The following is a 71,846-nucleotide window of genomic DNA, read 5'->3' as shown; positions in this document are numbered from 1 at the left end:
GTCTCTGGTCTCTCCCCTTTGGTGTTTCAGGGTTGCCCCCTGTCCCAGCTGGTGTGGGTCACACTTGGATTGGAGGTCCCCTGTCTACTTGGTCCCCGCCCTCCGCTGCTGGAAGTCCCAAGAAGCAAAACGTTTCCCCTTTTTCCATCTCCTCATTTAGGGATGCTGGGGGGTTTTGGGATCCTAGGGTCCCTACTTTCCTAATTCTCTGCTTTGGAGCGCAGGGGATCCCAGGAGTCCCTCCTTCCCCTCTCCAGGGTCTTGAGGCTCCTGCCAATGGCAGTACTCCCCCCTCTCTGGATTCCCCATTTTGGGCTCCTGGGGGACACAGGGCTCTGCTACTCTAGGCTGCCTCTGCCGGCAGTTGCCACTGGGACCCTCCAATGTCCCTCCATGGGGCCTTTTCCGCACAGCCTTGGAGTTCTACATTTTCCAAACATCCCCTCAAAAAAAACCCGCCCAGGGAACCCCCCAGGATATCTGGGCCAAGCTTCCCCCCTCACCGGTCACCTGCGTGATGGCGGGGGTGAAGATCCCATGGGTGGGGATGTGAATTCACGGAGTGCAAGACCTTGTGGTTCCTTCTGCTTTCTCTGATCCTCCTTTGTCCCTCATCTTCCTCTTCCTCCCATTCCCTCCCTCCTCCTCCCCCAGCAGCAGCCACACCCTCGGTGTATCGCAGACATCTCTTCACAGAAATACTTTCTTTCAGATTTCTGTGTCTTCTGGAAGGCAGAGGCCTCAGAAGAGAACATAAACAATTATTATCAGCTGCTGTGAAATGCAACAGGGGCACCTTGATTGGCTCATGTTCCTATGTTTATAATTAGGGGCCAAATCACAAAGTGCAAGCTTGGGACAGAGTCCTTGGACAAAACTTTGTTAGAGATTCTTTCTTTCTATTCTTAGCTAGCTAGCAGCAGCTCTGCAACGTTCTCTTTTATTTCTTTTTAGTATAGCTATAATGTATTAGATATCATATATCAATAAATTCAGCCTTCTGATCAAGAAACAAGATTCTCGTCTCTCTCTCACCAGCAGCAACCCACTCACGTCGCTGTATTATCGGTGCCCCGTTCCCACAGCCCTCGCAGCCTGCGGCAGGAGCGGGGATAGAGCCAGGACAGGTCGGGATGGGCAGTGCGGGGCTCTCGGCTGCTCCCAGCCACTGCGGGTGGGGGGAACCCAGCCTGGGCCAAAGGAGGGGCAAACTGGGAAAACTGGGGGCTGAACATCCATACTGGGTCTTGCTGGGGACCCTGCCTGGGCGCTGCCAGCCCTTGTGGCTCCACTCAGGAGATCTGGGAGGGGCAAATGCAGAGAGGGCTGGGGGATCCCAGGAGTTTCATCACTGGGAGGGAGTGAGCTGTACTGGGATCATACTGTGATCATACGGGCAGTGACTGGATTTATCCTGGGTTTGTACTGACATCATACTGGGATCATACTGGGAGCAGCTGGACCCCTGCTGGTGGAGACTGTGATCACAATGAGGTGAATGGGATCATAGTGGGATCATACTGGGACTGAGTAGGGGCCTGCTGGGTGCAATTGTGGCCCTGTTGAGGCAAATGGGATATACTGGGAGCAAGTGGGATCATGCCAGGGGCGAGTGGGAGGAACTGGGATCATGCTGGGTGCACACTGGGGGTAATTAGAAGCAACTGGCCTTCCACTGGGATGAACTCAGATTATGCCAGGAGTGACTGGGAATATGCTGGAAGGAACTGGGATATATTGGGAGAGACTGGAACAAAAGTCAGGCTGAAAGGGAGAAACTGGAACCATGTGGGGCACAAGTGGTTCATACTGGCAGCAACTGGGACCACAGTGGGCTCATCTCTGCATTGTACTGGGACTGACTGGATTAACACTGGGAGTTTCTGAGAGTGACTAGGAACACACCATGCACATCATCCCTGGACTGGGGGTGACTGGGAGCAACTGGGAGCACACTGGGAGCAACTGACATAATCCTGGGACTGACTGGGTTGATCTAGCTGCAGGTAACTGGGACCATCCTGGGAGTGCTTGAAAGTAACTGGGATTATTCTGGGACCATACTGGGAATGCTGGCATGTCACAAAGATCATACTAATACATAAAATTTCAATAGTCAATGCGAATTTTATTTCTATATCTTTGATTTGAAAGAAGGTGAGCAAGCAGCGCAGGGTGGCCGAGGAGTCACTGCTCCACTCATGGCACACACTACTTACAAATTCAGTAAAGTATATATACTGTTTTTAAGCTTATAAAGCATTTTCCAATGTGCTTGGTTAGTACAAATGAGTAAATATCAGTAAGCTGGAATCAGCAATTTCATCATCTTTCCAGGTGGTTGTTGGCTTCCTGTCCTTCTTGTGCTCGTCTGGAGGGAGGCCCCTTCACCGCTGTCTGCTACAATATTTTGTTAAGCTTTTTATTATATATAAGCATTTAGTCACATTGCAGTCCCTTTAGCTTTACAGGTTCCTCTATTTTATTCTAAGCATCAGCCATCTTTCTACCTCATCTCTTTACTTTGCCATAATTCCCCTATTTCAAAGCTTTATTTGGCTATAGAAAGTTTCAAAACCCTTCCTTGTATCTATCCCAAGGAATGCATCCATTTTCCACACAGCAGATACAAGCATTTGCTGATTCCATTGCAGATTGACACAAATCACAAAAACATTTTTCACAATATTGCTCAACAAATTGACGATGTGGCAATCTGCTTCCCTTTGCACTAGGGCATGTAGAATGTGCTGCTGGCTTATGGTGTCAAAAGCCTTGGTGATGTCCACAAATACAACACCCAGGGGGTTTCTGTTCTCCTTTTGTGACCAAATAATGATTGCAGGAGTTTCAGGTTTTCAGAGCATCCCACTGCTCTTATGAAGCCTGTTTGCCTTGGATTGAGGGTCAAGCCTTGGTCAGTTTGGCTGTTAAAATCCTGGAGAACAGTCTTAGCAAGATGGAAATGATTGGGATAGGTCTCCAGTTGTTACTTTCCTTGAGGCGATCTGGTTTGGTTGACTTAGGAATCAAAACAGTCCTGCAATCCCTCACTGTTGTGTTGGGTCTGTATAAGTTGGACTGTTCTGTTCCCCCCTATCTTGTAATGGTTCTGCCCTGGTTCTCCCTTCCCTCCCTTGTGCTGCCAGTTATCCCAGCTCCTCCCCTGTCGCCTTGGAGATAAATGTACCCTGTCTCAAATCCCTCCCCGGTGCCCTGTCCGTCACTTGGCGTTGCCACCCTTCTCTCTGGAACTCTCTAGAAACATCTAACTAGAGGGTCGAGTGATTGGCTCAGGGGCCGAAGCTCCACCCTCAAGTTATTCCCATTGGTGTTCTCCCTAAGTCAATCTTTGGTATCCCACTCCCCTCTGCAATCCTATTCATCCAAGGACTGACTCCTCCCCTGTGTCCTTACCTCCTTATAAGCTGTTGCAACTTCCCCCTCTTCCTCTTTGGTTGTCGGTTTTCCCTGGGACTCAATAAACCTGGATTCACCACAGCTGGAGAGCGCTCTCTTCTTATTTCTGCTGACTGTAGCCATAAGCCATGCCACGTCCTACCACAAGGTACTGCTACTGTCATAGCACAGTGCGTTTGACTTAGGTGCTGTCCCGAACCACAGAGATTGGGATAGTGCCCACCTACTGCTAGCAGTGCTGAAAAGCTGACCGGGACGTCCGAGAAGGACCATTTTTCTCCAGCTGGACTGCTTCAGTTTTGGCGCCCAACGTTCCCCACTGCCTCTGTGCTGGGGCAGAGATCGATTGGGTTACATTACACAGGGTATCCAGCAGGTCCATGAGGAAGTGCAATCTCTGCAGCAATGCCCGGTTTTTAACTATACTCTCAAAAACTGCATTAGGAGAGTCATAGTCGCTCCTGCCACTTGCCTACATTTCATTGAATTTCTTCACTTTGACATTCAGAGCACTGGGCAGAAATCACATTGCATCAACACCCACCTCAGGCCTTTGTGATGCTTTGTTTTAATTAAACAGTCGGATTCCCCTGGTTTGCACCAGTTCTAAGCTGGCTGCTGGGTGATGGCCAAGGCGGGGCACCTGCCTGAGGACCCCCCTGGTGACCTCCCCCGCGTGAACTGCTCAGCAGACGCCTTTTCACAGCAGTTGACAGCAGGACATGGAGCGACAGATACGGCTTGATGGTAGCCAGGTGTTCCACAGCAGCTGGGAGTCTTACAGCAGCCAGGTACAGCTTGGCAACAGGCATGGGCAGCTCCATAGCAGCCAGGAATGGCTCCTCAGCCAGGTACCCCCTTACAGTGCCAGGGTGCTCTCCCACCGGGCCCCGGCACTGTCTCGCCATGGCTGGGCACAGCTGTAGGGGCGCTTCCAGTCACAGCAAAGCACAGAGAGGTGGTTCCACTGCAGGCAGAGATGGCTACAGGGGCAGCCGCATGGCACAGAGGAGCTGGAATCTCACAGGGGCCGGGCACTGCTTCTGAGATCTCAGCTGGTATGGCAGGCCTGGTGGAGGGGCAGCAAACCCTGCTCCATGGCCAGGCACTGTCCTGCAGGAGCAAGGCATCTCACAGTGGTGGCAGCTGGGTGCCTTGCAGCGGCTGCAGGGGCAAAGCGCCTCCCTGCTGCTACCAAGTGCTGCTTCTGGGGTTCCAGCTGTGGCAGCAGGGCACAGCAGAGTTGCAGAGTGCCTGTTCAATGTGACTCTGCAGCATGACACCTCTCCACCCTCTGGATCAGCAGCAGCGCACTCCATTGACCACCCGCGCTGCTCTTGGGCGGTTGCGGCAGTTTCTGCCAGCAGGGCAGAACAAGGGGCAGCAGAGGGCACAGCTGCACAGCAGCCAGTGCTTTCAGGAGTCTTGGCAGCCACGGCAGGGCACAGAGGGGCTGCAGGGTGCTCATTTAACACAGCCAGGCTGCTCGGGGCGCCTCCAGCACTGAGTCCAGGGACGGCACAATCAGCTGACAGTGCCCTCCTGCCTGGGGCAGTGGCACGGCCCCGGGTGACCAGGGGACATCCTGCTGGGCAATAACCTCTGCCAAGGGTGGCAGCACAGTCCTGGGTGGCAGCAGGGCACTCCCTGGGCAGGTCACCCTCACCTGGGGAGGCTCCACGGCTCTGCCTGTTGGCCTCCTGGTGGGCTGTGCCTTCTGCACTCATCCTCTTCCCTCGCTCACCCAGCACAGCACCTGCTCTCCCTGCTGCCTGCCCCAGTGCCTTGCTTTCACCATTAGCCTTGGTGGAGAGCCAGTGAATGCCCCATCCTTGGAAACATTCCAGCTTGGATGGGCTCTGAGCAACATAATGGAGTGAAAGATGCCTCTGCCCGCACCCCACAGGAGGCTCTGTGGTGTCAGCTACTGGAGTTGTTGGGGTCTCCTGTAGGATGCAGTTCCCCCAGAGAGCACAGAGAGAACACAAAGCACCACAGCTGGCAAGAACACCCTCCATGGAGATGGGAATATTCTGGATCAACAGGATCAAGCTGCTGAGTTTTGCCCTCTTGTAGATGGACACAAGTTTCAGAAGTGACTGAGAGCCAGGAGGCCCCACAGTGTCTCTGAGTCCCCTTGGTTCCCTGAGATCACACAGTGTCCCAGTGTCCCTTTGGTTCCATGAGGCCTTACAATGTCACAAGGATCTCTGGACACCACAAGATTCTGGGAGATCCCAATGGATTGTTGGTTCCAACTGGCCTCACTGAGTCACAAGGGCCTCTGGATTCCATGAGACCCCACAGTGTCACAGTGTGCCTTTGGTTCCACAAGCCTCAGTGTCACAATGGTTCCTGAGCATCTTTAGGCACCAGAGTCTCAGAGCATCCCCTCAGTTTCATGAACTCCACAGTGTCACAATGTCCCCTTGGTTCCATTTATTTCTGCAGTGTGACAAGGATTCCTGGAAAGAATGAGGCCCTGAGGTATCGCAATGTATGGTTCCATGAAGTCCCAGAGTTTCAGTCTCCTCTTGGTTCCATGGATTCTACAAGATTCTGGAGTGTCACAGGGCCCCTATAGTCCCATTGTCACAATGTGACAATGTCCCCAGGAGGCACTGCAGTGTGACAATGTCCCCAGGAGTACCTGCAGTGTCACAGAGGAGCAGCACTGGAGTGGGCACAGCACCAGGGGAGGTTTGGCAGTGTTCCCATATCTGTGACACAACAGTGGTGGCAACACCAACGTTCCCCTCTCTATGATACCACAGATGTTCAAGATCGAGCATTGCCCTGTCAGTGACATCCCAGTGGTGGCAACCTCAAAGTTCCCCTGTCTGTGACATGACAGCAGTGGCAATACCAATGTCCCCCTGTCTATGACACCAAAGCAATTGCAACCCCAGCGTTCCCCTCTCTGTGACACCACAGAGGTGGCACCCGCAGCGTTCTCCTCTCTATGACAGCACCACAGCGGCAACCCCAACATTGCCCTCTCAGTGACACCACAGGGGTGGCAGCCCCAAATGCTCCCCTGTGACACCACAGCAGTGGCTCCCTCACATTCCCCTCTCTGTGATACCACTGAGTTCCAACATTGACTTCTGTAGGACACCACAGGGGTAGCAGCCCCAAGATTACCCTGTCTTTGAGCCCACAAGGATGGCAGCCCAAACATTCCCCTTTCTATGATACCACAGCGGTGGGAGCTCCAGAAATCCTGTCTGTGGAACCCTAGCAGTGTCAGCCCCAACATTTCCCTCTCTGTGACACCATAGTTGTGGCAGTCCCAAGTCCCCCTCTCTGTGACACCACAGCAGTGGAAGGCCCAGAGTCCCCTGTCTGTGACACCGCAGCTTTGGCAGCCCCAACATTCTCCTCTCTATGACTCCACAGCAGAGGCAGCCCCAGCATTCTCATGTGTATGATACCACCGTGGTGGCAGCCACAACGTTCCCCTCACTGTGACACCTCAGTGGTGGCAGCCCCAGTTGTACCTTCTATGACACTACAGCAGCAGCCACCCCAACATTCCCCTCTCCACGACACCAGAGCTGTGGCAGTCCTGTTGTCCCAGTCTCTGTAACACCACAGTGGTTGCTGCCCGAAGTTCCTGTCTCTGTGACACCACAGCTGTGGCAGCAGCGCTAGAACAGAAGCAGCAGCTGAGGAACAACAGGGGAGCAGGGGAGGAGCAGAGAAGGAGCAGTGGAACAGTGGTAGATGAGCAGTGTTGGAGCAGCAGTGGAGCAGTGGTGCAGGAGCTGAGGAACCGTGCTGAAACAGCACAGCACAGCTTTTGAGCAGCAGTGGAGTGAGCATGGAAAAAGCAGAACAGTGGTGGCACAGGAACTCCAGCCGTGGAACAGTGGTGGCACAGGAACTACAGTCATGGAACCGTGGTGGCACAGGAACTACAGCCGTGGAACCGTGGTGGCACAGGAACTACAGTCATGGAACCGTGGTGGCACAGGAACTACAGCCATGGAGCAGTGGTGGCACAGGAACTACAGCCATGGAGAAGTGGTGGCACAGGAACTGCAGCCATGCAACAGTGGTGGCACAGCCCCGCAGCTGTGGAGCGACGCCTGAGATGCCGAAGCTGTGGGACACAGAGTGGCTCCCAGCGCTGTGTCCTGCAGGAGCCGCCCCACACACACCAGAACGATGCCCCTCAGGCTGAGCCAGAGCTTGGGGGCAGAGGCAGGAATTGCTGCTGGGCTGTGGAAGGCGTGGATCGAGTGCATTTAATGGTGACCTGGGGTTAGGATCTGCTAATTGTGGCTTTTTTTGTGCTTTTGGGACATTCCAGTTCATGTGAAGTCAGGAACTCAGGAGAAACTTGGGACAAAAGGAATCAAAGTGCCTTCTGTCCTGCTGTCTTGGTTTGGAAAGACAGGAGTCTACTAAGGAAGGCAGAAGCCTCCCATGAAATGGAGAATGCAAACCTCCCTGCCTCCAAATTGCTACAAATTTTAAATTAAGGGGCTCTCAGGCAAAAAATATGGGAGCAGGAAATAACAGTTATTTCATAGGGAAGAAAATAAAAGGATAAAATAAACAATGCAGTAAACTAAAACAACTATGGCAGAGTCAGAACACAACCTGACACCCTGTTGGTAGCAATCCAACTGGAAATGTGGCTGCAGTCCTCCTGGAGTGTCAGGTGTGGTTCTGTTAGATCAGGGGGTCCTGTAGAAAAGGGTGTAGTCTTTCTCTGAGGATCCAGTGGAAGAAGAGGCAGCTGCTGTTCCTCTGGGAAATCCAGGGGAGAAACTGTGCTGCTATTCCAGAATCTCCAGATTCTATCTGGCTAGAATGCTTAGCTGTTCCCTCTGGGCGGAGCATCTCCCAATGGGATGCTGTAGTTCTTACCAGCCATGCAGTGACTTTCAATAGCCTGTTATCAGCAGATGTCTCCCCAGGAGGGAGGAGTGGTTGTGGAAGAGATAAGGAAAACTGCCATACAGATGGCAAATGGAATCCATCTTGCCTTGCAATCTGGGACATCTGCAGATAAAGACATCTTGGTAGAAGTTGAATGATTTCTGATTTGGGAACTGAAGTGGGTCAATTATTGGCCTGTGGTTTGTTCTCATCCAGAAAGAATTGCCAAAGTACTGCAATTTGGCATTAAAAACCAGGAATGTGCCTCTTCATCTGGATATTGCATATGGACTGCAGAGCTATTTGTGGTCAATATGGTAAGAAACCAACTGGAAATCTTTTCCTGATTTCACTCTTTCTTCCAGTCTCTGGGATTAGGCCTCCAACACTCCCTGCAGGTCTTCTTTCCATAATCTGCTCCTCTGGAGTTGGGATGTGAGAAATCAGCAGTGGGAAGAGGGAGGACAACGGACCATTACAACTGCAAACTCTGGTTTTTATAGTTTCTGGATTTCCAGTGCTTAGAAACTGTCATGTTTTCAACTGTCTGAACAAATCCCACATTTGTCACTTTTTCCCTGGCAGAAAACCTTCCTTTGGCCCTATTTAGGAACTGACCCTGGGAAACACCTCATTTCAGATGCTTTTTTGTTGGTTTTGCTAAAAGATGACAAGAAAATCAGCACACGGGGCAGGGATGAGAGAAAGGGAAGAAAAAATTCCTTTCTTTTCTCATCCTTGCGGAAACTCTCCTCTAGAGGTTGTGCTCCAGTCAGAGACTTCCCGGGCCAAGGGCTGAGGGAAGCATTTCAGCTGAGGCAATTGACGCATCTCCTCCCTGGTCTGTTACCCTGGGGCTGGGAAGGGACACGGGTGCCCCCCTTGCACCGCCTGGAATGGGGGATTCCTCCTGCCTCTGCCAGGTGCTCCTGATCCTGGCATTAGTCCTGGCCTGGCTGCTCCTGCTCTGAGCTCCCTGCCGCGGTCATTGCTGGTGCTGGAGGGCAGGAGGGAGGGATTCAGTGCAAACCTGGGAGGTGCCAATGGGCTCAGAGATGTGTGGAGGTGACAGTGACAGAGTGACACAGGGAGGAGCCGAGGGACACAGGGACAAGACAAAACCCCAGGGAAAACCTATTGGAAATTTGGGGGACTTTGAGTGTAAAATACACATGAACACAGACACACAGACACAGAATGCTGCAAAGCATTTCCCAGCTGTCTTAGGTTGGATATGGGGCGTGTATTCTATTCCTATCTGATGGGGCAGTTACCTTCTGTTAATTGGGCAGTTTTCTTTATCTCTTCCACAACCCATCCTCCCTCTCAGGAGATATCTTCTGTTAAGGGGCCATTGAGTGCCACTGCAGCACTGATAAAATTCCATCATCCCATTGTGAGAAGCTCCGCCCAGAGGGAGGAGCCAAGCATTCCTACCTGGATATAATCAGACAGCGGGAAGAGCAGAGTCAGCCTTTTCCACTGGATTCCCAGAGGAAGACCATGCCCAACACCACCACCACTGGATCTTCAGAGGAAAACCCCCCTGTTCTACAGGATCCCTGCTTCTACAAAACCACACCTGTCACTGCAGGAGGACTGCAGCCACCGTTTATTGGGACTGCCACCACCACCGTAACCCATACGGTGTCAGGTCATATTCTGAATCTGTCAGTGTTTTTTCTTCGTACTATTGCATTTATATTTTAATTTTCCTGCTATAGAACTGTTATTCCCATTCCCATATCTGTTGCCTTAGAGCCCCATAATTTCAAAATTATAACTGTTCAGAAGGAGGTTGTTTACATTTTCCATTTCAAGGGAGGCTCCTGCCTTCCTTAGCAGATACCTGTCTATTCAAACTGAGACAATTCCGCAGGATACCCAGGCGGGTGAGGAGGAAGTCAGTGCCCTGTTCCCCCTCTCTCCCGCTCCATCACCCAGCCCATCATGGCCCCTGGCTGCAGGACGACCCCACTGCCAATGCCGTCCTGCCGGGGAAGCACTAGGGAGATCTCCTTCCCCTTCCCTCTGGCACAGAGGCAAATCTCATCCTCTCTTTGTCCTTCCTCCCCCAGAGCAGGAGGTGTGGATGGAGACCAGGGCGGACAAATCCCCACAGCAGAACCTCACGGAAGAGGCTTTTTTGAGCAGCTCCATGGCACAAGAATCCAATGGGGAGGAAAAGTCCCAGAGGTCCCTCAGAAGGAGGGGCTCCAAACCCAGCCCAGGGTGCTCTGAGGAGGGAGGCCCACCCTGGGCCAGGAAGGTGGACAGAGCTTCAGCCAGGGCCCGGAGCTGGTGGTGCATGAGCAGCTTCACGATGGGGAGAAGCCCTACAAGTGCTTGGAGTGTGGGAAGAGCTTCAGCCAGAGCAGCACCCTGATCCGCCACCAGATGATCCACACCGGCAATGGCCCTACGAGTGTGAGGAATGTGAGAAGGGCTTCAGCTGCAGCTCAGAACTCATCAGGCACCAACGCATCCACACTGGGGAGACGCCCTACAATTGTCCCCAGTGTGGGAAGAGATTTTGGATCAGCTCCCATCTCATCCTGCATGAGCAGATTCACACTGAGGAGAGGCCCTTCCGCTGCCCTGACTGTGGGAAGGGATTCCAATGCAACTCCCACCTCATCATCCACCAGCGCATCCACACTGGGGAGAGGCCCTACGAGTGTCCCCAGTGTGGGAAGAGCTCACACAGCTCTACCTTGACCCGACACCAACGCAGGAACTGGTAAGGGAAGCCCTGCGTGTGTGTCCTCCCCTGCAGGAGGAGCTTTGTGCACTGGTGCAGCTTCATCCCCATGGGAGGACCCACATTGGTCAGAACACTGGTGACCCACATTCCCAGTGATCCATGTTGGGAGGACACCTGGCTGGTTATCCTTTTGGCCCTAATTTTCTTCTGATTTGTCTTTATCATTTAAAAACACCTGAAATAGGACTAAAATGAAAGTAATTGATCAAGGATGTCTAAAGTCCCACCATTTAACAGGTGTTTAAGGTGGAATTTATGGTTTGTGAACATTTGTTGTGTAGGATTTGTGGGTTCTTGGGGGATTTCAGCAAGTGTTCTCCATATCTTTGCACTCCAGAATTCCAGATAGATTGGTCTGTCACCTCAAAATGATTCAATTCCATTGAAAACACCTCCATTTTACCCCAAAATTGACCAATCCATGTCAAAATGCCTTATTCCCACCTAAGAAAAACTCAGTCCCATGACAAATCTACTTGATTCCACAATGTCCAGAGTGAGATGGGGTTGGAAGGAGATTGGGAGAAGTGGCATCCAAATTTGAGGGTGTGGGATTGAGATTGTGTGGGGCTGGATGTGTGGCCTGTATTTTGATAGTAAATAAAACTTTCAGAATTGCTGACTTCTGTCCCATGCATTTTTTGTCAGTTCCAGTTTGTTTTTCAGAGTGCCACCTTCGCAGCTGATTGCGTTTGTGCCCTTCTTTCTCTCCTGCCTTTCTTTGCCTGCTCTGTTTCTCTCTCAGTGTCTCTCTTGACCATGGGCAGCTCCCACCAAAGACCCTGCCTGATTTATTTCCCAATCCAGGAGCTACAACAACCACGGGTGAAGCTATGAAGGCTGGCAGTGAAATGTCACTCTAAGATCTTGCTCCACTTGGCCTTTTTCTCCTTCTTAAGAGCTTTGCCTTCCAGGGCAGGAACACCTTTTGCTGTCTTTGGGAACTGGAATTCCCGCCCCTGGGAGTGTGTGCCATGGATCCCAGAGAGGCTCCCAGGGTGCCGCTCCTGCCGTGCCTCCCAAGGATCTGTGCAGGGCCAGGGGACAAGGTCTGGCAGCTCTTCCAGTTGGTTCTGCAGTGCCACAACGGCTCCTGGTTCCATGAGTTTCCATACTGCCAACAGCCGTTCCTTGGTTCCCATGATGCCCTGCTGTGTCACCATGGACATTTGGTGTCATGAAGTTCTTCAGTGCCACAATGGCCTTCTTGGATGGGCAGTGCCACCATGGACCATTGGCTCCATGCAGCCCTGCAGGGTCACCATGGACTCTGTGGTTCCATGAGGTTCTGGGGGTGTCTCCATTGTCTCCTTGGATCCACAGTGTCACAATGGACCACTGGATCCATGTGGCCCAGCTGTGTCACCATGGCCCCTTAGTTCCATGGGTCACAACTGACTCCTTGCTTCCACGTCACCTCCTCAGTGCCAAAATGGCCCCTTCGTTCCATGAGGAACACAAAAGTTTTGTAGCAACTTTGAAAAATCGTGCTTAATACACCTGGGAACATCTGTTTGCATTCAAGAGAGAGGTAAAAGGTGAGGATGGCACCAGTAGCTTCATCTGCAACACAGATCCAGGGAAAGGACAGGGACAGAGAATTCAGCTGCAAGACTCAGAAAATTCTGCTCCCAGAGATCATTCATGCTCACACTGTCCCTTGTAGAAGGGTGACATCATTCCAGGCAGCCTGGACTGAGCAGGTGGTTTCTGAGGTGGGTTTGTTTATCAGGAAACCCACTCAGGCTTTTCCATTTGCTCTAGTTTGAAAGCAAAACCAGAGAGAGACTCAAAGTCAGAAATTCAATTTATTAGGAAAAAAAATCATGCAATAATACAAAATAAAAAACACTGATAAAGTCAGAACATAACCTGTCACTCTGCTGGTCAGGGTGTTGGTAGCAGTCCAGTTGGAATGGTGGCTGCAGTCCTCCTGGAGTGGCAGATGTGGTTATGTTGGAGCAGCGATCCTGTAGTAGGGTGTCATGGTTTGGGCCTGGCCCAGAGCCAGTGCCCCCATGAGTATACCCTCTCCCTAGTGTCTGCTGTGAGATGTGACCAGGAATAAGCAAAGCAGGCTCCAGCTTAGAAATAAATAAAACTTTATTACCTAAACTACAAGAAAAGAAGGAAAAAAACTATAAGGGAAAAAATTGAAAACCTTACAAAAAACACTTTCCTCCTCCCCACCACCAAAATTTCCCAATCCGATACATTCCCCCAAATCACCAATTGCCCAGTCTGGCACCACCCTTTAGAATACTCAAACTTCAGTCCATGAAGAGGAGAGGAGTCCTTCTTGCACCATAGGCTTCCCCTGGAAACACGCTGAAACCTCGTGTGCTTCCATGTCACTCGGCACCACCCGGAAAGTCCTTTTGCCATTTGTGACATCTTCCTTCCATGCCCAGTGCTCTCACGACTGTGCATGGACCAGAGCTGCTTTTAGGGTTGTCTTTTAAGGATGCCTTGTCTCACTCCAAAAAGGCACAGTCTCTGCTTTGGGACATCTGTCCCCCCCATTTTTTTCCAACCCCCTGGGGCCAAGGGGTCCCCACAATGGACCCTCCTGGTTCTGAGGCACTGCCTCCCCCTAAGTGCAGTCTCTGTGTCACAGGAATAAAACTATGGCTACACAAGAAAAGTCCAGCCAAAAGGCCACTCCAATCATCTTTCTCTCCACTCAGCCAGTCTTCTCCACTTCCCCCAGGCCAAATCCTTGTTATCTCATCTCTTATCTCTCTTCTTATTATGCTCTGAGGAGGATCAGCATTTTTGCAAGGTCCCAATCATGAAAGAAAGGGGTTAAAAATTTCAGTCTCTGCCTGTCCCAGATCTCCGGCACTCCCACACACGCTGCTGCTCTGGCCGGGCACCTCCTCGCTGCACTTCCTCCCCTTCCTTCTCCTCCTGGGCCAGCTGCTATCACATTCGTCGTCGCCGGCTCTCCCTCTCTCTCTCCTGGGGGGGGGATGGCTGCCCGATGTCTCTTGGGGCTCCTCCACCCTTCCATCCTCAAGGGCCTCCTCACCCCCATCTCTGTCCAGGCCCAGGCCTACCACATGGCTGCCACTCCCCCGCCCAGCAGCCACAGCTGGACGAGGTAGGGCGATCCAACCTCTTTCCCTCGAAGTCCCAAGAGAGCCTCCCAGGGCCGAAGCTCTGCTTTTAACCCCTGTGTGTTCTCAGAGGTGTGTCCAAACCCCACTGGATACACCAGGTGCCAATATCAAAATCCAAGCACCCATTGGTTTGACCACAGCATTTCAGAATTCCCACTTCTTTCTCGTCAAACCACCACATAGGGTGTAGCCTACCTCCGAAAATCCAGGGCAGCTGTTGCTCTGGGGAATCCAGTGGAAAGGCAGCTTGTTTTGTCCCAAACCGCAGATAATATCCAGGGGGGCATGCTTAGCTCTTCCCCCCTGGGTGAAGCATCTCACAATGGGCTGATATCATTCTATGAGTCATGAGGTGGGTCCATTAAACAGAAATGGCTCCTGGAGGGCATTATCTCTGAGTCATGCAGAAAGGTATTGATGGGTTTATTAAGAGGAGATAAGGAATAAAACAATGCCCCTCCTGTTTCAACAGCTCTTGAGGATGGGAATAGAATACATCTTTATATTGTAACCTAGGACATCTCTCACCAATGGAAGGGTGAGACAGAATAACTTCATATTTGGCGTCATTTCATGCTCTGCTGGGAGTTTCCTGAGGGCTGGTAGTGCTGTTGGCTTCAAGAACAGTTTGGGTAATGGCTGTGGGACTGAGGGCTGGGTAAAAAACCAGAACAGTATTCTTCTATTTACAGTCTTTTGCTACATGTCCAGTTTTCCTGCAGTTATAACAGTTTCCACTGCCTTTATTACATTCTGTATTGTGGGGAAGCACATTTGCTGCAACTGGCATTTAAACTGCACCCTGGCTGGTGGCCTTGGCTAGGCTGGAGTCACACTCTAAGATCGCCTGGCAAATGCAAGCATCAACCATCTGAGCAATGGTTGGCTCAGGGTCAAGGGGGAGGCTGTGAAGAACCTTTCTGCAGTCAATACTGGCATTACAGAAAGCTAATTTGCTAATAAGATAATCCTGGACCTTTTGATCAACTACCTGTTTTTCCAGGGCTTTCATAAGGTGCTTTATGAACTTGATATAGCTCTCATCTGAGCCCTGGTGAATGTAAGTGAAGTCAGTGTGGGGTGTAGAAGCATCAGGTGTTTGGAGGAGGGTAGACCATGCAGCACCTTTGAGATCTTCCAGTATTGACTGGGGGATGACTTCAGCCTGATACTGCAGTCTAGTATAGTCTCCTTCCCTGGTAATGTGGTCCATTGTGAGGTGTTGTCGCCCTTCTTCCTCAACATAACCTTTTGGTAACTCATGAACTTTATTTATCCAAACTCCTTTCCAGAAAATAAATTCATCAGATGACAATACAATTTTAATACACCATTTTACATTTTGTGGTACCATTGTGTGGGCAGTAAATGGCATGTCCAGCAAATTGTTAAAATAGGGAGAACCCCTCCCATAATCCTTGGCAGCTTTACTAAGTCCTTCATTTCCCTATGGAGGTAGGGAATCCAAGATTCAGGTCGCACCTGTGCAGTATAAGCAGGGGCCAAAACCTAAATGGGAATCTATTCCCTATGGATTCCCAGGAGCCAAAACCTAAATGGGAATCTATTCCCTATGGATTCCCAGGAGCCAAAACCTAAATGGGAATCTATTCCCTATGGATTCCCATTTAGGTTTTGGCCCCAGCTTATACTGCACAGGTGCCACCTGAATCTTGGATACCACCTCCAAGTCCCCCTCCTTTGCAGCTTTTCTCCGCATCCTCTGCCAAGAATCCTTGGGCTCATCCTCACTCTCAGATAAGCTATCACTCTTTTCCTCTGTAGAGGAGGCAGGTCTGCTGGCAGAGGCGCAGGCCTTTGTGCCGACCGGCAATGCCTGGCGTTGAAGGCCTTTGGTAGCCAAAATGGCTTCCTTCTAGTTGGCCCCATGTCCGGTTCCAGTGATGTGGGAACTGGAAGAGGCTGGACTGGAGAAGGGGCCTGGAAGTGGAGAGGTGCAGCCCGCATTGGGGAGAACCTTTCTGATGATAGGGGAGGGACTAATGCGGCAGTGGAATTCAACATTAAGGTGAGACCCGACACAGAGGAGGCACCTGGAGCAAAGGCGGGAAATGGTGATGAAGGTGGGAGGGAATCAAAAATGGCGGTCTCTCTAACAGGAGTATTGCCATCTTGTGATTTATAGGAAGGAGGATTAGAAGTAGGGAATGCAGGAATGTGGGTGAGGGAGTATCTCAAGGCAGCATGGCCACTGCCACCCTGAGGAGAGGACAGAAAAGGAGGGGAGATGGCAGACAGCAGATGGCTTGTCTGTGCCGAAGGGCAGGCTCCATCTCCCATCCTGTTCTCAGGGAACCTGGGTTCGGGAACGTGAAGGGTGGGTTGAATAAACCAGGGCAAAGGGTTGGAACCATGCACTCATAAAATGATCCTATAAATTGAATGAAACAACAGATAAAATTTCTCAACTTTTAAAACCCCTTGTTTTTGTAAAAGATAAAGCTTATCCCCAACAGCATCCCAAAACGATAACTGATAGAGCGAATCAACAGAGATATCAGGAAGCTCCTCAAATAACCATGAACAATACCTTTTAAACTCCCTTCAGAAAATTAACTCCCCTCTAAATTTAAAACTCTCCAAAACTTAACAAAAACATCCTTTTCAGCTTGGGAATGAGTATTTCCCATAGCTGCCCCCAGTGGAAGAGGGAATGCCTACCCACAGGAACAGAAAATCAGAAGCCCAAACCACTGGGAGCTCTTTGCCACTCAGTCTCTCACTCTCAGTCTCACAGGCACAATCTCCAGCCAAAGTTGGGCTTATGGGGTTGTCAGAGAAGCAGGTCCCATAGATGTTGAGGGGATTATCAACTTCTTCTTTAGCGAGATTAGATAAAACTGGAGTCTCACTTCAGTGTTGTGGCTGACCCGAAGGGGTACAGCTTCCAGTGACGTCTGGCTGGCAGGATCACTGCTGGAGACGCTCACAGGGACCTTAAGGAATCTGGTTCCTCTTTGGGCGCCATGTGTAGCATCATGGCCCTACTGAGGCCCTTGGAACGTCCAGCACTCATAAGCCCAAACCTCACTGCTACCTTAGAAAGCTGACAGAATGAGCAGGATGGGTTTTCATATGATCTCCAGCAAACTGGGTTTATTGGTACAGGAACAGGCTACACAGCTGAACAGGGTCCAGGGACGAAGACAGGGTGTAGGCTGAGGGATCAGGGTCTTATATGGGGTAGTGAGGGTGGAGCTGAGGGTCAGGGTCCAATGGATATGGGGGAAAATGGTGCAGAGGAGGGGGTCAGATCTCCGGTCAGCCAATAGGAAACAAGGGTGGAGGAATACAGCAAACTAGGGCAAATTGAGGGACAGAGAGAGAACATTCTAGGGCCAAAGAAACGTGGGCAATAGGAGTTGAACTAGGGTAATCAGGCCAATGGGCCAATGGGGTAACCTAACGTAACATAAATCAGCATGTGTCTGCAAAGGTCAATATGAGAAGAAAGCATCTCACCCTAACCTGAAAGCCTATTCCTCTTATCTAGAACCAGGCCTCCATGTCTGCCCAAGTGCAGCCACAGCAAATGTCCAACAGCAGCTCCATCAGCCACTTCCTCCTGCTGCCATTGGCAGACATGTGGCAGCTGCAGCTCCTGCACTTCTGCCTCTTGCTGGGCATCTCCCTGGCTGCCCTCCTGGGCAATGGCCTCATCATCAGCGCCGTAGCCTGCGGCCACCACCTGCACACGCCCATGTTCTTCTTCCTGCTCAACCTGGCCCTCACTGACCTGGGCTTCATCTGCACCACTGTCCCCAAAGCCATGCACAATTCCCTCTGGGACACCAGCACCATCTCCTACAAAGGGTGTGCAGTCCAACTCATTTGTTTTATCTTTTTCATTTCAGCAGAGTTTTCCCTCCTGACCATCATGTGCTGTGACCACTACGTGTCCATCTGCAAACCCCTGCACTACGGGACCCTCCTGGGCAGCAGAGCTTGTGCCCACATGGCAGCAGCTGCCTGGGCCAGTGCCTTTCTCCATGCTCTCATGCACACAGCCAATACATTTTCCCTGCCCCTGTGGCAGGCCAATGCCCTGGACCAGTTCTTCTGTGAAATCCCCCAAATCCTCAAGGTCTACTGCTCACACTAAAACCACAGGGAACTTGGGCTCTAAACAAGGCACAAACTTGAAGTTTGTGCCTGTTTAGGACTTGGCTGGTTTGTGTTCATTGTTTTCTCCTATGTGCAGATCTTTAGGGCCGTGCTGAGGATCCCCTCTGAGCAGGGATGGCACAAAGCCTTTTCCACCTGCCTTCCTCACCTGCCCGTGCTCTCCCTGTTCCTCAGCACTGTCATGATTGCTCACCTGAAGGCCCCCTTGATCTCCTCCCTATCCCTGGATCTGACCCTGTCAGTTTTGTACTCAGTGGGGCCTCCAGCCCTGAACCCCCTCATCTACAGCCTAAGAAACCAGGAGCTCAAGGCTGCAGTGTGGACACTGATGACTGGATGGTTTCTGGAACATTAAACTGCTGGCCAGTTTCTGCAAATCACTTGTAATAACCTTTGATACTTTTTGATAGTTTCATTTTGGAGGTTCTTTTTCTTTGTTTTAGTTTTTTCATATTGGCCACAAAGAAAAGCCACTCCTTGTGCCATTTCTCATTTTATTTCTCTCCACCTTCCCTGTGGCCACACACTGTGTCAATGAGGGGTTGCGTTGTCGGTGGCTTTAAGGGAAGTAAAGGATCTCCCAGCAAAGTTTTCACTGAAGCTCCCCCTTTTGTTGCCCTCTCTGGAGCTGCAGCGGCAATGTCTGTGTGCAGAGCTGGGGGCAGATCAGTGCTGGCCCAGCAGCTGTGCCCAGCAGCAGCAGCATCACTTGGTGTTGCCAGTGCTGCTGCCGTGGCCCTGCCCTGCTGCCCTGGTGGCCCTGGTGTTGCTGCAGGGCCTGAGTGCTCTCAGGGCCGGGCGCAGCCCTGGGGTGGCAGTGCCGGGGCTGCAGCAGGGACAGGCCATGGGCACTGCCGGGGCAGCGCTGACGCCTCTGGCCAGGCCCTGGGGGCTCCAGGCTCCTTGCCCAGGCTCTCTCAAGAACACGCCCAGGCCAATGCTCAGCACAGAAAAGCCCCGTGAGCAGCAGGGAAACCACTCAGCTTTGTCCTGGCCTCTGCAGTCAGCCAGAAAGTTTGTTCCCATCAGCTGGGACATTCCTGTCCCACTGCAGACGCTGTTGCTCAGAGCCAGGGCTGCCTGGCAGCCACCCCCAAACTGCCCTGAGCATTTCCTTTGGTTCACCTTTGCTTTCTTTACTCTTCCCTGGTACAAATTTCTTCCTATGGCCCACCCCTGTTCCCTCCCCTGCAAACAGCCCATCCCTGTTTGCCCTTTCCTCTCTGGCCCCACTCCCCATTGCAGTTCCTGACTTGGCACCATGGGAACGTCCCTTGGGCAGCAGGATCATCCTACAAGTGCTGCAGGAATTGTCTGCAGGCTCCTGCAGTGCCTGGTGCTGCTCCCTTGCCAGAGGCACCCCAGGCCAGGGGGGCACATCTGGGCTGCTGCGTCTGGCTCTGGGGCTCCCTGTGCTGGGCAGTGAGGAGGAGCTGCAGAGGCTCTGCAGGACTGACAGGATGGGCTCTGGGGCTGGCAGGAGAAGCTGAGGCACCTGGGCTGCTGGAGCTTCTGAAGAGGAGAACCAGGGATCATCCTTCAACTGCTCCAAGGGTGGCTTCAGAGAATCACAGAATCAGCAAGGTTGGAAAAGACCTTGGAGATCATCAAGTCCAACCTGTGCCCTGACACTGCCTTGTCTCCCCTGAGCCTCCTCATCTCCAGGATAAACAGCCCCAGCTCTCTCAGCCACTCTTCACAGGACTTGTGTTCCAGACCCCTCCCCAGCCTTGTTACCCTTCTCTGGACATGCTCCAGCCCTTCTATGTCCTTCCTGATTTGGAGGACCCAGAACTACAAACAGCACTCGAGGTGCTGCCCAAGCAGTGCCGAGCACAGGGGAAGAATCCCTGCCCTGCTCCTGCTGGCCACACCATTCCTGATCCATAGGGGTGCCAAGGGTTGGATGAGAGAAATGCTGGGGATGGGGACAAAGTGATATTGTTTGTCAGCCTTGATTTTCATATCTGTTCAGACTGAATTTGAAGGTGCTGGCAGTCAGTATCAATTAGACATTGCTGATATCAATCTATAAACAGGAAACGAAAGCAGGTAAAACAATTCTGTCTTTTTTGAGGGTTCCCAGGATGAGGTGAGAGATGAGAATCTGACTCCATGTTCTCAGAAGGCTGATACATTATATTATATTATATTATATTATATTATATTATATTATATTATATTATATTACATTACATTACATTACATTACATTACATTACATTACATTACATTACATTACATTACATTACATTATGCTGTACTAAAAGTATACTAAAGAATAAGAAAGGATACAGACAGAAGGCTTAACAAGAATGAAATGAAAATTCGTGACTGAATCCTCAGAGTCCGACAGAGCTGATGGTGATTGGTCATTAAGTAAAAACAATTCACAGGAAACGAATCAAATATGCACATGTTGTTAAACAATCTCCAGACCACATTCCAAAGCAGCAAACGCAGGAGAAGCAATCAGATAATTATGTCTTTTCATTCTTTTCTGATGCTTCTCAGCTTCCCAGGGGAAGAAATTCTAACAAAGGGATTTTTCAGAAAATATGATAGTGGAATGTCTTCATTGTTTTCAAAATAGTATATTCACTTTGAATACATTTCTGAAATATTCCTAATTAACCACAGAAGAATTGAAAATTTAAGATATTTCCAGGGCCTTTTGAACAAATGCTTATGAGCCTTTTTCAGTGAATTCCTGAACTGTAGAGCTCAAGAAAGAAGAGGCCTCTGGAGTAATAAAATTCGTCAGCAACATCCAAGAGGCTGACGATCCATCCCCATGACAGCAGCAATGAACAGAAATGGGCACAGCTTTGTGGCTGCCCCAGCTTTGTCATGGGCCCTGGGCCTGGAGCAGGAGCAGCTCTTGAGGGCCCCAAGGCCAGGGCTCTTGTGCTGCCCTGGGCAGATGGGATGGCAGCAGGGGCTGCAGAGCTCTCAGCACCTCAGCCCGAGGGGAGCAGGGCAGCCAGGGAGCTTCCTTTGGCCTTGGCCAAGCACCTTCCCCCATGGTGGGGCTGCGTCCTGTGGCAGCTGCAGCTGCTGCTGTGCCCTTGCCAGGGGCTGAGGCGGTGGGGCAGTGCCCAGAGCAGCCTGGCCTCAGCAGAGCTGTGGGGCCAGAGCCAGCCGCGCTGGGCTGGGGAGAGGCCCTTGGTGCTGCCCAGAGCTCAGGGCAGCTGGCAGAACTTGCAGGGAGCTGGGCTGGGCTCCGAGAGCCCGGCCCAGAAACCATCAGTGTCCATCTCAGCCTGGCTGAGCGTGCAGGGGCCAAGAAGAGCAGCCAGGGTCTGCACATTCTCTGTGTGGGAGCTGAGCTTGTGAGCCCTTGAGCCTTCCCAAGTGCTGGGGCTGCACCTCCAGCTTTAGAGGAGATGAGACAGATGGGAGCAGACACAAATAATTTCTGCTGGATTTTTTATTGTGTTTGCTTATACAGGTGACCTGGATCCATTAACAGAGGAGGAGTTTTGTGCCAGATAACATTGGTAGAGTGGTAAGAATAATATTTTTTTAGCTGAAAATAATATTTCATGTATAATACACAATGAGAAAAAAACCCCACATATGATTAGAAGAGCATCTGAGTTTTTCAGAGGAACAGAGACTCATTGATGTTCCAACAGTCAAACCTGTTCAAATACTTTCCTCAGGGCTTCCACGAGATGAGAGGTGACCACCAGAGGCCAAGGCCAGCCAGAGCTCTCTGTCCTGGCAGGTTTTGTCTGGGAGAACCCTTGCATATAGGGAATTTTTCAGAGGGAGTCTCAATTTTAGCCGTGGGCACCTGGAAAGACGGAGGATTCTTTTTCATAGGAAGGAAAGCATGGAGCCCCAGTTCTCCAGGGGCTGATAAGAGGCAGCCCTCAACATTCCAAGATCAGCTGGACCTGTCACCTGTCTGGCCAAGCCAGCAAGATCTGTTCCATGTTCTCTTGGTTTCACAGTGATCTGCAGTGTCCCAATGTTATCCTTGCTTCACAATGGCCCCGTGCTTCCATGGGGCCTTGCAATGGCACAATGACCTCCATGGATCCACAGTGCCTCTCAGGATCACAGTGGCCCTTTGATTCCATGAGGCCCTGAAATGCAGCAATTGCCTCTTGGTTCCACAAAGCCCTGCTGCTTCACACTGGCCCCGTGGGACCATGCAGTCCAACAGAGCCACAAAGATGTTGTTGGTTCCATGAGGCCCCACGGTGTCACCAATGTCTCCACAGAAAGGAAAGCACAGAGCCCCTGTGTTTGAGGGGCTGATGAACTGCAGTCACCAGAGGCCAAGGCCAGGCCTGTCTGTCTGTCCTGGCAAGTTTTTCCTGGAGCAATCCTTGGATATTTGAAGCTTTGAATGTTGAATCCCAATTTCAGCCCTTTTTGCCTGGAGGAGAAGGGCAGTTCTTTTTCGTAGGAAGGAAAGCATGGAGCCCCTGTGTTTGGAAGGCAGATGAGAGCTGGCCCTAAGGAGACCAAGGCCAGACAGACTGGTCTGTAATGGCAGCTTTTGTGTAGGAGCAATCTTTGGATATAGGACTTTTGGAGGTGGAATCCCAATTTTGGCCATGGGCACCTGGAGAAGAAGGATGGTTCTTTTCCATGGGAAGGAAAGGGCCAGTGTTTCAGGGCAGAACAGAGGTGACCACCAGAGGCCAAGGCCAGCTAGAGCAGTCTGTCCTGGCAGCTTTTGTCTGAGTGAAACCCTTGCATATAGGGAATTTTGGAGGAAAAGTACTCATTTTGGCCAGGGGTGCCTGTGCAGGAGGGAGGGCTCTTTTCCATATGAAGGAAAGCACTGAGCCTTACAGTGTTTGAAGGCAGGTGAGAGACAGCTCTCAGGAAGTAAAGGTCAGGCAGACTTTTTGGTAATGGCAGCTTTATCTGGGAGCAATCCCTGGATGTTGAGAATTTTGAAGGGGAAATCCCATTTTGGCCATGGATGTTTGAATGAGATGGATAGTTCTTTTCTATCTGAAGGGAAGTCCAGAGCCCCAGTGTCTCGGGGGTCCAGGAGAAGAGACCCTCAACATACCAAGGGCAGTTGGACCAGTCAGGCCAAGCCAACCAGAGCTGTTACCCGTTCCCTTGGATCCATGGGGCCCTGCAGTGTCACAATGGTCCCTTGCTTCCATGAGGCCTTGCAGTGTCACTGGGGTCTCCTTGGTTCCATGGTGTCACAATGGACCCTTGGTTCCATGCGGACTCACAGTGTCAGAAGGGTGTCCTTGGTTCCATGAGGCCCTGCAGAGCCCCTTGATTCAGCAAGGCCTCCAAGTGTCATCATAGCCTCCAGGATTCCATGAGGCCCCACAATGTCACAATGGACCTTTGGTCCCATGGGGTCCCACACTGTTCCATGAATCCTTAGTTCCATGGGCCCTGTAGTGTCACAATGGACTCCTTGGTTCCATGATGCCACACAGTGTGACAACTGCCCCTTGGCCTGCCAACACTCCATAGTATCACAATGGTTCCTTGCTTCCATGAGGTCTTGTAGTGTCACAATTGCCCCTTGGTTCAATGATGCCTTCAGTGTCACAATGTTGGAAAAGAAATGAAATTTAGCAAAATATTTAATTATAGTGAGTTGTGTGTGAACTGGTTTGTTAAAAAGCAGTTTTGTAGCCGTTGAAAAGTGTGTTGAGTTTTGTGTGTAACCTAGCAGGTAGTCTTAGGGATTTAATAAATAATTAAACTAGTGCAAGAAAGTAAGAATGCTAACCTGTCTAGAGGCAGCATACAATGCTCTTAGAATAAGATAAGCAGAGGATTAATGATCTTGTTTGTGAACCAAGGAATGTATCACAAGGGGTCTGTGACCAGGCAAGGGGAACGGGGAACTGTTCCTTGGAGGCTAGGCAAGGGGAACGGGGAAACTGTTCCTTGGAGACTTTGTTGTGAATCGCATGTATAAGAGGGAAGCACCCATACGTGAATTTGGGGGCTCGGACTTTAGGGACGTGAGTCCCCCAGTTCCCCGGGCCCTTAATAAAGCACCCACAAAACTTATCCGAGTTTTGTGTCATTTATCAATCGGGCAACAGTTTTCTGGCGACCGCGGCAGGACTCCGAGGGCTGCTGGGGCGGTTCGCGTCCCGATCCACTCCAAGCCGGCACCGAGCACTTCTCGGGGAGTCATCGGTCGTGCCCGACCCCCCGCGCCTGTCGGACAAACTGCATTAAGGTAAGCCCGAAGGTGCTTTATATTGGAAAAAAAAAGGTGATAATTGAATTTGGATTTGGTGGTTGGTAAAAAAAAAAAGCCTAGGCTCCGGCCATAAGACGTCTAAGGACGCAGGACCGGAACTCGCCTCCTGTTTGTTTTAGGGAAGGACGGCGAGAAGGTATATTGGTTTAAGGTATATTGGTTTATTGGGATTAATAGTGGAATTAAAGGTTGTAATATGATGTCTTTTAAAACTTTTAAAACCTTAGTGCAAGCCAATGGTAAAATACCTGGAAATACACCATTAGGTTGTATATTGAAACGGTGGAAAAGTGAAGGGTATTATCAGGAATTGGATAAAAGTAAAATGATAGATTATTGTAATCATTGGTGGCCTGAATATGAGATTGGGGAAGCGGGATGGCCGGTGAATGGTACACTGGAATTGGGGATAATGGAATCTTTGATGCAATTTTTAAGGAGGAATGAGAAATGGGATGAAATACCATATTTGGATTTGTTTTTCGTTTTATATCGGAAAGAGGAATGGCAAAAGGAATGTGGTATTTTGGTTTTAGAAGTGAATGATGAAAGGGAGTGTGTGGGATGTAAAGAAAGAAAGGAGCGTAATTTGTATCCTTCAATCGAGGAAGATTTGTCTTATTGTATAGCACCTCCAAGGGTTCCGGTTGCTCCTAATGTGCCCCCTGCTCCCCCTGCGGATATAACTATAAAAACGGGATCTAGTGAGAGTGATAGTGATGGTGGTGATGGTGAAAAGAATGAGAGTGTTAAAAGAACTCCGTTAGCAGGGCGGACTCGCAAGGGAAGGAGGGGGCAGAAGGGGCCACAGTTAATTGCGCCGTTAAGGGAAGCTCTGGGACCACAGGGAGAAAGGATTTTTATAAAGGTGCCTTTCTCCCCCGGGGATTTGGTAATATGGAAGAAATCAGCGGGGAGTTATCGGGAGGATCCTGAAAGGGTGGCAAGGGTGGTTAAAATGGTAATAAAGACTCAGGATCCGGACTGGAATGATTTACAGGTATTATTAGATACTATAACATGGGGAGGTTGGATCCAAACCAGTGTGCGTTTTGCCGACAATTGGGACACTGGAAAAATGAATGCCCGGTTAGAGGAGGTATGGGCATGGGAAACATGGGATTAAGGACAGCCCCAGTGGGAAATGCCCCTGTGGGAGGATTCATGGGAGGACCAGCAGAAGTCGCTCAAGCACTAGTTTTGGGAAACTATCAGAATCAAAGCTGACTAGAAAAGGATTTAAGGGTAGTTTTAGAAATAGATGGAAAGGATCAAGAATTTATGGTAGACACTGGAGCTACTTATTCTGTACTCAATAGACGATTGGGACCTTTGAGTGACACAACGGTACAGGTGGTGGGGGCAACAGGGAAACTAGAGTAACAACCATTTTTACAACCTTTAAATCTTAGGTTTGGGGGGAAGGAATTAGATCACCAATTTTTGTATATGCCAAACTGCCCCACACCCCTTCTTGGCAGAGATCTGTTGTCCCGACTTAATGTGAAAATAATATTTGAAGGGGGAAGGGTGAAATTGGAAATACCTGAGGAACAAATAGCAGGCATTTTTGTGATCAAGGAAGTGGATGCCTCTCCTATTCCAGAAGAAATTGAGCAGGCTGTAGTACCCTAGGAGTCAGGGGTCCCCGGAAAATCTAAAGCTGCGCAGCCAGTAAAAGTGGAACTAAAGGAAGGGGCCCGACCAGTGAGGATAAAGCAATACCCCTTGAAGCTTGAGGCAAGGAGGGAGTAGCCCCGTTAATTAAACAATTTTTGGCTCAAGGAATATTACAGGAATGTGAATCGGAGTATAATACTCCAATTTTTCCAGTAAAGAAACCTAATGGTAAGTACCGTTTGGTACAGGACTTAAGGGCTATTAATGAAAGAGTGAAAGACATACATCCAGTTGTTGCTAATCCTTATACTTTGTTAACATCTGTATCAGAGGAGTTTAAATGGTTCTCAGTGATTGACCTTAAAGATGCCTTCTTCTGCATCCCACTGGCAGTAGAGAGTAGGAAATATTTTGCCTTCGAGTGGGAGAGTCCTGATTTTGGGAAAAAGAAGCAGCTTATGTGGACGAGACTCCCACAGGGATTTAAATGCTCCCCTACTATTTTTGGAAACCAATTGGCCAAGGAGCTGGAAGAATGGAAGATAACCCAGGTAACAATATCCCCATCCTTGTATGTAGTCCTGCAGTACGTGGACGACATTTTTCTGGCTACTAAGGAAAGGGAAATGTGCGTGGAATTAACAATTAAATTACTCAACATGCTTGGCCAAGCAGGGTATCGGGTTTCTAAGGAAAAAGCTCAATTGGTCAAAAATAGCGTTATTTACCTCGGTTGTGAGATCACACAAGGGCAGAGACGTTTGGGAGTAAACCGAATAGAGGCAATATGTGCTATTCCTTTGCCTCGTAACCATCAGGAATTGAGATCTTTTCTAGGAATGGTGGGATGGTGTCGACTGTGGATCATGAATTTCGGTCTCCTAGCCAAGCCACTATATGAGGCCTTGAAGCAGCATCGGTTGGAGTGGACGACACAGCAAAAGAAGGCCTTCCAGGAATTGAAGCAGGCACTAAAAGAGGCCCCAGCCCTAGGACTCCCTGACGTGACCAAGGAATTCCAGTTGTACGTGAATGAGAGGCAAAAACTGGCATTGGGGGTCCTCACCCAGAAGGTGGGATCCTGGAAGAGGCCAGTGGGATACTTCTCTAAACAACTGGATTCGGTAAGTTCCGGGTGGCCCTTGTGTTTACGAGCCGTGGCGGCAACAATAATTCTTATTCAAGAGGCCCGGAAATTGACTTTGGGGGCAAAAATGAAAGTGTTTGTTCCCCATATGGTCATGGCCGTTCTGGAGCAAAAGGGGGGTCACTGGCTATCATCCAGTCGAATGTTGCAATACCAGGCCATCCTGAGAGACCAGGATGATATTGAAATAAGGACTACTAATCATGTTAATCCAGCAGAGTTTTTACGCAGTGACCAGGAAGCTGGGGGACTGGTGCATGATTGCGTAGAGGTAATTGAACAAGTATATGCCAGCAGACCCGACCTAAAGGATGAACCATTGGAAGAACCTGAATGGGAACTATACACTGATGGATCCAGTTTTGTCGAGAATGGGACTCGCTATGCCGGGTATGCAGTGGTAACATTGGATCGGGTAATAGAGGCAAAGGCTTTGTTACCTGGAACTTCGGCCCAGAAGGCAGAGGTGATTGGACTCACCAGAGCCCTGTATTTGAGCAAGGACAAAAGGGTTAATATCTGGACAGATTCTAAATATGCCTTTGGTGTGGTTCATGTACATGGGGCGTTATGGAAGGAAAGGGGGCTTTTGAATTCACAGGGAACCAACATCAAGCACCGGGAAGAAGTGCTACAGCTACTGGATGCGGTACACAGTCCCAAAGCAGTTGCTGTAATGCATGTTAGAGGACATCAGACTGCGGAAGGAGACGTTTACAGAGGAAATCGATTTGCTGATGTTACAGCTCGGCAAGTGGCACGGGAAGTATGGACTCAAATGGCATTGGTACCGGTAAGAACAAATCCGGCTACCCCATACCTGAATCAGGAGCCCAAATATTCAATAGAAGATGGAAAACTAATAAACTTGCTAGGGGCACAGAAGAATCAACTTGGGTGGTACGTTACACCAATGGGACAAATAGTGGTACCTACCCGCATAATGAAATTTATTTTGGAATCAGAACATAATAAATGTCATTGGGGGGCAGAAGTATTGGTAAAATTTTTGAAGAATGAGATAATCTCTAATCAGATGTTAACAATGGCAAAAAGAGTTAATGCAATGTGCCCAGTATGTTTGAAAAATAATCCAGTAGTTAGGAGACAAATACAAATGGGAAAGTTGCAAGTCGGGCCACAACCAGGAGATTACTGGCAAGTTGATTTTTCTGAATTGCCTAGGGCACAGGGATACAGATACTTGTTAGTGTACGTATGTACGTTCTCAGGGTGGCCGGAAGCTTTTCCATGTAGAACTAATCAGGCTAAGGAGGTGGTAAAAACCTTGTTAAAAGAAATAATACCTAGATTTGGAGTACCTTTAGGATTGTCATCAGATAGGGGTCCACATTTTATAGCCGGGGTAGTGCAGGAATTAGCACGAATGTTAGATATAACCTGGAATTTGCATACCCCCTGGAGACCTCAGTCTAGTGGGCAGGTGGAAAGGATGAATCAAACCCTGAAAGGACAAATCAAAAAGATTTGCCAGGAAGCTAAACTGCACTGGCCTCAAGCTTTGCCTTTGGCCCTACTCAGGATTCGAATTAAACCAAGGGAAAAGGTAGGCGTAAGTCCATATGAGATATTATATGGCAAACCATATCATGCAACTGTATTAAAAGGGGAGGTACATGTGAGTGGGGACCAGGCGATTGCAGAGTATGTTATGTCACTTAATAAGATCTTGAATTCTTTAAGAAATACGTTACAGTGGAATAGACCGCTCACGCTGGAGAATTCTGTCCACGACATCCAGCCTGGGGACCAGGTGTACGTCAAGAAGTGGATCACGGATCCGCTACGGGAATCATGGAGCGGACCCCACCAGGTGATGATGACGACCTACACGGCGGTGAAGGTCCAGGGGATGGATGCTTGGATCCATTACACCAGGGTAAAGAAGGCACCGTTCCAGTGAGAAACCCAGATAGTGTCTCCAACCCGGATGATCTTCCGCGCAAAGCCGCCTTCTTAATTATATTACTTCTAGTGATCATGAGACTATTACCCGTTCAAGGGTCTACTCTAGTACAGGTTGAAGAAACAAAGGTTACAGTCATGGAAGGGATGGATGTTCAATTAACTTGTGTTATCTTTGACAGCCAGAGAGTTGAGGCCGGTGAAGTTATTGCAATATGGCAACGGGGGGCTGAAAGAAGCCGAGGCAAGATAGGAGTCGGTTGGGATCAGGATAAACAACAAGGAAACACGGTACTGAATCTTACCAAGGTAACCACAAACGATACGGGAGAATATACATGTTTGGTCAAAATACGGGATAGTTTTGATTACAAAAGAGTGAGTATGAGGGTTTTGCCATGGACAGGGGATCGTGCTGAAAACATAAAGGTTAATCCAGTATCAATGGCAGTGGACATGTGGGATGGGCCACCTCTCAGAATAAATTGTTCCTTCCTAGTAAGATCAAGATATCAAAGGAACCTTTGGGTCAAATGGTGGAAGCAAAATAGGGAACTGACCTGGGACAGAATAGAGGACGGGACCAATTGGTGGGGAAAGGAAGGCAAAGGTTGTGGGTGGTTGAGTGTCACTAATCCTAGAATAGGAAATGCATGGTGGAGGCATGACAGAATGATGTTATCCTTACAGAGGCACGGTAGGAGTAGGCGGGAGGTTAATGATACAATAGAACGAAATACTGAGCAGGAAAATTTAGTGGTAGGATTAATCAGAGATTTTGGGATCATGCAGAATGTGACTAAAATAACAGCTTGCCTGCCATTGCCACAGGCTGCAGGTGAACCAATTCCCTGGGGAATAATACCAGTAACCAAAATGCCTGAAACATTCAAGAATGTTTCATGGTCCTGCCAGTCAGTTCCCAAACCAGTAGATGTATAGAGGGATTTGTGTATGACCATTCGGGCTATGACTAGAGAGGAATGTGAAAAGAAATCCAATCATTATGGTTGGATTCAAAATACCAGGAAGTGTTTAATTGCAACCCCAATAGATGAGCCATGCAATACAGTACGAATAAGAACGAAATCCCAACAAAATGAGATGAGTTGTCAGAATGTCACACAGAATTTTGACACCTGGAATAGTTGGAAGACATTATGGGGACCTAGTGTTTTGGAACACTATAATTACCTTGGGGAAGTACAATGGTGCATCCAATGGTCAGGAGTAAAGAATCAGTCACATTATAGGGCCCTTATCACGTCTACATCTTCCTGAGAGTTCAGACCGCAGAAAGAGGATTGGAATTGTACTGAGGTTTTTACATGTGATACACCAGAAGACCGAATCGGATTGGTACCGGTGAAAATGGCATTAAAGTGGGGATGCGAGTGTAGGGGGTATGATCACACGGTTAGCAGAGAGTCCATGGATGGACCTATAGATTGCAGATATACTACTGTGCATAGCCCTGGAAATCTAGTCTGGGTGTTGGGACACGGACAGTGGACCACACATTTACCTCTAGATGGATCAGTAACACAAATCACCCTAGGAGTTCCCACATTGTGTCCATACTGGAAACAGAACAGATTGATCCAAAGGAAAGGACTCAGAAAGAGGGAAGAATCCCTAGAGGAGCAGTGGCATGAACCTGGCTCAGGAGTGCAATTTGGATGGATATTGGAGTCATTATTCCCTCCGGTAGCGACATATCGAAACAGGGAAATGTTCAACAATTTGTTAGGACAGACAAAAAGGTTGGCAGCAGCTACTAAGAAGGGATTTAAGGATCTAAATTTGCAATTGCAAGCTACATCAAGAATGACCCTACAAAACAGAATGGCATTGGATTTGCTACTGTTAAAGGAACATGGAGTTTGTGGTTACCTGAGTAGGAGAATAGATCATTGCTGTGTACACATTCCAAATGTTACACTTGAAGTTGAGAAAGATATTTCTCAACTGGCAGAAGTGGAAACAAAAACCAAGGAAATTGAAAGGGAAGCACAGCATAATTGGATAGGAGCAGTATTTGATTCTTTGGGGCTTCACCTGTCTGGCTGGATTACGTCTGCTATACAGTATGTACTAATGTTTTTAGTATTTCTAGTGACTATATGGATTGTATATAGATGCCTCTTAGGTGTGATCGAAAAGGAAAAGAGGCGATATCTCCGGTTGCTGAAGGCGATGACCCGTGGGCGGCAGAATGAAGAACATTCCCCACCTCGTTATGAAGATGTTACTGTCAATACTGTTGATTGAGCATCCTTGCAGCAGGACTGAAGGATGCTCAAAAGGGGGGAAATGTTGGAAAAGAAATGAAATTTAGCAAAATATTTAATTATAGTGAGTTGTGTGTGAACTGGTTTGTTAAAAAGCAGTTTTGTAGCCGTTGAAAAGTGTGTTGAGTTTTGTGTGTAACCTAGCAGGTAGTCTTAGGGATTTAATAAATAATTAAACTAGTGCAAGAAAGTAAGAATGCTAACCTGTCTAGAGGCAGCATACAATGCTCTTAGAATAAGATAAGCAGAGGATTAATGATCTTGTTTGTGAACCAAGGAATGTATCACAAGGGGTCTGTGACCAGGCAAGGGGAACGGGGAACTGTTCCTTGGAGGCTAGGCAAGGGGAACGGGGAAACTGTTCCTTGGAGACTTTGTTGTGAATCGCATGTATAAGAGGGAAGCACCCATACGTGAATTTGGGGGCTCGGACTTTAGGGACGTGAGTCCCCCAGTTCCCCGGGCCCTTAATAAAGCACCCACAAAACTTATCCGAGTTTTGTGTCATTTATCAATCGGGCAACAACAATGGTCTCCATGATTCCCTAAGGCCTTGCAGTGTCACAACAGGCCATTGGTTTCACTGAGCCCCACAGTGTCACTGTGGTCCCCTTGGCTCCACAAGGCTCTGGAGTGTCACAATGGCCCTTTGGTTTCACAAGGCCTCAAAGTGTAAAAATGGCCTCCATGATTTCATGAGGCCTTGCTGTGTCACAATGGACCTTTGGTTCCATGATGCCCCAGTGTGTCACAACGGCCTCCTTGGTTCTGTTGGACCCTTCATCCCATGGAGACCCATGGTGTTCACTGGAGTCCCCTTGATTCCATGAGGCCCTGCCATGCTATAATGGCCCCTTGGTTCCAGTGGGTCCCAAAGTGTCAGCACAGTCTCCATTGTTCCATGAGGCCCCACAATGTCACTGTCATCCCCTTGATTCCACAGGGCCCCACAGTGGAACAATGGACTCTTGGTTCCATGAGGCTCCTGAGTCATAATGGTCTCCTTGGATCCACAGTGTCACAGTGGCCCCTTGGCTCTGTGTGGCCACGCTGTGTCACCATGGCTCATGGTTCCATGAGGCCACACTGTTTAACAACAGACCCTTAGTTCCACAAGGCCTTGCTGTGTCACAATGGACTTCTAGTTCCATGAGCTCTCACACTGCCAGCAGCATTCTCCTTGGTTCTGCAGTGTCAGCATGGCCCATTTGTTCCATGAGCTTCCATAGTAGAATACGGTCACCTTGGTTCCGTGAGGTTCTGAAATGTCACAATGGACGCACGGTTCCACCAGGCCTTGCTGTGTCAGAATGGACCCTTTTTTCCAAGAGGTTTCTCAGAGTCACAATGGTCTCCTTGGAGCTGCAGTATCACATTGGTTCAATGTGGCTCCAATGTGCCAGAATGGATTTTGGTTCCATGGAGTTCTGTTCTGCTGTGTCACCATGGACCCTTTGTTCCATGAGTTTGCACCGTGTCACAGCTGAGTCCTTGGTTCTGTGAGGCCTCGCCAACACCAAATCTCAAAAATATCAGAATAAGACTCATTAACACTAATTTGCATGTTGCCTCCGCTTGAGGTGTGATGACCTGATTCAGGAACAGCATGGCGACAATCCCCCTGCTGCTCGGGCCACACAGACACCAATGTGATAGATGGCAAATGGCGTTTATTAATGGGTACACAGGGTTATATAATGGCGGTTAACGGTCAACAAAACGGGGGGCTAAGGAACTTTAACAGTAAAGGGGAGGGGTTCTGTCTACCCATAACATCGCGAGATCTTCTGATCGGTCCCTAATCTCCCAGATTTGCCCCCCCCCCCCCTTTATGATTAATTAAAACCACAGAAAGTGTAAAGGTTATAAAAATACAAAGGCTATCAAACTGATACATGGCAAAACTGACAACTGGTAAAAAACAATACAAACTGGTAAAAAACAATGCAACATGTCTGCAGTTAACACGCTTCAAAGCAACTGCTGGTGATCAACAAATAAAATGTTAACTTTTTCTAACTGGTTTTTAACAAACAGTACTAACTTGTTTAAAATGCAAGGTCTAAAAATCAATGTGAGGAGTATCATAGCAACTGGGCCTAATAAGGAGGAAACAAGGGTGGTCAGCTTTGGGGACTAGTCAAACTATGACTCAAACTATCTTTGCTGGGCTTTTCTCTCAGTCTTTCTCTGTGCTAGCCTTTCTTTCAGTTTGCCTATGGAGTCTCTTACGACTTCGGCATGGTCTGTGTAAAAACAACATTGTTCTTTCAAGGCAGCACACAGGCTTCGCCGTTGCATGAAGAGGAGGTTCAGTTCGTGTCTGTTCTGCAGGATGGTCACAAGCTTTTTGCAGCTCTTGTTGTGTTGGTACTTTTGTAGAGGCTTTTCTTTGTTGATGTTTGGGATGTAGAATGCAACTGGAGGAGCATCATCTGGATGGAGGAGGAAGCTGAAGAAACAGTTTTTGAGATCAATGATCACAAGTGGCTAATTATTGAGAGTGAAGGAAGTCTTTGCTGAAGCAGTTCTATGTCCTCAATGACTTCATTGATCTTCTTGAGGTTGTGCAGCAGTCTCTATGAGCCTGAAGTTTTCTTCTGAATGACGAACACTGGAGAATTCTATGGACGTGGTCTCTAGAGGGAAAGTCTTGCTGATCAAACACTAGCATGACTTGTTCTGCTGCATGTGGTGGCAAAGCGGTAGCTTTGGCTACTGGGGTGTTCTCTGGAACAGTCAGTAGTGGTTGAAGAGCTTTGGCTAAGTCTGTCAGCTCTTCATTCTGATTTGCTGAAACAATCGAAGGATAAATGACAAGTCTAAGGATGCTGCTTCTGTCTTTACTAATTATTAAAAAGTCTTGTCTTTTGGGCAAAGTTCTGGTGACACTAGTAGGTATCACTGCATGGCTCTCATCTATGAAGCAACGTAAAGTCTACAATCTTCTGTGGGTGAAGCACAAGGGTTGGAATCTCTGTGCAGTCAACATCTGTGCTTCTTCTTTTTTTTTTTTTTTTTGCTTGTGGAATGGTCTGCATTTTCTTGCCCATGCTTCTTGTCAGCATTCTCATGCACTTGATCAAGTTTCACATTATTTACTGAGTTCTACCTGGACTTTTGCACCTGCTAAAACACAAACAAATCCATGTCCCCACAGGGACTGGAGGATTATCTCAAAATCTTGGAGGTGAAGAATGGGTCCTGATGTGAAAATAAAACATTGATCTGTTCTGTTTCAGTCTCTATGCAATATTGCATAGGGAAATGTAAGATAACAACAATTAGCAATCAATCAGATAATACACATAACCAATAACACATCTGAAATCATACAATTATCAGTCACTACAACACTGAACTGTCATCCCAGAGTCTGCGACAGCTGATGAACCTTGAAACAACAGAGAACTGGAGAACTCATGTCCAGATTCATGTTTCTCAAAACTCCCTTTGAAATCAGGCTCAGCTATCATATATGGTCAAATTGCCAAGCCAAAAGGACTTGAATACTTCTTGTTGCAGAAAACATCTGGGCTGATTCTCAATCATTCCATTCAAGTAGAGCTAGAACTTGGCAAGAGTTCAAACTCTAATTGATGGACATTACTTAATATATTTTAAAACAAGACTCTTAAAAACAGCAATTATGAATAGGAAACCTTACAATTAAAGATCAATCAAACCATTAAATAATTGAATCCCTCCAAAACTTCTGTCAGGACAGAAATTCTTCAAACACAGCAAACCTCTTGAATTCTCAGCTGAGGTACTGTATAATAACTGAAGAAATAATAAATGAAGAAAAACACGAAACTGGCAATCTGGATTTAAAAGAAACCTAAAAAACATGAGTAGTTAAGAAACAAAAAGACAAGATTCTGAAGAGACACATGTCTTGTAGATGATCACACAAATAGATAGGGAAACACATGAAAGCTGGCTGTCGGGGTTGGCTGCGTGCCCACTGCCGCGGGACCGGAGCAGGGCTGGTACCTTGGGCACCCTCTGCACCTTGACCATGCCCCGTCTCTGCCTATGCCATCACGGGAGTGCAGGCGTTCCCACTCTGATCACACTTCCCCTGCGCTCGTCTCGGCGCAGGCGCGGTCTTGGGAACATCCTCTCTGCCTGTGACCAACACCTGCGCTGTCCCAATCCCGATCTGGCTCCGTTCCCACTTGGCGGTGTCCGTGCCACGTCTGAGAACTGGGGAAAAGCCCTCCCCTCTTTCCTGCCTGCGTGTGCGGTGTCCTGCAAACCCTCTCTGTTCCCGCCGACCATGTCCACGTCCCCCCACCCCGGGGTTCGCCACCCTGCGGCGCGGAAGGCGGAGGCTCCGCCCAGGCTCTCAGACTCTGAGTTAATGACGGTGCCTTGCGCCTCCAAGTTAAACGCTGGTGCCTCGCGCTTTCTCCAACAGCCCGTCCCAAAATGACTGCGCCTGGTCTTTTCCGTCAGCCGGCGCGCCTGGGCTTGGGAGCCGCAAAGAGCGTCCCCATGGCTGTGAATCCCTGCACTCAGCAAAATCACAATCACCCACAGTCTGCGTAGCCGCCCCAGCACCCAGCCAGGGCACCACCAGCAAACAGTTCTGCGCGGCTTTCCACGTTTCTTGCTCCTGCCGTGTTTTCCGTAGAGCCCGCACGACTCTCCCCCATAATTTGAGATTCCGCCCCGAGCCTGAGGATATGGCCTCCTCGGCTAGGGCCTTGGTACACCTATACCACATTTCTGTGTGGAGAATATCCACCGGCTGCCCAATAACCCCAATCCGCAATAGCCTTGATACTACGAGGGCAAAATCCCCTGGCTTGCAGTCAATACCCCACTGCCTGTGAACATGAAAAATGACCTTCGCAAGGGCCTCCATTCCTCTCGCTGGTCCGGGAGTATCCTCCCCGCCGAGCTGGGCCAGCTGCTGCGGCCGTTGTTCACCCGACCAGGCGATCCCCATCCCCCGGGCAATGTCCCAGGTTTTGGCATCACTTTGTTGCCTCTGCTTGAGGCGTGACGACCTGATTCGGGAATGGCACAGTGACAATGCCCCTGCCACTCAGGCCACGTACTCGCAGACCCCAATGTGGTGGACGGCAAATGGCATTTATTAACGGTTACACAGGGTTATATATAACGGGGGTTAACGGCCAACAAAATGGGGGGCTAAGTAACTTTAACAGTAAAGGGGAGGGGTTCTGTCTACCCGTAACATCACGAGATCTTCCGATCGGTCCCTAATCTCCCACATTTGCAGTTTAAGAGGGCATCATTTATTCAGGCCTGAGGTCCAGCAAGGGATAACTCCTCACATTATGTGAACATGTAATTCTACCAATGTCACTAAATGTGTATTAGAATTTATCCATTACCGTAAAACCCACCCCAAGTTCCCAGATTTAGTCCTTTTTTCTATCACTGCATTCTTGAGCCAGATGTCTTCTTGTCTTCCAACCATTCCTGCTGGGAAGGCAGCCCCTGCATGCCTTGTTCCTGTGCTAAAAGCTCACAGGCACAGTAAAAATGAATTAACCCTTTTGATAATGAGCCAAAGGCTTTGTGTGGGCAGGCAGAGGGAGGCAGGAGGCAGAGCTGTCAGCAAAGGAAGGGCCCAGCCAGGTGGGGCAGCCGGGGGATGCCGACAGCCTGCAGGGACAGAGGCACAGGGCAGGGACTCCGTGGGACAGCCTGGGCTGCACAGGGCACAGGGATTGGCAGCAGCTGCAAGACAGCCCTGCCAGAGCCAACTTGGGCAGCACTTTGGCCATGGCTGCTGGCCCTGGGGCCAGGAGGGGACAAGTGACCCTTGCAGGCCTGAGGCCTCATTGTCTCCTTGTCCCTGCTCAGCAGCCTGGCAGATGCCGCCCCATGCTCCTGCCCCTGGCATTGCACATCCCCGCATGCCAGTGCCCATCCCGGGAAGAGCCCTGAGCAAGGAGGGAGGGACAGGATCTGCCTGGCCAGGGGCTGGGGCTCAGGCCTTGGCCCTTTGCATTCCTCAAACACATCCAGCTTTGCTCAGCACTAGAGACACCTTTCCCTTGCTTGTCCCCACGTGTCATCACTGCCTCCAATGTTCTGCTCTGCCTGGAGAACTTCCTCAGTTGTGTCCCTCAGTGGGACCCATTAAAACTTGTAGAAACTTTGGAGTTTAAATTTAATTTTTAGTTCCTGAGAAGTTCTTTGAACACTCTCTGGGACTGAGTCTTATGTAAACAGCAGTAAAGCCTTGAGAGGGTCATTAAAATCCTTGTGCTGTGTCTGTGCTGCTGAGCTGGGCTGGGCTTCTGCCACAGGAGCTCTTGGAAACCAAGAAGAACACAAAAAGTCATTTCTCCTGATGAGCAGCTTTTCTCTCAGTCCAGCAGGGCTGAGGGCACTGCTTGCAGGTACCTGAGAGCAGTGAAGCAGAGAGAGACTTAAAGGAACTGGAAGGACAATTTTAAGCTCATTCATGGAGAAATCTTCCCAGTTTTTGACACAGTCAGTTTCTGGCTGCAGGGATCTCCTAAAGCTGGAGATGGCAGGACTGATGTGACTGTAAGGATGGCTCTGCTGCCCTTTCTGCTTTGGGGGAGGATGTGCTGCAGAGTGGGGTTGCCCTGGGCACCGTCAGAGGGACAGGGCAGGACAGCTCCTGCTGCCAGGGATGGCTGCAGGGGGTGAAGCTGGGGCTGCAGTCAGGGCTGCCCAGGGCTTTCCTGCAGAGCAGCTCCTGCAGCCCTCAGGGCTCTTGGCCAGCCCAGGGCATGTGCCACCTGCCAGGGGCAGCTCTCAGCCTGCCTGGCAGCTCCCCATGGACACTGCAGGTGAGCTGTGGGTGCACGCAGTGACTCCTGCCAGGGCAGGTCCTGCTGCTGCGAAGAGGGTGCTGTGTGGGCCAGGACTGCTCAGAGCTCCAGCTCATGCCCAGCTCATTCCTGAGGGGACTTTTCATGGGGTCATTCAGGGCAGGGGTTTCCTGCTTGGGTCTCTGCTTTCCTGAATCTGTGCTCCCACTTTTCCCTGCTCAGCTTGGTGGCAATGGAAACTCAGCTGTGCAGGCCAGAGCAGGGGCTGAGGTTCTTCAGCCATCACACTGAGTTTTCCTGGGAACCTCAGCAAGAGCCTACACCTGCCCAGCCTCCAGATCCATGCAGCATCACCTTTCCCTGGTGCCCAGGCTGGGGGAGCTGTTCTTTAATCCCTGCAGGGCCGAGCAGCTGCAGGGCAGGGCTGGCCCAGGGGCTGAGCTGGGCTTTGGCAGCTCTGGCAGGGAAGGAGCCCGGGGCCACAGGAGCAGCTGGGGCTGGGGCAGCTCCAGCAGCAGAGCCGTGGGCAGAGAGGGAGGGAGGGAGGCAGTGCTGAGGGCAGCCCTGCTGCAGGGCAGATGTGGCACCTGCTGGGCCTGCCCTGCAGGGCAGACACTACCCTGAGCAGCACAGCTCTTGTGTCCCCTCGCAGCCAGCACAGCCCTCAGCCCGGGGGCTCAGGGCCCTCAGTCCCTCCTGGGCTGGCAGAGCAGCCCCAGAGATGAAGGGCATCTCTGCGGCCATGTGCCCATTCCCTGCTGACCAGGGCCTGAGGGCCACTGTCCTGCCCTACTGCTGCCTGGCAGGGGCTGGGCAGGGCTGGGCAGGGAAAGGCTTTTCCTCAGGCCCAACTCTCTCTCTCTCCTTGCCCTGCCCAGGTGCTGCTGGCATTGCTGAGGGGCTCTCTGCAATGGCAGTTCCAGCTGCAGGGCCAGGCCCAGCCCTCGGGCTCCTCCTGTGCAGGCTGAGCACAGCAATGGGGTGTCCCAGCTCCCTATGCCCGGGGAGCTCTGGGCAGGGCAGCCTGGGACCCTGGCAATGAGCCCACTCTCCTCAAGCACTGCCACGGACAGGACCCTTGGTGTGTCCTCAGGATGCCATCCAAGCTGTCAGCTGCCTCCAGGGTACACTGGGGGACAGGAGTGTCCTTGGCCAGAGTGGGGCTGGGACTCTGAGAAAGGCTAAACCAGTTTGCTTTGCTGTGGGTCCCTCTGCTCTCAGTTGTGTCAGGCTGATTTCCAGGGGAACACAGGGACTGCCCTGGATTGCAGAAAAGGGCAGCTGGGGACCGACGGAGTGACAGAGCAGCTCCCCTAGCCCTTCACTGAGTTCCAGCCACTGCTCTTGCCTTGCACAGCTGTCTCTGCTCTCCCTGGGTGAAGCAGGAAACCCTCTCAAACTGCCTTTGGCCATCACCCTCCCTTAGTCCTGGGACAGGAGATGCTGCTGAGCTCCTCAGCCTCAGGAGCTGTTTGAGCTGATGGAATCTAACCCCAGGACTTGCCCCTGTCCCCATTCCATGACCCCACTGCTTCAGAGCAGAGCTGACCCCTTGGTGTCCATGGGCAGAGCCCCTGCTCATCACAGCAATGGGGCCAGATCCCAGCAAAATTCCAGGCACGGGGCTGAAGGAAGAGCTCTGAGAAAAGGAAAACTGGGGGGCACAGAGCAACAGGGGCAGGGCTGGGAGAAAGGGCTTGCACAGAGCTCAGCAAAGTCTGCCCTGACTTGTCACTGTCTCCCCTTTGAACATCTCCCCATGACCCACTGTCTCTCAGCCGGTATCGGCATTAATTGTTGCAATAAAGGTGGCGTATTGAGATGGCCCCAGATTTGCCAGGCTCCACAACATTTGCCCTGTGCACCCGACCTTGTTGGGGTCATTATCATGCTGTCCATCCCTCCCAAAGAGTACCTCCAATACTGTCACTTCTCTCAGCTGTTGGATCCCATCCTCGAGTCTTCCAGCACATTCTATGGTGCTGCTCCTGCATTCTCTCCCTGTGAACAAACCTCTCTCTGACACTTATTAAAAGCCCTGGCTCCCTTACAAAAATCTGATTGATACCTGAGTCCTGGGTCAAGCGTCCCAAATCCTTGCCTCACCACCATCCAGCTGGGCACCTGTACCCATAAGATCCCAGACCCAGAGTAACCAGGTTGTATAAGCCTCACGTCCCTGTCCATACAATGTCTGTGTGCAGATTACAGAGACTTTTGTACATCAGGGACTCAGTGATGATCTCAACCATTGGCTCCCCTGTGAGTTGTGAGGGCCCTCCATTCTTATCCTTGTCTGGGTGCTCTGATTTCATCTTAGACCTCCTCGTTTCCACAGAGCAACTGCTGCTGGCTGTGACTGCCTCTGCAGTTCAGCTGGAACTTGGACAGTTGTAACATCTGTGGGTTCCGCTGCTGCACCATCAGACTCTCCCTCTTTGAGGCAGGGGGAGGTTTCCTCACCAGCTGGGGAAGTGTATTCCTTCAGCATCTGGCCCATCTCACACATCTCCTTCATCAGACCCCCCACCCAATCTGGGTGGTTCATTTCTGAGGTGGGCTGTGGGGCGTGGTCAGGCTCTGGGGTGTTGAGGATTTTTTGTAGGTTGAGGAGTTCTTGCTAGACAATGGCCATATTCGGCCGATGCACAATCCAGCCTGCTTGTACTAATGGACAATGAACACATTCACAAACAATGGATAATGGACATATTCAGAAATGGGGTCAGTATATCCTTGAGAAAGATACAAGAAGAAGAGTCATCAGGACTCAGCAAGTTTGTCAGCAAGCTTGGGAGAGTGAGAAAAAAGAGAAAGCAATGGGTGGGCCAGACATCCACAGCAAGATGCACGAAAAATTAGATGATCCAATCAGCATTTTAATTTAGATGTGTTAACGGCTAGGATTAACCAATCATGTATTAGCTAGAGAAGCGTGGGCAGTAGAAACTTATTATAAATCTGGTCTTTTTAGGGATAATAAATTTGGCTTCACTTGATCATACTGGTCATGGTGTGATGTCCCTGAACATCCGCACCTCGCAACTGGGTTCCTGGAAGTTTTCATCTATGTCACATTCCGTGGGTTTTTATTTACTCCTTATTTGTCCATCCTGTAGAAAAGGATTGGTGTCAGTGGGAAACTGACATTGCTTGTTTGAAGGGGAGCCCACCCATCCTGCCTGAGGATGATGAACTCCTCTGTTTTAAAGTCTCTTTTTGAGGGTCTCTTCTTGGGTCTTCTACAGGTTGGTTTTTTGTTTCCTCTCCTCCAGGCTGTCCTGGCCTGTGCTGGGAAAAGCCCACTGCAGGGACATCTGTGCACCCTGGGATCCCAGGGTCCTGGGCATCTGCATGGGGATGGGCAACATAACAAAGGACTGTCTGGAGGCCTTTGGAAATGGGAATTTATGGACAGGTGGGACTGCTCAATCTGACTGCACCAGGCCCTCACCTCTAGATCTCTTTCCTGCTTGGCAGGGTTCCGTTTCCAGGGAGTGTGGGCAAGGACTGGCACTCACCTGCACAGAAAGGCTTCTGCCTTTTGTCCCTGTAGCTAAACCCAGGGTGAGATTCCTCCTTTAGTGCTCAAAGAAAGGAAAGGAAATCCCAGAAGGGATGTGCTCTGTCTTTGAAATCATTACCAATTGTGAGGAAGACCCCTGCTAAAGTAGGATGTGTCCCTGATCAAAGAAGGTCACCCTTCTGACCAAACTGATCCCAGCCCAAAGGCCAGGCCTTCTGCTGGGCTCCGGAAGGGGTTCTGCAGGCAGTGTGCTCAGGGGAGAGACCTCCACTGCCCTCACTTCTCTCAGGGATAACACATCCCATCCCATCCCATCCCAAGGGTTCCCAGGATGGCCACAGACAAGAGGAATGGGATCCAGCACACTTAACGACTGTGTCGAATATCAGGTTTAGGACTTTCCCAACCAGACAGTCATGAACCACATATCCTGAACTTGAAGTAGATATGAAAATAAAATAAAAAAGAAAACCAGGACATTTAACAAGGACCTTTCCCCAAGGAAATCCAGGACTGCACTGAGCAGGTTCTGGGGCAGAACACATCCCACAGCTGGCCCAGGAGCCCCATGCAGTGCTGGGGGGTTCCTGACCCTCGGGCCCACTGAGGCTCTCCTGGGCCAGGGAGCTGCCTCAGCTGCCACAGCACTCGGGCACCACACAGGTGCCTCAGTCCCACCAGAGCACAGCCACCCACGAGAGGGTGAGACCCTTCTGCCACACACCAGGAGTGGAGAGGAACCTCCCAGGCCCCTTCACTGTCCCTTGGCACATTCATTTCAGCCTGACCCTCAAAGCCCTGCTCAGCAACATCCCCCGCTAGAGTAGGATGTGTCCCTGGTCAAAGGAGGTCACCCCTCTGACCAAACTGATCCCAGCCCAAAGGCCAGGCCTTCAGCTGGGCTCTGGAAGGGGTTCTGCAGGCAATGTGTTCAGGGGAGAGATCTCCATTGGCCTCAATTCTCTAAGGGATAACACATCCCATCCCATCCCAAGGGTTCCCAGGATTATTATTGCAACAGCACATCATCAGTAGGGTAAAACTAACCTGTCTCATGACAGTCCAAACCAAGCTCAGATTCCTTATTAGTGGGTGAACAATCCAACGCTTGGTGAATTCTGCTTCACAATGATAGGAAGAGCCGACATCGAAGGATCAAAAAGCGATGTCGCTATGAACGCTTGGCCGCCACAAGCCAGTTATCCCTGTGGTAACTTTTCTGAAGCCTCCTGCTTAAAACCCAAAAAAGCCAGAAGGATCGTGAGGCCCCGCTTTCATGGTCTGTATTCGTACTGAAAATCAAGATCAAGCGAGCTTTTGCCCTTCTGCTCCATGGGAGGTTTCCGTCCTCCCTGAGCTCGCCTTAGGACACCTGCGTTACGCTTTGACAGGTGTACCAGCCCAGTCAAACTCCCCACCTGCCGCTGTCCCCGGAGCGGGTCGCGGCCAGCGCGCGCCAGCCGCTTGGCGCCAGAAGCGAGAGCCCTCCTCGGGGCTCGCCCCCCCTGCCTCACCGGGTAAGTGAAAAAACAATCAGAGTAGTGGTATTTCACTGATGGCCGGGACGCCGGCGGGCGGGTCGCCCCGCACCGCTGAGCGCGTGCCCGGCTTCCCACTTATTCTACACCTCTCATGTCTCTTCACAGTGCTAGACTAGAGTCAAACTCAACAGGGTCTTCTTTCCCTGCTGATTCCGCCAAACCCATTCCCTTGGCTGTGGTTTCGCTGGATAGTAGGTAGGGACAGTGGGAATCTTGTTCATCCATTCATGCACGTCACTAATTAGATGACGAGGCATTTGGCTATTTAATAAACACATACAAATTGTATATGTTCCTTTTCCGGGTTAAGTAAGGTGGCCCGTCCACCTGAATGACCAAATTGGAATTTATAGCCCAAAATGGGCTAGACGCGGTTATGACGGATGAACCCCTCCCAAACAAATACCGATTCCACTGTCCAGCGAACCTGTCGAGGGGAGAGGCCTAGTTTATTTACCAGGATTTACACAGATACAATTGATCTAGCTTTGCTAATGAATATATTTACAATGTCAACGGAGGTGGATGCTAGGGCCCATGCGGTTCTCTCTAGCCTTGTTTTAGAGAGACCAAGGGCGGTCAGCAACTCATTATTATTGCCAAACCATTTGGTACGGGCTCCCATGGGGAAGCCAACATATTCAATGTCATCAGCATTGGTCAGTTGCTGAATTTCTGTATGAAGGCGCTGATATTTTTTGGCCTTCTCCAAGGCGGCCTCAGTCAATGAGACATCAGAGTGCTCAGACCTCACAGTCACATTGACCACAACTGCCTTAGAACCTTTGACAAAGATTAAATCCAGTTTAAATACTTAATTTACATAATCCCTTAGGTGTGGCTCCTCAAAAACTGTCCAACACTCCCTCTTAGCCTCCTCGCTAAGGGTTTCACAGATGGCATTGTATCTCTTAATCCTGGCATCTTGAGTGATGGCACAGTTTCTGACAATGTGGGCTGTGGTCTCAAATCTAGCTCCATAATGTCCACATGATTGAGCAACATACTCTTGTTTACCCCTAGCCAGGAATTCTCTTGTTGGGTAGACATTCGCTCTGAGTTGTAGGGCCGTGATTAGTTTACAGTGAGGTATGCCCTTAAACTGCCCTATCCAGGCATTACTGATCTCATCATTCTCGAAATGCTCAATCCCATGGCCCTGGGCAACCAGATGGGTCCATTTATGAAATTCTCGTTTCCTCCAGTTACAAGGTCTTGGGTAACGAATCTTAGGGATGGGTGCTTCCCATTCCAGCCAGGCTCCATCGTCGCCCCCCAACTCTACCAATGGTAAAGGCTCCCAAATCGATGGGATGGACTCTTGTGTCCTCCCCGCTTTCAACCACAATTTTTCAAATAACCGTTCCAGATGTACTTCCTTTAGATAGTTCACAAGAGTCTCATCCGAAGACTGGGCTAATCTATGGAGTCTTCACACCTGAATACTTGGAATGAGCAACACCAACTTGATGAGGTCTAAACCGCCATCTTTAAAACTCGAATACAAGATTGCATCACATGTACTGGGGGGAAGATGAAGCCATTCCTTAACCGTGTTATGAATTAATTGGTCAAGGGATTCAAGCAGGCCCACCTTAACTTCGGTATGGTCAGCCAGATATATCAGTCTCGGGATGGTATAGGTCCTGAGTATATCGACTTTCTGAAGAGGTTTTAAAGGCGAACGACCAATCTGATGAAGCCAATCCATGAGCTTCTCTGATAGTCTAGGATCTGGAAAGCCAGTCCAGGGGTCAACCCACGTGCTGACGTACCTTTCTGAGCTCCCTGGGTCGATCATGTTAAGGGGGATCCATTAATCACCCACGTGGGACAATCATTGATAGTATATGAGTCCCTTGTAAGCTTGATGTAAAAGCCATGACATTTTCCCCCCTGTGTACTGAGGCCAGTTAGATTGCAAAAGGCCTCCAAAATTTTGATGTTATGACACATGCCTTCCCAAGAGTCACTCAGCAGCACCAAGTCATCAGCAAATGCCATGGCTGTAAATTTCCAGCCCCCATGATGGAAAACCTCACCTTCATTCTCGAGTTTATATAGAAGGGGGTCCATCACTAAAACTGAGCAGCAAAGGTGACATGGGGTCGCCTTGCTTGACACCTGAGCAAATGTATATGGGGTCTGTCCTTTCTCTTCCCATGGAAATGCACATCTTAACATCCCGATACATTTCCCTCACCAACTCTATCATGTGTGGATCCACCCCTCTCTGGACCAGACCCTCAAATGCTGATGACAGACGGTGTCAAATGCCTTAGCAATGTCCACGAACACAACCCCCAGATGTTTATGCTCTCACTTAGCTGTTCCACCACAAGCCATAACAACTTGAGGTTTTCAGCACAACTTGATGCGCAACTAAAACCCCGTTGCCGGGGGTTGATGGGACATGCTTTGGACAGCCTCGCAGTAGCAATCCTGGAAAACAGCCTAATCACCACTGAACCAATAGTGATAGGCCTCCAGTTATTGATATCACCAAGCTTCTCTGCATCCAAAGACTTGTGTATCAAGACTGTCTTGCAGTCCCGCAGCGCATCTGGAACAGTACCAGTGATAAGCCAGAGGTTGAACATCTCAGTCAACTGGGAAAACTTTGGGCCTTTTGCAATAATCTGACCCAAAGTGATCCCATCTGGCCCGGGAGCAGAGGTTTTGCACATCTCCCTCATGTTCTTATCAATCTCTTTTCCAGTAATTAAGGCCTCAAATGTGGCGTTATCCGCCTCCTTATATGGAGGGAAAAACTTGTCCACCAATTGTACCAGAAGAGCCTCTTCCTCCTTAGTCCATACCCATTTGTGGGCCCCTCAGGCCGATGACTCTTTGGGATGAGAAGCAACAATCCGCTCCACATTTCGCACAAGAGGATGTCTTATTCTCTTGTGCAGACCCAGGCCAGTCTTAGAAGCGAACCCACGTTGGCACACGTCACAGACCCATTCCCCAGTGGGAGCCACACACACCACCCCCTTGCAGCGTGGGATGTGATTGGAGATACTGTGGTATTTTATATTTTGTTTACCACATTTTGAACACCTGAAAATGATCTTTCTCTGCCCGTGCGCCCTTTTGAGATGGTCAATCAGCCCCAACATCCTAGTAAACCAGGTCTCACAACAAGGACAAGATGGTTGTTTGTCAGGCATGGACACGACAGGTGTTCTTGGCGTTGCACCACCACCTTCAGACCCGTGAGGAGCCTTGGGTGTTTTGGGCTCTTCACTACCTCCCATCGCGCTCTCAGCCTCAGGTGTTTTGGGCTCTTCGGTACCTCCCACCGCACTCTCAGCCTCATCCTGGGCCATCCCCATAGGGGAGATCTCATAGGGCTCAGGGAGTTGCCCCAAACCCTACCAAACATCCACATGATGTACACCATCTTCTTTAACAATTCTGGAGTTAAAAAACTCCAAACTTACAAGATCGAATCCCTCTTCCCTGGGCACACAGGGCATAGATGGTAATTTGACATCAATGACCCTTAGATCTAATGGGTCAGTCTGAGTGGTAGTCAAGATATAACGCAAAGCCATTTTGTCAGTCTGGTAAGCAATAAAGTGACAAGTCCAAGTGAGAGTAGAAGCATATAGTAGCTGACCCTCTCTCAAACTACCAACTGTGTCAACAACAGCCCATGGACAAGGCTCTGTGCAACAGTGAACTAATTGTGCCAACCTTTTTGTTTCAGCAATTCGTGAAACTATCATTGGGTGGTGAGTCCAACGACAGGGAGGGCTGATATGCGCCCTCTCTCACACTGGGGCAGAAGTCGACTCAGTTACCACGAAGGTATCCGGCAGGACCACGAGGAGGTGCGACTTCCGCGACTATGCCCAGTTAGTAAATATAGTTACTCCCACCGTTTACCCACGCTTCATTGAATTTCTTCACTTTGACATTCAGAGCACTGGGCAGAAATTACATCGCGTCAACACCCGCCTCAGGCCTTCACAATGCTTTGTTTTAATTAAGCAGTCGGATTCCCCTGGTCCGCACCAGTTCTAAGCCGGCTGCTAGGCACTGACTGAGGCGGGGCGCTGGCCCGGAGACCCTCCCCCGCACGAACCGCTCAGCCTACGCTGGCTGCGGCTGCGCGCGCACTGGCCTCACACCGCGGGAACCCCACCGGCGGGAACCGCTGGGGCAGCGGTGCGCAACGATGACGGCCGCCGCTGGGGCGCCAGCTGTGGCAAGGCGGAGGGTGGGCGGAGGGGGGGAGCAGGCGGCGCCCGCCACAGCCGGGGCGATCCACAGGAAGGGCCCGGCATGTGTCCAGAGTCGCCACTGCGCGCGTACACACCCCGGTGCCCGGGCAGGCCACGCGGAGCGCACTCACTCGCGAGCAGCACCTCGTCCAGCTGCGGCACGCGCCCAGCCCCGCTTCGCGACCCAGCCCGACCGACCCAGCCCTTAGAGCCAATCCTTATCCCCAAGTTACGGATCCAGCTTGCCAACTTCCCTTACCTACATTGTTCCAACATGCCAGAGGCTGTTCACCTTGGAGACCTGCTGCGGATATGGGTACGGCCCGGCGCGAGACTTACACCCTCTCCCCCGGATTTTCACGGGCCAGCGAGAGCTCACCGGATGCTTCTGGAACCGCAATGCTTTCCAAGGTGAGGGCCCCTCGCTCGGGATGAATCCATTCCAAGGCACCCAGCCCTTCACAAAGAAAAAAAAACTCTCCCCGAGGCTCCCACCAGCTTCTCTGGGATCGGTTGCATCACCGCACTGGGTGCCTCACGGCGCCCGTCTCCGCCACTCCGGATTCAGGGATCTGAACCCGACTCCCTTTCGATCGGCTGAGGGCAACAAAGGCCATCACCTGCCCTTTCGGAACGGCGCTCGCCTATCGCTTAGGACCGACTGACCCATGTTCAACTGCTGTTCACATGGAACCCTGCTCCACTTTGGCCTTCAAAGCTCTCGTTTGAATATTTGCTACTACCACCAAGATCTGCACCTGCAGCAGCTCCACCTGGGCCCACGCCCCTGGCTTCGAGGCGCACTGCAGTGGCTCTCCTACTCGTTGCAGCCTAGCCCCTGCGGGCATCGTACTGCCGGCGACGGCCGAGTATGGGCCCAACGCTCCAGCGCCATCCATTTTCAGGGCCAGTTGATTCGGCAGGTGAGTTGTTACACACTCCTTAGCGGATTCCGACTTCCATGGCCACCGTCCTGCTGTCTAGATCAACCAACACCATTTTTGGGCTCTGATGACTGTCAGCATCGGGCGCCTTAACCTGGCGTTCGGTTCATCCCGCAGCGCCAGTTCTGCTTACCAAAAGTGGCCCACTGAGCACTCGCATTCCATGGTGTGGCTCCACGCCAGTGAGCCGGCCCCCTTACCCATTGAAAGTTTGAGAATAGGTTGAGATCGTTTTGGCCCCAAGACCTCTAATCATTCACTTTACTGGGTAAAACTGCCCATTGCCGAGTGCCAGCTATCCTGAGGGAAACTTCGGAGGGAACCAGCTACTAGATGGCTTGATTAGTCTTTCGCCCCTAGACCCGGGTCGGACGACCGATTTGCATGTCAGGACTGCTACAGACCTCAACCAGAGTTTCCTCTGGCTTTGCCCTGCCCAGGCATAGTTCACCATCTTTCGGGTCCTAGCACGGACGCTCACGCTCCACCTCCCCGGCCCCACGAGGGGGCGGCAGGCAAGATGGGCCGGTGGTACACCCGGGGCTGCCAGGCGCGACACGCACCCGGGATCTCACCTCAGCCGGCGCGCGCCGGCCCTCACCTTCATTGCGCCGCGGGCTTTCGACAACGGCCCCTGACTCGCGCACGTGCTAGACTCCTTGGTCCGTGTTTCAAGACGGGTTGGCTGGGTAGCTGACATTGCTGCGGACTCCGGGTGCCCCAGCGCGGCCCGTGAGCCTGGCCCAGCGGCGCTGCGCGGTCAGGGCGCACTGAGGACAGTCTGCCCTGGTTGACAGTGGTGCCAGGGACTGGCAGGCCCAGCCCCCACACCCCTGCGCGAAACGCCGCGCTGTGATGATGCCGCCCCCCCCCACCCTTGTGAGAGGCAGGGAAACGATGCCCCCCACCACAGCACCGCCGATGTGGGGGGAGGAGGGCACGGCAGCAGTCCTTTCCCTTGGCCCCGGGATTTGGCGAGACCTGATGCCCGAGGGCTGTAACACCTGCTGCTGCTCGTGCGGCACTGGAACACCTGCCCGTCGGAGGCCTTCCCAGCCAACCTGGAGCCGGACGTGGCGCACCATTGCAGAGGAAATGTGCCCGGCCAGGGCCAGCTGCCGGCTGGGCAGCAGTGCCCGCACCAGCCTGCATCCCCCAGCCCGCCCCCGCAGACGGGGTTCGCCCAGGGGACAGAAGGGAGGCAGAGGTGAGGTTCCGCTGAACCCATGCCGACCGCAACTCGCCCGGTTGAATCCTCTGGGCGGACTGCATGGGCCCCACCCGTTTACCTCTTAACGGTTTCACGCCGTCTTGAACTCTCTCTTCAAAGTTCTTTTCAACTTTCCCTTACGGTACTTGTTGGCTATTGGTCTCATGCCAGTATTTAGCCTTAGATGGAGTTTACCACCCGCTTTGGGCTGCACTCCGAAGCAACCCAACTCCGAGAAGCCCTGGGCCTGGCGTGACGGGGGCCGCTACTGGCCTCACACCATCCGCAGACTGCGGCCTCGATCACAAGGACTTGGGTCCCCCGAGAGCGCCGCCAGGGATTGGGGCTTCTGTACGCCACATGTCCCGCACCCCACTGCGGGGCAGGGATTCGGTGCTGGGCTTTTCCGCTTCATTCACCATTACTGAGGGAATCCTCGTTAGTTTCTTTTCCTTGGCTGACTAATATGCTTAAATTCAGCGGGTTGCCACGTCTGATCTGAGGTCGCAAGGCCAAAGCTTGGCCACACCTCCTGGCCCATACAGCTCCTAAAGAAGCAGAATGCCAACAGGCCAACAGCCAGCCAGCTTCTCCCACCTACTACCCTCACCTTCCTCCCCCACTGGCGCCCACGCACCAGGGGAAAACAAAGCCAGAGGGAGAGAAGCGGAGACAGAGTGCCCCATCCCGGAGATGAGAACCGAAAAGGGAGTGTGGCAAAGACAGCCCTGATGGGGGACCAGCCGAGTGGCGGCACGTGATGGCCTTGGTGGAGAGAGAGAGAAAAGCCATGGTGCTATTTGCGCCCTGAGACCACAACAGAAGAGGAGGAGGGCAGGTGAAGGGAGGAGGGGGTCGGAACATCTGTCCCCAGCGCTCTCGCCTCATGCGCACGCGCAGTGGCACAGTACCCCCGCAGTACCCACCTGCAGACAGCCGCCCGCGCGGGGGGGAGGCTGGGGGCGAGGCCTGCGCCTCATCTCCCTCTTGCCCTCTCCCTTCTCTCGGCCCATGGCGGTGCTTTCAACGCTGTCTCTTACTCTCCTCAGCTGCCACCACCACCGTACTGCGGTACGGGCCCTGCAAGGACAAACTCTGCCCCAGTGGCTCACTCCAGGAGTGGGGAACTACGGAGCAGTCCCTGAGTCTGCATATAGGGGGATGAAAGCTCTGCGCGGCAACAGTGCCGATGACGGCCATGACGATTATGACGCCTGCTGGGTCACAGGGAAAAAATTGAGGCTGCCGAGGGAAACGCATCCCTTGCCAAACCCCTGACCGCCTTCCCTCCGGGCACCAGTGAGCCACCATCACCACCGCCGCTGACCACAGTCAACTGGCCTGTGAGGCAACCCCAGCCGCACCACCGTGGTGGCCGCTGGATGGTGACTGATCGTCAAGGAACGCTCAGACGGGCGTAGCCCTGGGAGGAACATGGGGCCACAAGTGTGTTTAAATTGTGGATGACCAATGTGTCCTGCAATTCACATTAATTCTTGCAGATAGCTGCATTCTTCATTAACGTACGAGCCGAGTGATCCACCACTAAGAGTTGTCTGGCTTTGGCACCAATCCTGCACCCGTGGAGGGGCTGGGACCGCTCACATGGGGCGCCCCTTTCTCTTGTGCTGAGGATGTGCGGGCGTGTGCCTGGCTTTGACCGTCCTTACTTGATAGTCAGGAGTGCAGACATAGGAGATCCAGCCACACTGAACTGGAATTCTTCCTCAAACCTCCACACTATGGTGGCACTGAAGGAGATCTGAGCAGTCTGGGTCCCACCTGGTGCAATGATGCCATCCTCAGGTGCAAACTTGAAGCAGAAGCCCACGTTGGCAGTTGAAGGTCTATAGGTGAAGGGAGCATCAATATCTCCTAGGTTAATCAGTTTCACCTGCAGCAGCAAGAAAGCAAAATGGAAATACATGTGGAATCTTCCCTTCTTGTGAGTTATTGTCTAATGACGCAATTAATACCCAGAAATAGCAGACGATGCTTTGAATGGCAAAAAAATACAACAGGACAAGTTCTGCCTTGAAGTTTTCATGCAAAGCAGCGGCAACTCCACAGAACTGGAGTCCACAACCCTGGGGTTATCCCATGGACACAGAGCTGTGCACCTCTGATCAGCATCACCAAGTTCATTCAGACCTGGCCCTGAGAGCAACGTGGGCTGATTGCAGCTGCGTAGTCAATCACCCCAGAGCTGCTGCTGCCCCAGTGAGCACAGCTCCAACAGCACCATCTACTCATTCACCTTTTCCCATGTCATGAAAACAATACATTGATTATGAGGCATCAGCATCAAAATGTATAGACAGCATCATCTTTTGGTAAGAAAACTCAGCATGTCTTTGCTTCCCACAGCCAAGCTTTTGGAAGTGTCTGGCATGATGTAGTGCCTCATCTTCTACCTCTTTCAGCTGCTCTCTCTTTGGATTTTGTTGCAAACTTGACACTATTGGGGAGGAGACAAATAGGTAGAAAAATGCTTTGCTTTATTCCCAGGAACACTTTTCTCTTTCTAGAGCCAGAGATGCACCAAGGCTGAAGTGTGTTGAGGGACTGGTCAGCAAGGGAAAGAACTCCCAAGCCCTTTGCAAGGGCCAGCACTGAGCCAGGAGGCTGGATGGCTTTCCTGTGACCTGCAGCAATAAGCAGGAGACACTTGACTGGAAGCTGTCTGCAGTTGACTGAAGCTCAAAGGCAGCCAGTTTGTTCCAGCTGCTTCTGAACAGCCCAGTCCAAAGGTGCCTTGTGTCTGGCACTGCCACAAAAGCCTCTGAACATCCCTTTTTGACCCAGGCTTCGTTTCATATGCCAAGGGGTTGTTTTGCAGCAAGCCTCCCAGCTGATTCCCAAAGAAGGAACTGGTGCTTCATGAACAACAGACACACCTTTCAGACCCTCCCAGATTTCACCAGTAGATCAAATATTCCCTGCTCACAACTGCCCAGGTCGGCAGCAATTCCACACTTCCACCAGGCTTGCTCTGCCTCAGGAGCCATCAGGATCCACCCCAAGCCTTCTGCTCACGTCATAGATGTGGGGGGTGTCGATAGAAATGTTCCCAAGGTTCAGAGTAGGAGAGCTGAATTCTACCAAGGGTCCTTGGCCTTCCCGTGAGAGGTGCAGGGGCAGCCTGCTCTCACAGCCTGGGGAGAGATGTCTATTGCAGTACAAACATTCCCTCTGTTATACTGGATTTTCCAGGCTGCCTCAGTGCTAGACCCTGACTCTGAGCTGGATGCAACCAGCTCCTGATGCTGCAGGAGAGGATATGGACCCTCCTCTTCCCTCAGCCTTGGGGCTGACTTCTAATTTCTAACCCATTCCTTGGGCTGCTTTCCAATTTCAGCCACCAGTCTGCTGAGTTTAAAACATCTCTGCTGCCTTGTAGTGACAGGCCAAGGAGTTACAGGTATAAATTGAAAGAAAGGAAATTTAGCTTAGATATTAGGAAGAAATTTTTTACTCTGAGGGTGGTGAGACACTGGAGCAGGTTCCCCAGGGCTGTTGTGGAGGTTCCAGCCCTGAAAGTGTTCCAAGCCAGGCTGGATGGGGCTTGGAGCTACCTGCTCTAGGGGGAGGTGTTCCTGCCCAGAGGCCTTTAAGTCCATTCCATCCTTAACATACTCTGGTTCTATGCTTTCCTTCCCATGCACTTAGAGGAGCTTTGAAATCATTCAGTGAAGGCACAGAGCTCCTACAGAGTTTGGCAATTGCCAAACTACCTGACCCAGGAACACAGGACTTCGTTGCCAAAGTCCCCAACTCCTGACACTCAGCACTGTGTTCTATTTCCACAGACAGAGCTGCAAGGGCTCAATTCCCACAAAGGGAGAGAGGCAAGTGCTGGCCAAGGCCGCTCCTTCTACCAACACCCTGGGCTCAGGGGGGCTCAAACACCTCTGCTCTGCTGCTGTCTGGGCACTGGGAGGTGATCCAGGCTCAGGGAACACATTTGTAACTCAGCTCCTGCTGCCTGATGATGGATCCATGTCAAATGGACCCATCATCCTGGAGGCCAGGGGCCTGCAGGGGCTGAGTGCTTGTTCACTAAAGCTGTTCTGCTCTGCAGCTCTCTGGCCTTTGGGGGAATGCTGGCAAAGCCATGGCATGAAAACCTCTCCCTGCACTGCCTGGGCTGTTCTGGGATCAGTCAGGCACACACAGCATTCTGAGCCCTGGCCTGGCACAGGAGACTCCCTGGGAGCTGCAGGGCCAGGGGGGATGTGCCAGCACTGCCCTGCTGACCAGGGACTCTTCCCAGCACTTCCATGGGAGCCCCGTGGGCTCAGGCTGGCACCATGGCTTCACTGAGGGGGAGAGAAGCAGGGCAAAGGAGCTGTACCTGAGATGCTGCAGTAAGCCACACTTCCATTCTCCAGTGCTTCCAGGGGTCTGAAGGTCACCTTGAATTTGGCCAAACAATTTGGCCCAATTTCTCCCTCCTACAGCAGAAAGAGACAGCAAAACATTGCTCTGCAAACTTCACATTTCTTGTTTTCAACCACACTTCTGTAAGCCTCTGTTTAGAGCATTAGTAATGATTGAACAACACAAGGAGCCCAAGGAAACACTCCAAACCCATCCCAACACAGCGCTGGAAGCTCTCAATGCTCAGCTGTTCAGCTCCCACTCTCCACAATATTCCTGCTGCTCTGACAAAGGCTCTTGGTCACATCATGCTGCTGTCAGCTACAGTGGGATGCAACTGCCACTGTGCACTGGTGGCTCTTCACAAGAAGAAGAGAACATGATCCCTGTCTTGGGTCGACTATATGATGGTTTTATCCCAAATCGTCTTGTTCTGTTTATGCTGAATAATAAGTGTTGCACCTTTAGGACTTGTTGCAGAGAGTGAAGGGGGGAGAGAAGAAGCAGCAGTTTGTTTTCAGACACTGCACTCACTCCTCCACATTCCTGCTCCTGGACTGCATTGTGTGTGGATGGACAGACAGCGGGACAGAGCTCTCCTTTGCTTTTAGTTAATTTAGCTTGCTGAGACAAAGAAGTTCCCTGGACTGTGGGGTTTTTTTCCCTTTTCTTTGGACCTGTTCAAAACTGCTCTGGACTGAACACCAGAAGAGCACCGACAGCTCCACCTGTGGCCACTGGGCTGGGCCTGGCCTGCGACATTTCCAGCACTAGAGGGACTGATCAGAGACTGAGTGAGCTGAGCTGCAACCCAGGGAGGGACTTTCTCAGTTTGTCATCTCTTTTGGAGCAGCAAGGGGTTTTATTGATTAATACTGTTTAGGGTTTATTGTTTAATAAACAGGTTTTTTCCACTTCAAGGAGGTCTTTTCTCCAGGGCTGGTTGGGGGCAGGGGCCAATTGAATCTTCTTTCCGAGAGGAGCCCCTTTAGGGGTTCTCTCCCAAATTTGCCCAGAACCAGAACCTGGGAAATAAAAATATTAGTTTAACCTGTATTGAAAGAAAACAGAGGCTGGCATTATTCTAGGGTTTACTCCAAGATGAGAAGGGATGTTGCACTGTGCAGACACCAGGCATTCATTGTCTCTCACAATGCCAGTACTCAGAATCAGGACTCTGGTTGATGGCAGGACATGGTGGTTTGATTGCAGAAACAGAAAAGGAAAAGGTTTTCTGTCCCTGTGTGCAGGACAACTCCAAAGGCCCATTTCAACCTTCCACCCTTGTGTCCAGGCTCACAGAGGACACTGGAAGGGACACTCAGAAATAGTGCAAGGCGTGGTTACAGGAGGGGATTGGTATTTCTATGATGAGCCTTAGGCTGAATCTGGCCTCACTTTCCCAGCAAACCATTGCAAGCTTCAGGTCAGTGTGTGAGCTGGCAGTGCTCCAACAGCCTCTGCTGAACCTCATATGTGGGGGGAGCCCCTACCTGTAAGAACTGCTCCCTGTGGACATTGCAAGGACACGCACAGAGTGCCCTTGAGCTCAAGCCCTGGCACCACAGCTTGGCCTTGTCAGGCACCCAACCCTGCCATGAGCCTCCAGGGCAGAAATGCTTTTAGCATTTGGCATTTTTAGGCGAGCTCTGCAGGTGCACCAGAAACTCAATGTCCTCCCTCCCAGCACTTCGAGCCAGCTGACGATCTCCCCAGTGACGCCAGCCAGGGGTAGAGTGGGTGGGAGGAGGAAGAGGGGGAGTAGGATGGGGAGGAGGAGGATGAGGACGAAGAAGAGGAGGAAAATGAGGTTTTCACCTATCACTTACCATTGGCTCAATGAAAAAAATGTCATCAGAGAACAGCATGGGGTCTTGGTGCAACTTTGCCTTCTCCCCCAGGAGCCTCAGGAGGGCAGTGTGATCTTCACAAGAGCCCTTCTTCTTCCCTGTTTCTTCCCCCTCCATTAACTTTTCCAGCCACAGCTCTCTCGTGTCCGCAGGAATCGATGCTGCCTGCAGCCACAGGAGAGACAAAGCCAGCAGACTGTTTAATAAGCCACAGATTGGCAAAGAGAAGTGTGAGTGCAGGAGAGCAAAGCACCTGGGGAGGAGCTGCAGTGTGAGAGATGAGTAATGCGATGATTTATCAAAAAGCAGGATGCCCCATTGCAGGGAATGATTGGCAGCTGACTCCATTGATTCACAAGGCTGAACAGTTGCTTTATTAAACTAAATTATATTACATTGTACTACACTATATTAAAGAAGCATACTATACTACAAAGAATACTAGAGAATACTAAAGAATACTAAAGAAAACTTGTGACTGTCTCCAGACAGCCAGGACAAAGCTTTTTCCAATTGGCCAAGGAAACAAAACAATCCTCAGCAGAATCCAACTGACAAATCACTTCAGGTAAATAATCTTCCTAACACTTTCCACATGATGGAGATAAGAATTTTTTTCTTGCTTTTCCCTGTGCTTCTCCAGGAAAAGAAACCCTGAGAGAGAATTATGTCTCTCCATTCAGAGAATGTGAATGCCACAATGATTGACTCTCACAATTAACAGACAAATACTATGTATAGAAGTTAAGAAAAATTTCTTTTACCCCCTCAGTTGTTATCAAGGGACACCTGGGGTTGGGATATGTGGGAGGGTCACCTTGTCACTACAGTGACATTTGACCTCCAATCAAGATTTGAGGAAGTAAACTCCACCACTGGACACTGAAGAAGGAGTCAATGGACAGAATTTTGGGAGGGGCTAAAGGGTTAAAAGGCAAAAACTCCATTGTGTGGGTGAGCACATGGTGCGGAAAATCCTTTGCTCCTGGCGCCATAACATTTTCTCTATTCAGTCTTCTGTTGCATTTTTGATAAGGTTTAATAAACCTTTCTAAACTTATGAAAAGGGAGTGGCTATTTCTCCCAAGCAGCAGCTCCCCAGCAAGGGCTGACCCCAAGCCATGGGGGTCCCAGATGGATCAGAGGATAACTTGTTGTTCACTGGCCCAGCAGGGAGTTTTACTCCACACCTGCAAGCTCAGGAGAGGTTTCCAGAGCCAGCGTCCCTCCAGGGAACCTCCTGGCTCAAAGCCTCTGGCAAAAAACTGAGGGAGAATCCATCAGCCACTTCAAGTGGCTTTTCCTACCACCGAGCTGCTGGGGAGGCAGATAAAGGTCATGGAGCAGGACTTCCCTAGGAAGGGGAGACAAAGCTGGGTTGCAGCTACGTGCTACCAGCACTGTGAAAAAGTCACATTATATGATTGGCTTTTCGCATATATGAAAATAAAACATTGGTCTGTTCTGTTTCAGTCTCTATGCAATATTGCATAGAGAAATGTAAGATAACGATTAGAAATCAATCAGATAATACACATAACCAATAACACATCTGCAGTCATACAGTTATCAATCACTGCAACACTGAACTGTCATCCCAGAGTCTGCGACAGCTGATGAACCTTGAAACAACAGAGAACTGGAGAACTCATGTCCAGATTCATGTTTCTCCAAACTCCCTTTGAAATCAGGCTCAGCTATCATACATGGTCAAATTGCCAAGCGAAAAGGACTTGAATACTTTTTGATGCAGAAAACATCTGGGCTGATTCTCAATCATTCCATTCAAGTAGAGCTAGAACTTGGCAAGAGTTCAAACTCTAATTGATGGACATCACTTAATACATTTTAAAACAAGACTCTTAAAACAGCAATTATGAATAGGAAACCTTAGGATTAAAGATCAATCAAACCATTAAATAATTGAATCCCTCCAAAACTTCTGTCAGGACAGAAATTCTGCAAACACAGCAAACCTCTTGAATTCTCGGCTGAAGTACTCTATAACAACTGAAGAAATAATAGCTGAAGAAAACCACAAAACTGGCAATCTGGATTTAAAGGAAACCTAAAAAACATGAGTAGTTAAGAAACAAAAAGACAAGATTCTGAAGAGACACGTGTCTTGTAGATGATCACGCATAGAGACAGTGAAACACATGAAAGCTGGCTGTAAATATTACAACAATACCTTGATCATAATTCTTATAATAAATTCTGAGAATTCTCACTATATAATCAACTTATCAACAGGAAGTATTTGAAGGGGTTATGACAACTTTTCTAAAGTATTCATATAGCATTAATACCAATCCTTATTTATCAGTATCACCTATAAAATCCAAAAATAACAAAGGTTACAAACTCAATACCAACAAAACTGTGAATCATTGGAGAATCAGCTGGTGACCCCACAGATAGGATCTGATTGATATTTCTCAAATGCTCTGTCTTCAGAGACATTTCATGTAATTGAATCATTGCTAATAATTCTATCTTTCTACAGTAGTTTCCCTCCTTAAGAGGCATTTTGCACAACAGAAGATTTCCATTTATATCATATTTGGAATACCACTGATTTGCACTGGTTTCCCCTTTTTCTGTATCTTGGGCAAAAACCTGGGTGCTTTCTCACTTTACTCTGATTTTGGACAGCTTTTTTACATGTCCAGCTTTTGCATCTGAAGCCTGATCATCTGGTAAATGCTGTTTCCGTCACTTCTGTGGGACCGGGCTGTTGAGGAATTCGGTGTGCCTCACACAACATGCGCTGCACCCGCGAAAAATCTCCAGCTTGAGATTTTGATGGAGGCTGAAACTGTGTGCTGGCTGCCGGGGCCGGCTGCGTGCCCGCTGCCGTGGGACCGGAGCAGGGCCGGTCCCTCGGGCACCCTCTGCACCCAGACCGCGCCCGCTCTCTGCCGGTGCCCTCACGGGAGTGCGGATGCCCCCGCCCCGAGCGCGCCTCCCCGGCGCTTCTCTCGGCGCAGGCGCGGTCTGGGGAACGCCCCCTGTGCCTGTGACCGACACCGGCGCTGCCCCGGTCCCGTTCTGGCTCCGGTCCCCGCTCGGCCGCGTCCGTGCCGCGTCTGCGCACTGGGGAAAAACCCGCCCCGCTCCGGCTGCCGGGTTTGTGCGTCATCAGCGGGCGCCTGCCGCGCTCCGTGGCGGTCGCAGGGACGCTGCAGCCGTCCCGTCCCGTCCGCCTCAGTCCCGCCCGGCGCGGCTGCCGCGGCCCGTGCGCGTTCCCCGGGTGCCGCCGCCATCGCAGTCGCGCGGGTTCTGCCCTTCGCGCGCGCCTTTGGCACCCCCTGCGTGAAACCGCCGCCGCCGCCATGGCGCATGCGCCCGCCGCCAGCGCAGCCAGCCCTGCGCCTCCCGCTCCCGCGCTCCGCCCGGCCCGGCCCCGCTCGCGCAGCCCCCGCAGCCGCCGGCCGTGCCCTGCACGCTGCCGACCGCCCGCTGCTGCGATCCGGGCACCGCCGTGCGCGCTATCGCCTCCGCCGCTGCTGTGCCTGCGACTGCCCCGCTGCCCCCGTGGGCCCCCGCCGGCCTCCGCAGCCCCCACGGCCGCCTCTGCGGCCCCCCCGGGCTGCTGCCGGCCGGCGCCGCCGTGGCACGGGTTCGCCAGTCGCCGAGAAGCGGCTCTGCCCCGGGTTCCCCGACCCCCTCCGCCCTCCTACCCCTGAGAGTTCTGGGCGTTCTGGGGACCCATGGGACCCTGGGCACTGTGGAGATGATGCCAATTCCTCTCACACCTGTTTGCTAGGGATTACCTTTGTCCCTCTATGGTCGGTAAGGGCAACTGCCGCCTGCTGATGGCAGGATGACTTCCCCCATCCTCGAGAGAATACTGCTGCCTGCTGATAGCTGGCAGCCCCCGTGGAATTCCACGAAATTGCCTCTAACATTACCCTTGCTGGGGATAAAAGCTTCAAGGCCTTTTATCTTTTTTCAGACATTTTCACAGGGTGTGTGGCTGCCACGCCCTGTAGGGCTAACAAGATGCTGGGTTGTTCCTGGGAACATGTCTCCCCCATGTTCTCAATTTTGACTTTTCTTACCAAAAGCTGAATCATCTGCAAGGTCAGTCCGGAGTTTGCCCTGGTCACTGTCCAGCAGCTCACAGGTGAGGGTTTCCAGGCGTGCTTCTGGTCCTCCTCTTTCCAGGTCGAGCTTGAAATGAATCTTCTCAGCAGAGGTCGAGATACTCTTTCTGGATTTTTCCCTTGAGAGTGCCTGTTTCCTTTCCTTCTCGGGCTGGGTTTCAACAGCTGATGGCTGTGGCGTGGCTGCTTGCCAAGAGCCCACCTGGGTGCCCTCTTGGAGCCCACCAGGGACGCCAATGTCTCAGGGTCTCTTGCTGCTCTTTCTTGACCCCAAGAAAAGTTCAAAGTCTCTTTTCCTAGCCCGGCGCTTGAAGAAGGAGTCAGGGCTCTTCATTTCTCAGCCTCAAGGTTGTTTATTTTATCTTATCTATAAAAAAATTTTCTCCTGCCCTGCCGAGGTCAGCTCAGCAGGACAGTCTGAGGCACTCTGCCTGCCCCCGGGGCGGTGTTATGTCTTTATACTAAAAACTGCGTGTACAATGTTTACAATTACTTTCCAATACCTATCACCTATGTTAGACAGTGAGCTTCTACTCTAAACCAATCAGTAAGTGCCAACATCACAGCAGAAGATGAAGGCCAAGAAGAAGAAGGAGAAAGGCTGGACACACCCAGTTCCCTCCATCTTGCCTCCTGAACCCCCATACCAAAAACCCCAAAATCTACTTTTCCACCCTGTGATAACTTCACTAATATTCTGCCTAAACTGTTGTGCCCTGCTGATCTTCATATAAGGTTTGTATTTTGCTCTACGGGTCATAATCAAACCCACTGGTGTTTTGGGCTCTGTGCCAGGGCTTCTGAGCCCCCGGCATGGGTCCTGGCCATCCTGGACTGCCAGAGGGATGTTCTGGGTTCCCACAGGTCTCTTCTTAGGTCTTCTACAGGTTGGTTTTTTGTTTCTATCCTTCTGCTTGTGCTGGGAAAACCCCTGCTGGGACATCTCTGCACTCTGGCATCTTGGGCATCTGCATGGGGATGGGCAATGTAACAAAGGACTGGCTGGAGGCCTTTGGAAATGGGAATTTATGGACAGGTGGGATTGCTCAATCTGACTGCACTGGGCCCTCATGCAGGACAGAGCTCTGGATCTCCTTCCTGCTTGGCAGGGTTCAGTTTCCAGGGAGTGTGGGCAATGACTGGCACTCACCTGCACAGAAAGGCTTCTGCCTTTTGTCCCTGTAGCTAAGCCCAGGGTAAGATTCCTCCTTTAGTGCTCAAAGAAAGGAAAGGAAATCCCAGAAGGGATGTGCTGTGTCTTTGAAACCATTACCAACTGTGAGGAACACCTCTGCTAGAGTAGAACATGTCTCTGGGCAAAGAAGGTCACCCCTCTGACCAAACTGATCCCAGCCCAAAGGCCAGGCCTTCTGCTGGGCTCTGGAAGGGGTTCTGCAGGCAATGTGCTCAGGGGAGAGATCTCCATTGGCCTCACTTCTCCCAGGGATAACACATCCCATCCCATTCCATTCCAAGGGTTCCCAGGATGGCCACAGACAAGAGCAATGGGATCCAGCACACTTACTTAGCTCTTTGAATAGTGCTTCTACACCTTTCTGAGCCAGACAGCCAGCAGCCACAGACACTGGACATCAGGTGCACATGAAAATAAAATCAAAGACAGGACATTTAACAAGGACCTTTCCCCAAGGAAATCCAGGACTGCACTGAGCAGGTTCTGGGGCAGAACACATCCCACAGCTGGCCCACGAGCCCCATGCAGTGCTGGGGAGTTCCTGACCCTTGGGCCCACTGAGGCTCTCCTGGGCCAGGGAGCTGCCTCAGCTGCCACAGCACTCGGGCACCACACAGGTGCCTCAGTCCCACCAGAGCACAGACACCGACGAGAGGGTGAGACCCTTCTGCCACACACCAGGAGTGGAGAGGAACCTCCCAGGCCCCTTCACTGTCCCTTGGCACATTCATTTCAGCCTGACCCTCAAAGCCCTGCTCAGCAACATCCCCCACTAGAGTAGGATGTGTCCCTGGTCAAAGGAGGTCACCCCTCTGACCAAACTGATCCCAGCCCAAAGGCCAGGCCTTCAGCTGGGCTCTGGAAGGGGTTCTGCAGGCAACGTGCTCAGGGGAGAGATCTCCATTGGCCTCACTTCTCTAAGGGATAACACATCCCATCCAAGGTTCCCAAGGATGGGCACAGGCAAGAGCAATGGGAGCCATGAGTCCACACTTACTTATGGACTCAAATTGGCCTCCTTGGTCATGCCGCCATGAACTCCCTTTTTTTGTGGCCATTAGGTTCACCTGAAAAGAAAAAGAAAAATGAAAAAGAGGAAGCTTCGCTATGATATTTCCCCTTAGGTTTTAGAAATGCATTTAAGAGCTTTTTTGTGACACATAGATCCCTCAAAATACACATAGATCCCTCAAAATATACTACTCAAACCTCTGATTTACTCAGGGTTTTTTAATTTACCGATTTTCCCTTCCATCACTGTCCAAACGGAATACAGCTCTTTCCAAGATACTCAGTCCTTGCTTGTGGTCTCCCGTATCATTTTCTCTAGCTTCACTCTGCAATGCAAGGGAAAAGAGGGGCAAAATCTCTGTGGTGAGCAACATCTCAGCACTAGAGAAGACAAGGCAGTTGATAAGATGTTCTGTTGCACTCCCAGCTGGTCCCTAACCCATCTTGTCTGCCCTGGAGCTCTGAGAATTCTCACAGACACACACTTCATCTTCCTTGGTAAAAATTAAGACCTTCTGCTTTTGCAGAGTGCAGAACCTGGTGTTCAACCCCAGTCATATTTTCCTCAGAGGCAAGGGACCATTTTCCATTCCTTCAGACTCAAATCCTGGAGGTTATCCTGACCAGCTATGAAGAAATCTATGGTGAAAGGACAAGTGACCTTGGCTGGAGTCGACGCAGGAAGTGTCCCGACCAGAGAGTAATTACCACTCATTCCATGATGCAGAACGCATGAAAGACACTTTATTATTTGTGTACAGTATTAAGAAATATACAGTTCCTATAGGAACAGTAGTGGACCTAAGACCTGATTGGTCTTAAGGTGAAAACCTCTCACACTAGTGATGCATTATGATTAGTACACTCTAGCAAACCATTTTTATAAACAATGGTTATAGAAAGAGAGATAATAATTGTTTGATTTTTTTTTTTCTAGGATTGTTAGGTTCAGTTTGTGAGAAATTGTCTCTGTTCATTCTTTGACTGAACTGAGAATATTTACAGGCTGGCTGCCAAATGCCCATCAAACTTCTCTCACTCCCCCTCCTCAACTGGACAGGAGGAAAAAATACAACTGAAGAGCTCACATAAAGCTTGGGACATCCCTCTCCAGCTGCCACCATGGGCAAACCAGACTCCACTTGGGGACGATTGCTTTGCTTTCTCAGCAATTCCCAATAGAGCAGCAAGCTGGGTAACAAAGAAAAAACTGAAATCACCTCACTCCCACTCTCCCCTCTCCTGGCTGTGAACACACCTGGTGCAGGTGGCTGGGGCAGCTGCAGTGCCTGATGCAAGCTGAGCTCCAGGTGGGAGCCCGAGACAGGAGCTCATGAATGGCCAACAGAGCCCAACAAAGGGCACCAAGAGTGGTGGCACCGCTGGGGAAGGGACACCAAGAGACCCAGCAGGAGCTGAGGGCCCGGGAGGAAGAGCCAGACTCGAGCCTTGGGCATGCAGACTGAGGGGATAAAACTGAGGGGCTCCCTTGCTGGGGGAACAGCTCAGGCTGTTCCTGTGTCACTGCACTGGGAATAAATGGCTTTATGGAATCAGACAGCTGAGACTGCTCTGGGAAACCTGGGCTGGAACCAGGGAGGACACAGGGGCTGGGTGTGGGGAGTCCAGCAGGGCCCATTGGGGCACTGCAGCCACTGCTGTGACGGGGCTCCTCCCAACACTGAACACCTCTGGTGGCTGGAGTGTGATGGCCAGAGAGCCTTGGGAAGGGTCAGACTGGGAAGTTTCCCAAATATCCTCTTCTGCACAGCTGGCTGCAGAAAGCAGGGCCCTGCTGGCCCTTCCAACAAAGCCGCCTGTCCCTTCTGAGCACATCCATCAGAGCAGCAGGGACGAGGTGAAGGCAGAAACAGGGACTGCTCAAGAGTGAGGAAAGGTCTGCTCAGGGCACAACTCACTGCTGTGCTCTGCTCTCCCTCTTTCTCGCACTCCATTTTCCTGGGCTGTCTGCTCCTTGGGACTTTCTGTTTTCTTTGGCCACGTTCCAGAAAAGGAGGACCTGGACTGAATTAAGGGACCCCTTGCCAAAAGCTGCTGCATGTCCAGAAAGCTTTCCTGGTGTTCAAGGAGAGGATAGACCCAGGTGAGGAAAAGAGGGGAGGATTAGAAATAGAGAAATGCCGGCAGGGACCCACGAGAAGTCACAGCCCCAGGGCCCATGGCTGTCCCACGGGTCTAACTGAAGGTATCAGACAGGAAATGCCAGGGGTGATTTCCCAGGAATGAACCCTGCTCCATCTCTTCCCACTACATTTTGCTGTTTTGCTCTGGTCTGAAAGGAGGGAAAGCATATAAATGGCAAAAAATGCTCAGAGTTTGAGGGGTTTTCTCCTGAAAGCAGAGCAATAGCGTGATGGCTTCTCAAACAGTAACAATGCGTAGATGATGTGCACATGGAGTTGTCCTGGATGTACCTCTGCCATTGATCACTGATGAGCACAGACATTAGCTCAGATCACCGCTCATGGAAAGATGGTTGTGCTTCCAGGGATGGGTCACCCCACTTCTCACAGACAGAGACACATTGTCCTCTCTGTCTCTCATATTTGGAAGGAGCCCTGACAACTGCTTTAGACAGGAGAATTATTTTATGCAGGGCCACATCTGCACTCTTGAGCCAAAGCTGAAGCTTTGAGGGGGAAAAAGAAAAGGAAGGGGGAAAGACAGGAGAAGGGAGGAGAATAAAAAAGAAAAGGGGGGTGGGGCAGGGGTAAGAGAAGACAGAAAAAATATGGAATAAAAAAAAGAAATAAAAGAAACAAAAAAAGAAGAAACTCTCTCTGCCACATTGTCAGTGATGGCTTTGTTGCCCAGAGACCAAGAGAGTCTGGTCTGCCAACAGATGCCCAATAAATTAGACATTTTGAATTATGCATTGAGTGCAATAAAACATTATTACCAGCATGTGAGTTAAATCCAGGAGGATTGTATGAGTGGTGGTGAAATCTCATTATGCTTTTTCTGGTGTGCTAAGGTGAGCTAATAATATTAAATATAAAAATTAAATTAAGTTCTAGTCACTCCATGAAATAATTATTCATTCTATATTCAGACTAAAAATTTTTCCAATCAGCCAAGATCAAAGCAACAAACAATTATCCATAATGTATTCATGGCAACCAGGCTGTGCCTAATCAATATGCTACTTACTTTTCACTTTTTTCCCATTTAATGTGTAGCAAGAGTCATGGTAACAATTTTTGCTATCAGAAAAAAACCCATGAAATAAATAAGTACAGCCTGAATTGACCATTTTTTCTCTACGTAGGAATGAATTAGGAACTGGATTAGTGTCTGTAGACTGAGGGCAGGAAGGGACAATCGACTTTGAATGGGAATTCTATGGAATATTAACTTTGTGGTCTCCCTCCAACCCTTCCTGACTGGTCCCCCACCCTCTGCAGCACAGCTGGGCCTTGATGAGGCAAAGACACTGAAAGCCCTGGGGGCCCTGGAGGGCAGCAGGGCTCCTTCAGGTCTCAGCAAAACCCAGTGAAGGCCCCAGGTTGGTCCAGGGAGCTTTTCCCACTCAATCCCCTCTGGCAGAACTGGACTCAGCACTTGAGCCCTTTCCCTGGCTGGGCTCCTGCTCACATAGCCCCGGGTGCTGCTGCCTTGTTTGGCTGCTGGCCCGTGTGCTCCCTCTCCCAAGCGCTGCCTTTTCACCTGGAGCTTGCTCAGTTCAGCCGAGAGCCTCAGGAGAGGAGTGCTTTACTCCTGGCTCTTGGAGAGACCATTCCTGCCCTCAGAAGAGGCTGCCCTGGAAAGCTCGGCATATTTCCTGATAGGCATTTATGGGAAATCAGTGTCAAACGGAGAAAAGAGGTGCTGGGGGGGAGGGAGGAGCCCGTGGGGGTGGGAACCCTCCGCAGCTGCTGGTTCAGCCCATCAAAGCCTTCTCCTCTGCAGCCCCAGCTGTGTGCTCTGCTGCTGGCCTCAGTCCCTGCCCCTCGGTGCCTGGACCCCGCTATTTCCCGGCTGTGACAGCCCAGGCTGGCACTGAGGAGCTCATCCCTGTGTGGGGCAGGAGCAGCTCCCCGTGAGCACCCCCCATCCACGCACCAGGCAGCTCTGCTGAGCCATCGCTCCCGGATCCCCCATGCTGCTGGAGCCCTTTGCTGTGCCTGGCCATGGATGTCAGGGCAGCTGCCATTCCCATGGGAACCTGCTCACTGGCCTGAGACCACTCCAGGCTGCCCCCAGAGCTCTTCTGCCCACTCTCCCTGATGATCAGGGGGTTTCTGAGCTGGCAAGGCAGCGTCCCCCCTGAAATAAACAGGGCCAGGAGACTTCTTCTCCTGTGTAATGCCTTTATTAAAAAGTGATCAGCTCAGGATTGGGCGGCTCGACGGGTCTGCAGCGTCCGTCGTCTCCCAGGGCGACTCAGAGGAGGAGGATATGCGCAGCTCTGTCCGCCAGGGGCAGAGCTGGGGATCAGATCCTCTTGGGAGCCTTTTTGGGGTCTCCTGATCCCATAAGATGGTGTCAGATGTTATTTTTCCCTCTCAGTCGGCCTGGTCTCAGCTCCGGGGTCAACTCCCACGGTCAGGGCGAGAGGGTCCGAAGGTGTTCCGCGTCTCTGCAGGCTCAGCACTCGGTTCCTCACGTCCAGACATCACTCTAGTCTCTCAACTCTTAGGTGGCTCGTTGTTTTTGGGGTTTCTCCATGAATTTGGAGATGGGGGTCCCACAAAGCATTCTGGTCTTGCGAGTCACTTTGCATAACCCCCCCCACCTTCTCAGGTGTCTTCACTATTCTGGGAAAGGTACAACTTAGCTTCGGGCAAGGTCCCCACCCAGGAGAAGGGCCATTACCTCGCCCCAGCCAGGGCTTTTACTAATACAAAAACAACCATTAACGACAACGACCCGTGATTACAATAACAAAACACACAGAACTTGGGCAGGGCCAGTGGTCTGGCTGCCTTTTTGAAACTTTTTCTCATAAAAAAATATTAACCGAGTTTTTGTTCATAACAGTCCCCCCTCTTTTTCTTTGATCGAGCTTAAACTCTAAGCTCGCATCAACTCTTAATTTTTGTTTTGAATCTACTATAAATCTCTTGTGCACTTTGGTAATCACGGTTAGTTAACTTTGTTACTTTCCTTGGTTTCTTCAGGTTTGTCTTCACGGCAAACACTATTTTACTGAAACAGATAAATAAGCATAGTAAAAATAGCAATCCTCCAAGTGCACACACAGCGAGAAAAACTACCTTTTCCCACACATCCTTTTTGAAAATCTCCAGGTTCTCCCACCTACTGGGATCAAGTGTAGGAGTTTGATCTTCATTATTTACACATACTAACCTTTTTATTTCGTTTGAAATGTTCCTAATAATTGAATTCTTTATTTTTAATACTGCCTGGAGCCGAATAATTTTGTTTAACATAGATATTGGGATCCGAATTTGGCTTTTACAATTTTGGATTTTCTCAATTTCTATTTCACTGTGCCTGTTCTGTTTAATTTCTCCCAAATTATTATATATAGGAACTCCCAAACTTGATCCAGTTTCTTTGGGCAACAAGAAAATTGGTTTTATCACTCTAGCGGTGCAGCTGCCAGACGAGATCAAATCTAGGGGTTTAAGGCTCCCCTGAAATGTGTTCCTAAAGGGGTTTATCTCTTTTCCAGTACACTCATATAAATACTTGTAACAAACAATTTTTCTTACCATTTTCACCATTTCTTTGCTTTTTACTATATCTGCTGAGCTTGTTTCAGCAGCATCCCATTTAAAGCACAACCAGGCTTCCCCTATAGGGCACTCTCCTAGGAGTGGCTGCCTAAAAGTGGCAGTATTGTATATTATCCAATACACTCTCTTATTTTTTTGATAAAAGACCAATTGGGAGAGGTTAACACAATCAGGGTTAGAACTGATGTGGACTCTCGACAAGGAGCTCACTTCCTCCTCACAGCGGGCTTGGTAGCATTCATTGCACGGCTCAGCTGGGCTCCCCAGAGCACCACCAGCAATCAGAGCCATCAGTACTACCCTTCCCAAGAGTCCGGTATGGGTCATCTTGCACAGCCTGCCCACCCGGCCTTGCCTCTTGGGGAACTTTACTGAGGAAAAGCTTCCAAGCTCTTTAGAGTCCCTTCTACCCGTTTCTCTGGTTAAACCTCTCTTGGTCTGTTCCCTACCAATTTTGGTTTCCCCTCCCAGGGGAGTGTTCTGTAGAGGATTAACCTGGAGTCTTTAGAAATAAATTGGGGAACTTAACCAGAATTACTTATTTACAGTCCTAAACTTTTTACCAACATAATTTACACAGAACAGTCTTAAAACATTTTAAGCAATATTAGAACTCTTAACAATTTTTTTTTCCCACACAGTTCAGTCTTTTTGACTCTTCCTTCTGAGAGTCAACTTTAAATCCTTTGGTCCTTTTACCACAGTGTACTCAGGTGATTTAGCTTGTGAAGCAGATGAATCTTGTCCAGCGCCGGGGGGTGAGAGTGATGTGGACTCTGGTCCAATGCCAGAGGGAAAAACTGGGACTCTGGCCCAATGCCAGAAGGACAAAGGGGTGGAGTCCGATCCAATGCTAGAATGCCAGAGGGAAAAAAAAAAAAAAAAACTGGTGTTGAATCCTGGTCCAATGCCAGGAGGTGAGAGTGATGTGAGTCCAACCTTTTTCTTTTGGTCTGCACAGTCGAATTAGTAATGAAGAGTACCTGAAACGGGCTTTCAAACACAGGCATTAGTGGTCTGCAATTTAATGAGTTTATCAAAACTCAGTTTCTCTGTTTAATGTTATTGGTTAATTTCTCTTTTTCCATAGCTTGCATGTTTCTCTCATCAACTTCTACATACTCTGTATTTTGCAAGGAGTTGTATTTCTCAGCTAACTTAACTCCCAAAGTATTTTTATTCCCCCATTTTTCTGTGTATTTAATTCACTGGTTTTTCTGTTCTATTTTTCAAGATCTTATCTATTTATCTCTTGCTTCTGTTTCTCACTTTCACTTAGAGCTTAAATACTTCTTTCAACCCCTTACACTTGAATTTTTTCTCTTTTTTTTTTTCTTACGCCATTCTTCTACACAATACACTTCCCTCTAAGGAGATGTGGTAAAACTTATAATGCACAATCTACATTACCTCTATTCTAATTTGTCTATATTTATTCTCACACATTCCTTCACACCCTCAAGACACAAAATGGATCATTATTGCTAGAAAATCACTGTGGCTCCCCTCACCTTGGGGTTGGCCCACAGGTCTCAGTATCTCTGGGCCTCTTGGAAGGGCCCTGGCTCTGGCTGCCTCTCGTGCACATTCACCTGTGAGGCTGTCTGCGTGTCACTCACGCTCTCGCAGCTACGGCTCCCTCACACACCTGGGGAGCACTAGTCTAGTTTGTAGGTCACACACACACTTTGGCCACAGCCCCCACCCGCCTGGGGGACACAAGCCTGGTTTGCAGGTCACACATACACACACTTCCACTGCCCCCTTCCCACCTGCCCAGGAAGTTGAGGCTGACTTTGTGACTCACTCTCACGCACACAACAAGACAACAATAAGGTACCTTTTACTTTCACATCACTTATTACAAGTTAAGTATTACTGGCCAGTTTTGGTGCTATTGGATATCCTTTCTACCTAGTTGTTTTTTGTCTAAATCCAGATGTTTTTCACTATACTATACTATACTATACTATACTATACTATACTATACTATACTATACTATACTTCTTAGTACTTTGTTGAGACAGGACTTATCTGCTCCTGTATCTACTCAAAAATTCTAATTCTTCATTTAAGGGTCCCACTTCAAAGTTTACCAAGGGCTCTTCTAGATGTTACATCAGGTCCCCTATAGTGTAAAGCTCCTGACCCTCTAATCGTCACCTTTAAGGATCTTCCCTAAATTATCTTGTTCCCTGGCTATTGCCTCATCAAGACTGAGTTTTCTACAAAACCTCCTGACGTGTCCTGCCTTTCCACAGTAAGAGCAATGTCGCTCTCTCAAAGGGCCTTGAGGTGTCTCCATCCCTCTTGCACCTGACAGTACTGACCTATCCTTGCCTCCTCCTGGTGGTGGACCCGCCCACCCTGCACTTTCTCTAGCTACAGCAACCATGATCTTAGCCTTGGCCTTTGCTTTATCTTCCTCCCTCCTTAAATACACCTTCAGTGCCTCTTTTAATAACTCATTAATGTCCTTCTCTTGCCAATCTTCCATCTTTTCCAGTTTTCTCCGTATATCAGGCCAAGATTTGGTAATAAATTGGACTTTTAGTAGCATTTGACCTTCTGGGGTGTCTGGGTCTATTCTAGAGTACAACTGAAAGTTCTGCCTTAGGCGATTAAGCCAGGCAGCAGGAGCTTCATCCTTCTCTTGTGCACCCTCAAATGCCAATTGGGTATTAGTTCCTTTGGGAACTGACTCTTTGATCCCCCGTATTATCAAAGACCTATATTCCCTCATGGCCTTCCTCCCCTCCTCCTGGTTAGGGTTCCAGTTGGGCTCCGTTAGTGGCAATTTCTGTTCACCTGTTGGCACCTGGGGTCCTGGACTGTTATCTTTCTCCCAAATTTTTATGCCAGCCGCCCTTATCATCTGGACCTCTTCTGGGGAAAATAATATACTCAGGATGGAATTCATTTCCCCCCAAGTGTAGATATTTGGACCTAGAAATTGATCCACTTGGTTGGCTATGCCCACTGGGTCCTCAACTAAATGCCCCAACTCTTTCTTGAATCCCCTCACCTCAGAAGCAGTTAGGGGAGCATTCACAAAGCCAACACCTCCCGCCACTCCTCCCATAGGAACCTCTCTGAGGGGAAAGAGTCTCTCTGCCTTGGAGGTCTTGGATCTGGTGCTACAGTATGGCCCATCTTCAGATGCCAAACTACTTTGAGGGTTCTCTGGGTTACCCTGAACTTTCTGCCCATCAGCAGGTGTATTTGCTGATAGCTGTCTACTGGGCGAGGAGGCATTTGTGTCCCAGGTAGAAGGAGGTAAAGGGACAGCAATAGGAGGGGGAGAGGGACCTGAGTAGATATTAATCGGAGCTGGAGAAGGGGTGGAGAATGCAGCAGGTGGAGTAGGCACTTGTGGTGGTGCAGAAGGAACTGGAGGAGATACTGGGTTCATCATAGCAGAAGCTGAAGAGGTAGAAGGAGGAGTTTGAGCAGGTGGTAATGAGATGGCAGCCGGGGGAGGAACCGGACCTGCCATTTGAGGTGCTTGAAGGAGAGGATTATAAGGTGGAGGGGCAGAAGGAGGCAAATAATCCAGGGGGTCCCATCTTTTACTAGTTCTATCATCCCCTCCTTCATTCCCCTCTTTCTTCTTCTGTACCTTATAAATTCGCACCCCTTCATCCTCAACAGCGCTCTTTACCCAGCAAGCTACATACAATAATTGCTCAGGATCAGTATCCCCTCGAGCTGTCAGATAATTATTTAATTGTTGGCACATCCACTTATCCTTTGTCCCACACCAAGGCCATCCTCCTTGCAACTCTAATTCTGGCCAC

At 50.3% G+C, this 71,846-nt stretch overlaps 2 pseudogenes; both read right to left on the bottom strand.

Annotated features, from left to right (window-relative positions):
* Positions 1–42,870: 42,870 nt before the first annotated feature.
* Positions 42,871–50,287, bottom strand: LOC134426174 (28S ribosomal RNA; annotated as a pseudogene).
* Positions 50,288–51,181: 894 nt separating this feature from the next.
* LOC134426078 (5.8S ribosomal RNA) lies at positions 51,182–51,334 on the bottom strand (annotated as a pseudogene).
* Between the last annotated feature and the right edge of the window lie 20,512 nt (positions 51,335–71,846).

Source organism: Melospiza melodia, chromosome 17 (assembly GCF_035770615.1).
Source record: "Melospiza melodia melodia isolate bMelMel2 chromosome 17, bMelMel2.pri, whole genome shotgun sequence".
In the NCBI taxonomy this organism is placed as follows: domain Eukaryota; kingdom Metazoa; phylum Chordata; class Aves; order Passeriformes; family Passerellidae; genus Melospiza; species Melospiza melodia.
This window is presented reverse-complemented; position numbering and strand designations above follow the sequence as displayed.